General features: G+C 46.8%; 1 protein-coding gene across 1 annotated transcript; it reads right to left on the reverse strand.

The window, feature by feature from the left end:
- Positions 1 to 43,944: 43,944 nt before the first annotated feature.
- Positions 43,945 to 57,513, reverse strand: LOC141094062 (myosin-4). The gene is made up of 40 exons (XM_073579771.1): positions 57,466 to 57,513; positions 56,741 to 56,954; positions 56,500 to 56,643; positions 56,238 to 56,394; positions 53,685 to 53,712; positions 53,424 to 53,541; positions 53,240 to 53,332; positions 53,083 to 53,146; positions 52,888 to 52,986; positions 52,696 to 52,799; positions 52,468 to 52,606; positions 51,844 to 51,962; positions 51,615 to 51,764; positions 51,367 to 51,537; positions 50,915 to 51,224; positions 50,583 to 50,653; positions 50,401 to 50,488; positions 49,999 to 50,116; positions 49,779 to 49,902; positions 49,554 to 49,690; positions 49,215 to 49,470; positions 48,888 to 49,130; positions 48,602 to 48,778; positions 48,365 to 48,510; positions 48,108 to 48,198; positions 47,617 to 48,006; positions 47,400 to 47,526; positions 47,199 to 47,317; positions 46,904 to 47,100; positions 46,603 to 46,786; positions 46,271 to 46,436; positions 45,999 to 46,123; positions 45,608 to 45,916; positions 45,321 to 45,524; positions 45,108 to 45,233; positions 44,835 to 45,005; positions 44,634 to 44,738; positions 44,457 to 44,552; positions 44,248 to 44,379; positions 43,945 to 44,085 (listed from the first exon to the last, which is right to left on the reverse strand). The coding sequence occupies exons 2-40, from the start codon at positions 56,939 to 56,941 to the stop codon at positions 44,071 to 44,073; spliced, it is 5,814 nt and encodes a 1,937-aa protein (XP_073435872.1). The 5' UTR covers positions 56,942 to 56,954; positions 57,466 to 57,513; the 3' UTR covers positions 43,945 to 44,070.
- Between the last annotated feature and the right edge of the window lie 14,576 nt (positions 57,514 to 72,089).

Below are 72,089 nucleotides of genomic sequence, written 5' to 3' on the forward strand. Positions count from 1 at the left end.
ACTGCAGCATTAAGCAGTTAAATGGGTTGTCCACCTTCAGGAAAGTGGCCCCAAACTTTGTAAAATTCTTAAAATAAAAAAGTAAGCAGGTGTTCGTCCTCCCTGGGTCCAACGTCGGCTCCAGTGTTTTGGCTGAAGTGATGACTTCACCTCAACTACGAGCCGTCATGGTGGTCATCGGTTCGTGCACTTGCCGTCCATGTCGGAACAGTTGCAAAGTGCAGAAGCAGCGCTGCAACCAAGACAGGGTGAGTACCTGCTGAGTATATTTTAGGTATTTTACACAGTGTGGGGCCCACTTTCCGAAAAATGAATAACCCCTTTCATATCATTAGTCCCACCAATAGGGCCCAGAGAATTCTTGGTTCTCGACAACATGGCAAGTATCAGTTGATCTGTGATATCTCTTTTTCCTATTTTTATGTTGCCGTTCTTCACACAGGACACACAATGTGATCATGGTATTATGCTCACTTTACTGTTTATGTGGAAAATGGAGCTGCATCTGCTCCCTGAGACTTCCATTGTATATCGAAACAACGGCCAAGAAGGGATTTCAGTCTGTCATTATACCAGAAATTGAACTGTCATCAATGCGCCACACAAACATTTTGGCAACAACTGCGTGAACATAAAGAAATTAGAGACTGGCTGTAGTGCGTAACTTCAGCTACCATGAAGATATTATTCACCGATGGTTCCGCGTGTCTACGACGATGTCAGATTAGCACTTACCGACACATTCTAGTAAACAGTATTGAATGCAATGGAATATACACTTTCCTTAAAAAATATCTTCAGAAGGTTTCAAAGAAGTCTGTAGCTAGACCTATCCTATAAAAGATTTTCTTTAACCCACTAAGGGGTCCTTATTGACAAATGGGAGTAAACCTCATCCATAGCCCACTTCCAATATAAATACAGCTATAGAATTTGAATGGTGGCGCTAATGGATTTTCTTTAGAAGGCTCATTTCATGATTATCTTTCCGATCACTCATTGAACAAGCATAACCCTCATTTATCAGGTGAAATGCCTGGATGGCAAAATACATAAACTGCCGTTAGCTTATTTACACTTATCTCATCAAGTTTGTTTGTAAAGGAGTGAAGAAGCTGTCGACACCTCCCATGAAGAACTTAATAGATATTCTGTTTTAAATGTTGAATATTTATTTTGTGACCTGCAGCACTTAGCTTACTGGTGGATAGTGTTAAATACTGGGGCCGGCACATAGTTGAAGCAGTTACAAAAGGAACTCAGTTCCTGTTAGGCAGATAGGGAAGAGAAGTGAAAGGAGAAGGACCTATGGTCCTAATGTTAGCAGACCTGCATTGAAATATGGTCGTGTGCATGAAGAAGGGAAACCATAATCAGATAGCAAGTTCTGTAGTAATCAAGGATTACGTGGCAGAAGGATTCCTTGTCTCAGGCAAGTGAGGACCTACAGCAAACGTTACCTATATTAGAAAAGAAGTCAAAATGTAGTCAGACCTGAGGGTCATAGAGGAGAAGATGGCCAGGCTGGGACATATGTTCTACAGGGAACTCGAGATGCAGTGGCACACCAAGGAGCATGTGGCCCACATCAAAAGGACTTTAAGAATAGTCATGAGGAGCTGTAGCAATGTACTTCAGCCAGTGAGGTCCCCACACGATGGAAGGATGGTGGTTCCCAAATAGGTTTGCTGGTCTAATGTAACAGAAGTAATGTGCCAACACGTGTAAGTTCCTGCTTCTGGATGGTGCAGAAGATGTGTTCTCAAAGTGTTATGCTTGCTATCTAATGTGTATACTTCTCATCAGTATATTTGGGTCGCCCTCCCAGGGCTGCGGGGTACTCGGTACCGAGCCGGTATCAGTGGGATGTGTCACGGTGGCGGTGACCCGGACCGTGGCCCTGGGTGCCCAAGTAAATAGGGAGATGTAAATGGTGAAAGGTATTTAAATGAACAGTTCATGACGCCACCTGTGGTGATCAGCAAGGGAGGTGTTAAGCCAACGCTGCAGAAAGATCCTCTGGGACAGATGGTGTGGTGCAGCAAGGATGGTATAGCCCTCCACAGGCAGGGCTGTTGTCCCAGGGCAGGATAGGTGAAGAGACACTTAGATGTTGTTGTGTTTGGCGCAGGGGATGTAGCAGTGCCAGGTGGACGGACGCAGGAAGGAATGGAGGACACCAGGGCAAGTAGTTCCAAAGCTTTACTCACAGTCTGTAGTGCCCGCTTCTGTGCCGTTTCCTCCAGGTCAGGGACTCAGTCAACCTCCAGGCAAGATGGAATGCTCCCTTCCACACTCCGCCAACTTATGTGCCTTTTCTGAACGTCTCCTCTATAGCGCCTTTAAGTGTGAAGATCTCCTAGTACTGTGTTACACTGGAGTTCCTCCTGACAGATGTTCCCAAGAACTCTACTTGCACGGCAGACAGCTGTAGCCTGCTTCGGGGACTCTCTACTCCTAAGTCCCGGCTCTCTATCCGTGTTGCTGTTGTGCCCTCAAGTCTTAGATGGGAGTAGTGCATTTACAGCCCAGTACTCCACCGGTGTCTGCTGCAGAACCATTAGTGTCCATACAACCTCGGGGACCGGGCCCCGGCCTTGCACTTAGAACTTCTAGGCAGGGCTCTTCCTCTAACCCACGTCCTCTGTGTTCCCTTTTACTCCTATGTTCCGTACTTGTCTTTCTCTCCTATAAGCTTCAGTTCAATGTCCTTCCCCTTCTTTCCTTTCCCATGCCAGCTGGCTCAGATCACTGAGGCAGCTGCAGCACTCCTTCCTCCATCCCTCTTCCAGGGATCCCCACTCCTCCCGACTGGCTTCCTCTCTCACAGACCTCCTGTCAGACTCACCTCTAATTCTAAACCATCTCGCTCATATATATATTCTGAACTCCACCCACCTCTCAGCATGTCTAGTGTTTCAAGCAGTGAACCACCAAAGGTGCTCTGCTTCTCTCTAAGCAAAGAGCCGCAATGTGGTTATGCTGAACTACTCTATTGTGTGGGGTGTTGGAGCGTGGTCAGGAGCCTCCAACTTACCTGGATGGTGGGGCACCACACCCTAGTAGAGAGGAAGGTGCAGTACCTCTGTGGCGACTGAGCCTCAGGAGCGCCACATATATATATGTATAGGGGCTATCTCGATTAACCAGCAAGCTAACAACAGTTATCCTTGCAGGGATCAGAACAATAATACACAGGTAACATGATAATAACTACCCAGTCGGAACCGGTAACTATGAGGCCGCGGTATGGCCGACTATGGGTCCAGGAACTACGATTAATCAACTACAACATGTCACTTATCTTCCTCTGACGTCCGGCAGAATGGTGGTCGGTGTCTATTCAGTGTCTCAGCCGCTGGGCCCTGCCGACGAGTCATTAACATAAGCTTTTGGCGTTCTTACGCCCAGGTGGAGCGAGGGCACAACAGGACCCTGAAGAGTTCCTCTGCGTTGTGCCTCCCGGCGGAGATGGGATGGCGATGGCCGGGCACTGGGCGTGTAGGCCGCAGCCGTAGGCTGGGGCCGGGCAGCGGTGGCCACGGGTGGCAGCGGCTAGACCGCAACCACGGGCTGGATTCGGGCACTGGCGGCCGCGGGTGGCAGCGGGCAGGCCGCAACCATGGGCCGGAGTCAGGCAGCGGCGGCCACGGGCGGCGGCGAGCAGGCCACAACCGCGGGCTGGAGTCAGGCAGGGGCGGCCACGGGTGACGGCAGGCAGGCCGCAACCACAGGCTGGAGTCGGGCAGTGGCAGCAGGCAGGCCACAACCGCGGGCTGGAGTCGGGCAGTGGTGGCCGCGGGTAGCGGCAGGCAGGCCACAACCGTGGGCTGGAGTGACGGGAGCGCGGTCGTTCGGGTCTGGTTCCCCCTGCTGGGCTGCTTGGTGCTGTCTCCTCCCTGACCATGGTGAGTCCCCTCCAATCTCTCTGGTTGTCGCCCACTCCTTCTGCCTCTGGCTCTCTGGCGCCACCTAGGCTTCCTGCTCCTTCTCTCCCGCTCTGTTGAGTGCCCCCTGCTGGCGTTCTCAGCTCCTTTTATACCTGCTCCGCCCCCACTCCTTCTAGAACTGTCTCTGGCCCGTCCTCTAATTATGTCCCTTGGAAACAGTCTCCCTAGGAACCTTGGTGACAGTCTCCTTGGTTCCGGTCCGGCTACACAGTGGGGACTCTCCCTCCTACACATGTACAATATCTGGGTTAATTCAGTAGGTATAGCTGGACCCCTGGCAGAGATGCCATTTTCACTTCTGCCTGTTTTTAGCTCCTTTGACATTGAGTACAGTGACCCCTTCTACCTACAATAATTGAAATGTCTGCAGATTCACATGGAGAACTTCTCATGGCCATTCAAATAGTACGTGCTTTTCATTGCTTAGAGTGAGAAAGCTGTAATTGAATCTATGGGCTCTTGAAGTTTCATCAAAGCTTTTCATGGATTGAAAACAACATGAAAAGCTTCATGAAGGAGTGGAAGTTCAGTCCCCAACGATCTTCCCATATAGGTGGATTATGGGATTGCAGCACTGACGTCGCTCAGCACATTCTGAAGTCTTAGCTATTTGAGATAAACACCACACTTCTGAGTGTTGGTCACTCCTGTAGTCGCCATAATTAACTCGCACCCTTTTATTTTTGTTTCAGTCTCAAGATATTTTATCTCCAACTTTTCTCCTCACTAAAGCACCTGCCTTCTTTAATTCCGCGACCTTTATAAAAACCAATGGAAATGTGTGCAACACTTAGTAGATTGCTTTTGAAACAGATGGAGGAAAGAATTTCTCAGGTTTTTTTACAAGTTTGCAGAAAGTGACAAGAGCAGAAACCAAAGCTTGAAGCTTCTCAGAGATGATCTATAAGATAAAGATCTATGGGCTCTCGAAGTCCTTGGAACCAATCCATGACTACATGACCTTTGTGGCATGAAGAAATGTCCTTCTGGCTTAGGGAAACTACTGCCATAAAGGGAAGAAATACCACAATGGTTAGGTAAGTCCTATTGTCCAAACACTCATCCAAATGTGGTAATAGCAGGTCCGCAGGATGCAGTGACGAGACGTGAGACAGAAATGACTTTTAGGCTGTGTGCCCACGTAGCGATTTTTAAGCGTTTTTGCCGCGATTTTCGTCGCGAAAACGTTTAAAAATCGTGTACAGAACGCCCCCCATGCATTCCTATGGCATTCCGCACATGCTGTGCTAATGCTGCGCTTTTTTCCGCGGCGGAATCGCATCGCGGAAAAAATCGCAGCATGCTCATTCTTTTGTGCGGAATCGCAAAGAATTGCCGCGATTCCGCACCCATAGGAATGCATGAGAATCGCTGACTTCCCGCATGTGGCTATGCCCACCATGCAGGAAGTTAAGCGTCTCATGTGTGGTTGGTACCCATGGTGTGGAGGAGAGGAGACTGTCCTCCAGGCCCTGGGTACCATACCCCTGTAAAAAAAGAATAAAAAATAAAAAATCGGGGTATATTTACCTTCCGATGTCCCGCGCTGCATTCCCGGCCTAAGCGTTCCCAGTAATGCCTTGCGGCAAGGCCCTGTGATGACGTAGTCTCGCGTGACTCTAGCGGTCTCGCGAGATCGCTATAGCAACGCGAGACTACGTCAACACAGGTCTCGCAAGGCATTACTGGGAACGCTGTGGCCCGGGAATGCAGCGCGGGACGTCGGAAGGTAAATATACCCCGATTTTTTTATTTTTTTTAGCATTTTAACATCCTATCTTTTACTATTGATGCCGCATAGGCGGCCTTAATAGTAAAAACCTGGTCACACTTGTCAAACACTATGTTTGACGAGTGTGACCAACCTGTCAATCACTTTCCAAGCGATGCTTCAAATCGCTTGGAAAGTGCTTGAATATCGCACACGAAAATCGCGGCAAAATCGCGGTAAAATCGCGGTGAAATCGCGCAGAAAAAAACGCGCGATTTCTGGGAAGGAGTCCGGTTTTTAGTGAGCGTTTTAAAACGCTACGTGGGCACATAGCCTAAACGTTAACTTTTATAGATAAATGCCATTAGGGCTATTGTTGCGCAACCAACAGAATAACAGTAGTTGTCCTCGCAGGGAGCCAATACACATAAACAAGGATTGGAAGAACACGACTAATCCGGCAAGGACCGGTTACTATATGGCCGCGGAATGGCCGAATACGGGTCCTTAGTCACTATGTATCACTTATCTGTCCTGACGTCCCTCGGCGTTCTGTTCCACGGTGTGTCTGCGTCGCAGCCACTGGATCCAGCCGCTGAAGATCTGGCGTAGTCTTCGGGCGTTCTGACGCCCAGGAGGAGTAGGGGCACAACAGGCCCGCGGAGAGTTCTTTCACGGGATGTCCCCCAGCGGAGGCAGCGGGATACCGCCTGGGAGTGGGAGAGTGGAGGCCGCAACTGCCTGACAGGGACTGGCAGCGGCGGTGATAAGTGGTGGTTGATAGGCCACAGGCGCAGTCTGAGGCCGCACTGGAGGATCCGCAGCGGGCACAGGTCCAGTCTCTACTGTGGACTGGAGCGGGCTGGTGGTAGCTGTGGGCGGCAAAGGAGGAGTCACCGCCAAGGTCAGGAGTGAAGCGGCAGTGGCTGCGGGCAGCAGCGAGGAGGCCGCAGCCATGAGCTGGAGTGAGGCAGCAGTCTTCCTTTGTCGGTAAGCTCGGCGCCGTCTCCCTGCGGTCCACCGAGAGTCTCCCTCCTGTCGCTGTCCTCCTCTCTGGAAGCTGCTCATGGCTCTCACTCTATGGCCCTCCCCAAGTCTCCACCTCCTCCCTCATTCTGCTGACTCACACAGTCTGGCCCTCTCCGCCCCTCTTCTCTGGACTCCTCCCCCAACTGCCCTGTCTGTCTCAGCAGTCCATCCCCTAGCTCTGCTCCCTGGAAACAGATACCCCAGGAACCTGGAAGACGATCCCCTCGGTTCCGGCCCGGGTACTCGGTGGAGACCTCTCCTCCTACACTCCCCCATCCTGTATGCTCGCCAGTCCTCGGGCGAGGGTCTTGGTAGGCTCAGGTTGGCCTTTTGAGACAAAAGTTCCTGTTGCCATACGAACTGATCCTGTTCGTAGCGTTCGGGGGGTTTGCCGGCTGTTGACCGCTCGGAGCATCTTAGTTCGACTGTGGTGGAGCTTTCTGGGGTGGTGGCCAGTGGTGGACTGGCCGATTCTGGTGGGCTGGCGTGACTTGCTGAGATATTGTTCCTTGGATGGCCCGCTTGTACCGCTGGGCTATCTTCTTCGCCATCTAGGTACCAGACCGTGGGCATTGGTTCGGGGGCCTGAGGAGTGGGTTCGGGTTGCATGGGATCGTTGGATGTACAGGGCCGCAACATATTATGGTGCACAGTACGAGTGGGAAGTGCCCCGTCCCTTTCAGGTCGTATCTCGTACACAGGCCCATCGGGGCTTATTCGGCGCAATACTCTCTTCCCACCGGGGTTCTAGCTTGTTCTGGGGGCGCTGGTCTAGTACGAGTACACGATCGCCAGGCTGAAAGTCGGTGGGTGGAGGTAGAATCCCCCCTGGGTGCTCTAGGTCCTGGAGTTTTGTCTGGACAATGCGATGAAGGGTCTGTAGCCAGTGCCGGTGGTTTCAGACCCATGATGACACTCCAGACCAGGGTTTGGGTTCCTCCAGGTTTAGTTCTACCTCTGTGATCCCTTTGCCTTCTCGCCCGAATAGCAGTGAGTAGGGGGTATAGCCGGTAACTCGGTGCACCCGGTTGTTATAGACCCACAATAGTTCAGGGACATACTCAGGCCAGCGGGCCTTCCGGTCACTCTCCAGGGTGCGCAACATTTGAATTAGTGTCCGATTAAAGTGCTCGCAGGCCCCGTTTCCCTGTGGGTGGTATGGTGTGGTTCAAGATTTAATGATACCATAGAGACGATGTAGCTCCTGCATGACCTTCCCCAGGAAGCATGCTCCCTGATCTGAGTGTATACATTGAGGGCAGCCGTACACTTGGATAAAGTGCTTGCAGATTGCATAGGCGGCTGCCTCCGCAGTTTGATCTCGGGTGGGGGTTACCACGGCAAATTTGGTGAAATGATCCACCATGACGAGACAATGCTCATACCCCTGGTATGCAGGGCCAATGGTCACATAGTCCACCGTCAAGAGCTCGAGGGGTGCTGATGTCACTATCGTTTGCATCGGGGCCCGTTGTGCGGGTGGTTTAGCTAGTTTGCATAGGCGGCAGGCCCGGCAAGTTTCTTCCACAGCAGCATGCAAGCGCGGATGGTAAACTGCTGCAACCATTGCAAGGTTTTCTGGACTCCGAAGTGAGCCCCCTTTTCGTGGGCTTCCCGTGCCAGTTCACTGAGTTGGGCTCTGGGCACGACTACCTGCCAAGTTGTTGCAGACGTCGCCCGTGATACTGTCTTACGATACAGCAGTCCTTTCTTGATGACTAGTTTCTCCCATTGGCATAGTATCAGCAACATATCCTGAGACGAAGTCTGTCTCTGGTGGGTGTCGGTGGGTAGTCTGCCGGTGGTCACCCATCGGCGTAGGAGCCCAATTTCTTCATCTTCTTGCTGCTGTTGGATCCATCTGTCACGTGATTGCTCCAGCACACCTCTTGGGGGTCCCTCTTGCGTGGCAGCCATGGGCACGGCGGCGGTAAGGGCATACAGTGTCTCTTCTCCTTTCAATTCATCGTCTCGACTTTTCCCTGGCGTTGTGTGCCAGATCCTTGAGAGGGCATCCACATGCACATTTTCTGCTCCTCTTTTGTAGATGATCTTGTTGTTGAACTTGGCCATCCGGGCCAGCCATCGCTGCTCCAGAGCCCCCAATTTGGCATTTTCCAGGTGGGCCAACGGGTTGTTGTCGGTCCGCACCACCACTTCGGAGCCTGCCAGGTACTCTGCGAACCGCTCCGTCATGGCCCACACTACTGCGAGGAGCACGAGCTTAAAGGAGCTGTAATTGTCAGGGTTTCGCTCAGAGTCATGAAGTGATCGGCTACCATACGCGATCACTCTCTCCCGGCCGTCCTGAACTTGTGACAATACAGCCCCTAGTCCGTGGAGGCTCCCATCGGTGTTTTGTATGAACGGTTGCGAGAAATCCGCATAAGCTAACACTAGGGCACCCAAGAGCGCAGCCTTAAGGTCTTGGAAGGCCTCTTCTCGCAGTTGTTGCCACTGGATTTTCCGTCCATTCGCCCCGGCAGGAGCCCCCTTTAGCAGGTCCTGCAGGGCTCGGGCCCGGCATGTAAAATTCTTTACGAAGCGACTATAGTATCCAGCCAGCCCCAGGAAGGCCCGCACGTCTTTTATCGTCTCGGGGGTAGGCCATCCCTGAATGGCAGCAACCTTTTCCAGGGACGGTCTAACACCCTTGGCAGAGACGACATGCCCCAGATATTCAATCTGGGTGCGAAACAGGTGGCATTTCTGGGGCTTCACCTTCAACCCGTACTTCTGCAGCCAGCCGAGCACCTGCCCCATCCGCCACAGGTGGTCATCAAATGTGGCGGTGTGGGAGGAACGGCCCCCGTTGAGTGTCCGGGCCAGAAAAAAGGGAGCCGTCATCTTGCTTCTGGGGGAAACTGTCCCCGGGGGACACAGTTCGGGGACGGACCGTTGTGACAGACAGATGGGCTGGGGGAGGGACCAGTATAAAAGAGGCGGGGAATTCCCTGGACGCTGAGTCAGCAGACCGGGACAAAGGCAGCAGGAGACCGTGGGAGTGACTGCAAGCCAGAGCGACTTACCAGTGCCAGGGAAGACGCTCACTGAGGACTCCAGAGGGACGGCGCCAAGGCGATCATCTGCGATTTGCTGCCGCGCTCCAGCCCGTGGCCACTGCGGCCCCAGTTCGACCCATAGCTGCTGCCGCCTCACTTCAGCCCGTGGCTGCGGCCTACCCGCGGCCATCTCGCTCCTGCCCGCGGCTGCGGCCTGTTCTCCACCACCCGCAGCCGCCCTGCTCTCACCAGTGGCTGCGGCAAGTACAGTGCCGTCGGCGGCCACCACTGTCCCGCTCCGGTCCGCAGCAGGGGCCAAGCCTCTGCTGGCTGCAGACTCCCCGTCGCAGCCGTTAGCTGCGCAGGTGGCCTGTGATTCGCCACCCTACATCGCTGCCGCTTGCCCCGTCCGGGGACTGTGGCCCATCTGTCCAAGGACTCCGTCTGGGCCTGTGGGGCTCCAGTGTCATCAGCGCACCGGAGCGCGCGAAGACTTCGTCAACGCCTCAGCAACTGGGCCCAGCAACTTCTATGCCGAAGGATCACCATCCCGAACGGCGAGGGACGTCAGGACGGCTAAGTTGACTATATAATTAAGGACCCATAGTCGGCCATACCGCGGCCCTATAGTGACCGGCTATTGCCGGAAGTAGTCGTGTTCTACCCGTTTGTGTTTGCTTGTATAGAGCCCCTGTGAGGGCAACCCGTGTTACCCCCTTTTGTTGATCGGGCCGTGACTGAGGAAAGTTCCCTCTAGTCTTATAAACGTTAATACAGAAAGCACCAAATTGTCTCGCGACTAGTCACTGCATCCTGCGTACCTGCAAACAACACATTTGGCGTAGTCGGCAGGATGCAGTCTCCGAGTGCAGACAGTGGTGCGCCTGATCAGAGTGGGGCTGCTGGCGCTGCTGATGATGGGGGCCCCCGCTCCAGCATCTCCCTGGGGGCTATGTTAAGTAACTTGCCCCAGTTTTATGGCTCCGATACGCTGTTGTGGAGCTGGACAGAACGTATGCGGTGCCTCTTCTGCATGCACCCCATGACCCCCGATTTAGAGGCTGAGGTGGCCATTATGGGGCTAGATGGGGAAGCCCAGAAGTCAGTAATGTTGAGACCCCCCGGGGCATCGCAACACCTTCGCCAGGGTCTTGCAGATCCTGGAAGAGATCCACCGGGATCCAACAGACGTGGGGGAGTTGAGAACCCGGTTGTTTAGTCGTATGCAGGGGGAGGGGGAGACCATCACCCAGTATATGAACGCCCTCCAGGAGCTATACACCACCATAGAAAGGAAGGATGGAATAGGGGTAGGGCCCATCGACATCACCCTGCGTGACCTGCTAGTGACTGGACTCCGGGACCCGCTAATCAAGCAGGCAATGCGGGAACAGGTCCGAGTGAACCCGCGTTTAGCCTTCTCCGAAGTGGGGAGTCAGGCCCGGGTGCGAGAGCAAGAGCAGGAGATGACGACTCCTGTGGGGAAGGCCTGGAGCATGGAGTCTTCCGTAAGCGTTGTCGAAGAACCTCAATGGAATGAGGAAATGTGACAAGAACTGAAGAGTATCCGTGGCGAGCTGGCTGAAGTGAAGAAGAGAACGGAGCCCGCGGCCGGCCGACCTGGCTACAATTCCGGGCCCTGGGGGCCTCGCAATACCCGGGGTGGCCGAGCCTCACCGCCCCGATGTTATGAGTGTGGAGAACTGGGCCACTTCGCACGGGAGTGTCCGCGGCGTGGGAAATACCCACCCCGGCAGACATTAAACTAGAGGGCTCCGGGCATGGGAGACGCCGCTCGGAGCTGGAAGCCACAACAAGGGGTGGTGGAAGTCCCGAAGAACTGATCGCTAAGTGCCCAATAGTATGGGCCGAAGTCGAGGGTCGTGCTGTGCGGTGCCTAGTGGATACAGTGTCACAAGTAACGACCATTCCGGCAATGTACTTCCAGCAACATTTCCCGGAAGCGGCAAGGCCCCAGTGGGGGCCCATGATGCGACTAGTGGCCGCAAACCAACTGCCGGTACCTGTCGCCAGAGTAGTGTGGCTTCAGATGACATTGTGTGGTAAATCCCTCGGCCGCCGGGGAGTGGTCCTAACCCAAGGAGAGACTAACGACCGTCATAAGATCATCTTGGGCATGAACATACTGCGGGAGTTCGGCAATCTACTCCTCAACGATTCCACGCAGGAGACCCTAAGGCAGTGGGGTTCTCGCACTGCCCAGGGGCAGGTCTTCCAGCAGTTGGTGCGGATGCGCGAGTGCTCCAGGAGTGTCAGGAGGATGAGGCGCTGGGCAAGGTCATCGTGCCGGCGGCCCCCCCGCTCGTGCTTCCTCCGGGGCAGACAGTGGTGGCTCTGCCAATCCGCGCCCCGATGCCACTGGAGGGCGTGGAGGTGCAGGTGGAACCATGTTACTCGGAGCGCCTGCACCCTGGCATCCTGGTGGCCCGCTCCCTGGCCACAGTGCGGAAAGGGACCGTCTTGGTATGTTGTGTCAACCTGGAAGATCAGGACATCGCCCTGAAGCCCCGGGCCGAAATGGCCAAACTAGTGAGGCCATTGGAGGAGATGCTGCCGGACCTCGCAGTCCAGTTGAGGGTGCAACCTGAAGATCCCTGGGCAGTAACGGTACGAACCCAACAGACTGTCGCATCCTCGGCCCAAGAAAAAGGTCGAGTCATCCTGGAGAGAATGCGGCTGAACTTTCCGGCCTAGCGCCAGCCCAGCTTCTCCAGGTAGAGACACTTCTTGGACAATTTTACAGTGTCTTCGCCAGCCACGAGGACAACTTCGGATGTACCACAGCCATCATGCATGGGATCCCTACAGCAGGAGTGGCCCCCATCCGCGAGCGATATCGGCAAATACCACCGCAGCTATACCAGGAAGTGTAAACTCTATTAGCCCAAATGCTCTGGAAGGGGGTCATACGAGAAAGCCAGAGCCCTTGGGCGGCCCCTATTGTCCTGGTTCGGAAAAAAGATGGCACTCTGCGTTTTTGCGTGGATTATCGGAAGTTGAACGCCTGCACCATCAAGGATTCGTATCCATTGCCCCGCATAGAAGAGTCTCTGTCCACCCTGGGGAACGCGACGTACTTCTCAACCCTTGTCCTGGCCAGTGGGTACTGGCAGGTGCCGATGTCGGAGGAAGACAGAGCCAAGATGGCATTCATCCTTCCCATGGGACTGTTTGAGTTCAATCGAATGCCGTTTGGGCTGGCCAATGCCCCAGGAACTTTTCAGCGGTTGATGGAGCGGTGTCTAGGAGACCTCAACTTTGAAGCCACGTTGATATACCTGGACGATATTATTATCTATTCCGCCACGTTCGAGGACCACCTGAGGCGGTGGGGGCAGGTGCTCGGACGGCTGCAGAAGTACGGGTTAAAGGTAAAGCCCCAGAAATGCCACCTGTTCCGCACCCAGATCGAATACCTGAGGCATACCATCTCGGCAGAAGGTGTCCGACCATCCCTGGAAAAGGTCGCTGCCATCCAGGGGTGGCCTACCCCCCCGAAACGGTGAAGGACGTGCGGGCCTTCTTGTGGTTGGCCGGCTACTACCGTCGGTTCGTTAAGAATTTTGCACGCCGAGCTCGAGCCCTGCAAGACCTGCTGAAGGGGGCTCCTGCCGGGGCGAATGGACGAAAGATCCAGTGGCAGCAACCGCAAGAGGATGCGTTTCAAGATCTCAAAGCTGCTCTCTCGGACGTCCCGGTATTGGCATATGCGGATTTCTCACAACTGTTCATCCTGCATACCGACGGGAGCCTCCAGGGACTAGGAGCTGTGTTGTCACAGGTGCAGGACGGCCGAGAAAAAGTGATCGCCTACGGAAGCCGGTCGCTGCACGACTCAGAACGCAACCCGGACAATTACAGCTCTTTTAAGCTCGAGCTCCTCTCAGTAGTGTGGGCAATGATGGAGCGATTCGCAGAGTACCTGGCGGGCTCCGAAGTAGTAGTGCGGACCGATAACAACCCGTTAGCCCATTTGGAGAATGCCAAACTGGGGGCCCTAGAGCAGCGGTAGGTGGCTCGGATGGCTAAATTCAATTATAAGATCACCTACAAATGGGGAGCTGAAAACTTGCACGCCGATGCGCTCTCCAGAATCCGACACACCACCCCAGGGAGAAGTCAAGACGACGAATTAGAAGCAGTCGAGACGCCGCTCGCCCTCACCACCACCGCGCTTACAGTCAACACGCAAGAACCGCCTCATCCGGGACTCCTAGGAGGGATGCTGGAACAGCCCCGTGACAAATGGATTCAGCAGCAACAGGAAGATACAGAAGTTGGACTCCTACGCCGATGGGTGGCCACAGGTAAATTGCCCACGGGCTCACAGAGACAGACTTTGACCCAAGATATGTTGCTAATGTTGCACCAGTGGGAAAAACTAATCATCAAAAAGGGACTTTTATATAGAAAAGCCATGTCACGAACCACGTCAGCTACGATATGGCAGGTGATCGTGCCCGGAGCCCATCTCAACCAGCTGGCCCGCTAAGCCCATGAGAAGGGGGCTCATTTTGGTGCTCAAAAGACTTTACAATGGTTGCAGCAGATAGCGTACCACCCACGCTTGCACGCTGCTGTAGAAGAAGTTTGCCGAACTTCTTACGGTGGGCTATCTGACCATAGGTCCTGCCTATCAGGGATATGAACATTGTCTCGTTATGGTGGACCATTTCACCAAGTTCGCCGTGGTCACCTCCACTCGAGACCAAACAGCGGAGTCGGACGCCTATGCGATTTGTAAGAACTTTATTCAAGTGTATGGCTGTCCACAATGAATACATTTGGACCAAGGAGCGTGCTTCCTAGGAAAAGTCATGGAAGAGCTACACCATCTTTACGGTATCGATAAATCGCGGACTACGCCGTACCACCCGCAGGGAAACGGAGCCTGCGAGCAATTCAATCGTATGCTAATCCAAATGCTGCGCACCCTGGTGAGCGACCGCAAGGCCCGCTGGCCTGAATATGTCCCCGAGCTGATGTGGGTATATAACAATCAGGTGCATCGAGTGACTGGTTACACCCCCTACTCATTGCTGTTCGGACGGGAAGGCAAAGGAATTACGGAGGTGGAATTGAACCCGGAGGAGCCCCAACCCTGGACCGGGGTATCCTCGTGGGTTCGCAACCACCGGCACCGGCTGCAGACCCTTCACTGTATCGTCCATACGAAGCTCCATGATCTAGAACACCAAGGGGGAGCACTGCCCCCACCCATTGACTTTCAGACAGGGGATCGGGTACTCGTACCTGATCAATGTCCCCAAAACAAGTTAGAACCATGGTGGGAGGTGAACCCGTACCGAGTGTTGCGCCGAATAAGCCCCGACGGGCCTGTGTACGAAATACAATCTGAAGGAAACAACGCGCCCCTCACTCGGGTTGTGTACCGTAACATGTTACGGCCTTGTACGTCTACCGATCCCCAGCGGCTCAAACCGACCCTCCAGGTCCCCGACTCCCCGCCCACGGTCTGGGACCTGGATGATGAAGAGGACTTCCCTGTCGCAGCCGCGCGTCACCCCAGTAGTGGCACTACAGTAGACCCGGGAATCCCACCAGAACCAACTATTCGACCACCCTCCACCACCCCAGAAGACTCCACTACACCCGAGCTTCGACGCTCCGAGCGGTAAACAGCTGGCAAACCCCCTGAACGTTACGAACAGGACCAGTTCGTATGGCGACAAGGACTGTCGTCCCAAAAAACTAACCCGAGTCTACGAAAACCCTCGCTCGAGAACTGGCGAGCATACAGGGCGGGGGAGTATGGGAGGAACGGCCCCCTGTATACTATGAGTTATATTTATATGGTTTCAATCAGTTTAATATAATATACACTGAGATGAGGTAAGCAAAAGGTCACTGAAACTTCCTTAAGATAAAGGAGTGTAAATTACAGGTCATTTGTTTATCCATCAACAAAGGACCATTGATATTTCAAGGCAACTACCCTAATTAGATTGGGTGTTTAAACATTCCCAAGGATGTTATCTTGTGCTCCGAAGCCCCTCCTCCAGCTTGCTGTATTTCTGCCATGTGGCACACAGGAGGCCCCCTCCTCTAGCTTCCTGTATTATATACTGGTTAAAACAGGTATTGAGGGGAAGTGTTTATAGCCAATGGACAATAGACTTGTGACATCATTCCCCACATGGTGGGGCTGGGCACACCTTTTAGCTGGACATTTAAAAGAACTAGGACACATGTGCTCGCTCTCTTTTGGCTCCTGGAGGATGACTGGTCGACGTCTATCTGAATAATGTAACGTATGAATAATGCTTGTTTCAAATTAATGCATATGTATTTATAGTTTTATACTGTTTATTATTTGATTAAGTAAATCAATTTAGTAAATTCAGTTCTTGTGTGAGCATTTTCTTATTCATTACAATCCATTGAAAACCCTTACAATACACTCCCGTCGAGTGTCCGGGCCGGAACCAAGGGAGCCGTCATCTGGGTTCCGGGGGAAACTGTCCCCGGGGGACAGAGTTCGGGGATGGACCGTTGTGACAGACAGATGGGCTGGGGGAGGGACCAGTATAAAAGAGGTGGGGAATTCCCAGGACGATGAGTCAGCAGACCGGGACAGAGGCAGCAGGAGACCGTGGGAGCGACTGCAAGCTAGAGCGACTTACCAGTGCCAGGGAAGATGCTCACTGAGGACTCCAGAGGGACGGCGCCAAGGCGATCATCTGAGACTTGCTGCCCCGCTCCAGCCCGCGGCAACTGCGGCCCCAGTTCGACCCGCGGCCGCTGCCGCCTCACCCCAGCCCGCGGCTGCGGCCTACCCACAGTCGCCCGCGGCCATCTCGCTCCAGCCCCTGTTCCCCGCCACCCGCAGCCGCCCTGCCCTCACTAGTGGCCACGGCAAGTACAGTGCCATCTGCGGCCACCACTGTCCCGGTCCGCAGCAGGGGCCGACCTCTGCTGGCCATGGACTCCCCGTCGCAGCCGTTAGCTGTGCAGGTGGCCTGTGATTCGCCACCCTACATCACTGCCGCTTGCCCCAGTCCGGGGACTGCGGCCCATCCATCCAAGGACTCCGTCGGGCCTGTGGGGCTCCAGTGTCATCAGCGCGCCGGAGCACGCGAAGACTTCGTCAACGCCTCAGCAACTGGGCCCAGCGACTTCTACGCCGAAGGATCACCATCCCGAACGGCGAGGGACGTCTGGACAGCTAAGTTGACTATATAATTAAGGACCCATAGTCAGCCATACCGTGGCCCTATAGTGACCGGCTATTGCCAGAAGTAGCCGTGTTCTACCTGTTTGTGTTTGCTTGTATTGAGCCCCTGCGAGGGCAACCCGTGTTGCCGCCTTTTGTTGATCAGGCCGTGACTGAGGAAAGTTCCCTCTAGTCTTATAAACGTTAATATAGAAAGCACCAAATTGTCTCGCGACTCGTCACTGCATCCTGCGTACCTGCAAACACCACAGCGGCACAGATGATTATGTCGTCCAGTTATATCAGAATGGCCTCGAAGTTGAGATGCCCCAGACACCGCTCCATCAGCCGCTGAAAGGTCCCCGGGGCATTGGCCAGCCTGAACGGCATTCGATTGAACTCTAACAGTCCCATAGGAAGAATGAACGCCGTCTTAGCCCTGTCTTCTTCAGACATCGGCACCTGCCAATACCCGCTGGCCAGATCTAACGTTGAAATGTACTTCGCCTTCCCCAGGGCGGACAGGGATTCTTCTATACGAGGCAATGGGTACGAGTCTTTGATGGTACAGGTATTCAGCTTTCTATAGTCCACGCAGAACCGCAGGGTGCCATCCTTTTTGTGGACCAACACGATGGGAGCCGCCCAGGAGCTCTGGCTCTCTCGTATGACCCCCTTCCGCAGCATTTGGGCCAGTAAAGTTTTTACCTCCTGGTATAGTTGTTGGGGAATTTGTCTGTATCGTTCCCGTATGGGGGTCATTCTTGCCGTGGGAATTCCGTGCGTGATGGATGTGGTGCATCCAAAATCATCCTCGTGGCTAGCGAATACTCCGTCATACTGTCCTAGTAGTGTTTCTACCTGGAGAAGTTGGGCGGGAGTCAGGCCAGAGAGTTCAGCCCGCATTCTTTCCAGGATGTTATGGCCCTTTTCCTGAGTCAAGGACTCTGCAGCCTGCAGAGTTCGAATAGTCACTGCCCAAGGGTCCTCGGGTTGCACCTTCAATTGGACCGTAGGGGCTGGCAGCACCTCTTCCAACGGCCTCACCAGCTTGGCCATCTCGACCCGGGGCCTTAAGACGATGTCTTGGTCTTCTAGGTTGATACAGCGCACCAGGGCGGTCCCTCTCCGCACAGTGGCCAGGGAGCGGGCCACCAGTATGCCAGGAGGCAGGCGTTCCGAGTAGCATGGCTCCACCTGCATCTCCACGCCCTCCAAAGGCTCCAGGGCCCGGATGGGCAGGGCTGCCACTGTCTGCCCGGGGGGCATTATGAGTGGGGGAGCCGCTGGTGCAATGACTTTGCCCAGTGCCTCGCCCTCCTGGCAGTCCTAGAGAACTCGCGCCTCCTGCACCAACTGCTGGAAGACCTGCCCTTGGGCCTTGCGGGAACCCCACTGGTTCAAAGTCTCTTGCGTGGAGTCATTGAGGAGTAAATTGCCAAACTCCCGCAGGATGTTCATGCCCAGGATAACTGGATGTTTGTCATTGGTTTCTCCATGAGTCAGGCATCCGAGGGATTTGCCTCATAGCGTCACCTGCACCCAAAGCACCCCGGCTACAGGGACCGGTAATTGATTGGCAGCTACCAGTTTTATCATGGGTCCCCACTGGGGTCTCACTGCCTCAGGGAAATGCTGCTGAAAGTAAGTTGCAGGCATGGTCGTTACTTGCGACCCCGTGTCCACTAGGCACCGTACGGCACGGCCCTCGACTTCTGCCCATACCACTGGACACTTTGCGACCAGATCTTCGGAACTTTCACCACCCCATGTCGTGGCTTCTGGCTCCGAGCGGCGTTCCCCCAGCCCGTAGCCCTCTAGTTTAACGGCGGCCGGGGTGGGCGCCTCCCACTCCGCGGACACTCTCGTGCGAAGTGGCCCAGCTCCCCGCACTCATAGCACTGGGACTGTGAGGGCCGGCCGCTCCGAGCAAGGCGAGGCCCCCAGGGTCCGGGATTGAAGCTAGGCCGCCAAGACGTGACCTCGGTTCTTTCCTTCACTTTGGCCAACTCGCCCCTGATGTTCTTCAGCTCTTGTTTCATCTCTTCTATCCATTGGGGCTCTCCGACAGCAGTCACAGCGGCCTCCACACTCCGGACCTTCCCCACGGGACCGTCATTCCCTGCTCCTGCTCTCGTGCACTCGCCTGACTCCCCACCTCAGAGAAAGCTAAATGTGGGTTCACTCGGACCTGCTCCCGTATTGCCTGCTTTATCAACGGGTCTCGGAGTCCAGTCACTAACATGTCGCGTAGGGTAATGTCGATGGGACCTACCCCTATGCCGTCCTTTCGCTCAATGGCCGTGTATAACTCTTGGAGGACATTCATATACTAGGTGATAGTCTCCCCCTCTCCCTGCATTCGACTGAAAAACCGAGTCCTCAACTCTCCCACATCTGTCGGATCCCCATGGGTCTCTTCCAGTATCCGCAAGACCCTAGCAAAGGTGTTGCGGTGTCCCGGGGGCCTTAAAATTACTGAATCCCGGGCCTCCCCTTCTAATGCCATGAGAGCATGGCCCCGCTCTGGCCTGGGGTGCCACTGTCCGCGCTCAGAGACTGCATCCTGCCGACTATGCCAAATGTGGTAATAGCAGGTATGCAGGATGCAGTGACGAGACGCGAGACAGAAATGACTTTAAATGTTCACTTTTATAGATAAATGCCGTTAGGGCTATCGTTACGCAACCAACAGAATAACAGTGGTTGTCCTCACAGGGAGCCAATACACATAAACAATGATTGGGAGAACACGACTAATCCGGCAAAGACCCGTCACTATATGGCCGCGGAATGGCCGAATACGGGTCCTTAGTCACTATGTATCACTTATCCGTCTTGACGTCACTCGGCGTTCTGTTCCACTGTGTGTCTGTGTCACAGCCACTGGACCCAGCCACTGAAGATCTGGCGTAGTCTTCGGGCGTTCCCGCGCCCAGGAGGAGTAGGGGCACAACAGGCCCACGGAGAGTTCTTTCGCGGGATGTCCCCAGCGGAGGTAGCGGGATACCACCTGGGAGTGGGAGAGGGGAGGCAGCAACTCCCTGACAGGGACTGGCAGCGGCGGTTATAAGTGGCGGTTGATAGGCAACAGGCGCAGTCTGAGGCCGCACTGGAGGATCCGCAGCGGGCACAGGCCCAGTCTCTACCGTGGACTGGAGCGGGGCGGTGGCAGCTGCAGGCAGCAAAGGAGGAGTCACCGCCAAGGTCAGGAGTGAAGCGGCGGTGGCTGCGGGCAGCAGCGAGGAGGCCGCAGCCACGAGCTGGAGTGAGGCAGCAGTCTTCCTTTGTCAGTAAGCTCGGCGCCGTCTCCCTGCGGTCCACCGAGAGTCTCCCTCCTGTCGCTGTCCTCCTCTCTGGAAGCTGCTCGTTGCTCTCGCTCTCTGGCCCTCCCCAAGTCTCCACCTCCTTCTCCCTCGTTCTGCTGACTCACACAGTCTGGCCCTCTCCGCCCCTCTTCTCTGGACTCCTCCCCCAACTGCCCTGTCAGTCTCAGTAGTCCATCCCCTAGCTCTGCTCCCTGGAAATAGATACCCCAGGAACCTGGAAGACGGTCCCCTCGGTTCCGGCCCAGGTACTCGGCGGAGGCCTCTCCTCCTACACTAACATACCACAAGAGACATGATGCCCCAAAAAGCCTTCCCCACACCATTACTACACCTTCACTAACCTGTCAAAAAGGGGTCATAATTATGAGAGGAGCCAGGGTGTGTCAAGAAAATCTTCCCTCCACCAGCCTGACACAGTGGCTTTGTCCATTCACAGGCATCAGAGGAGGTAGGGGGTGCCAAGAAACTATTTTAGGCATCTCCATCAGCCTGACAGAACATCAATGAGTCATCCATCCACAGGTACACAGGTATCAATGTTAAGTAATAGTATTAGATGCCTAATTGGTAGGTCTTAGTGTCCTACCACCCAGAAACAGCTATCAGAGGAGCAAGGGTGCACCAAGAAATGCTTCCTATACCATTACTCCACCTCCATCAACCTGACAGCATATGTTCATCCATCCATAGACATCAAGGGAGCCAGGGTGTATTAAGGAAACCTTCCCTACACCAATTGAGGTCATCCACCCACGGGTATCCCTGAGGACCAGGGTGTGCCTGATCATCCGCGATTATCAGTCATCCATGCTGAGTAATAAGCGCTTTATACCACTGCAGTTTTCTCGATTGTAAACCTCCTGGTCATTGGAGAATTTCTTCACATCCTCCTCTGATGCCTTCCTGAAAACAATTCTTCACACCATTAACCTTTTCATCAGTGAGTTGCTTTTGTCCACAAGATCCCCTTTTTCTGCTTTTTGCCCCCAGTTATCCTATTCTCCTTATTCTCTCAAGAACACAGAAAATACCAAAAGATTGGCAGTGAAATTCTGAGCCCGGCTGCTCTCGCACTGAATACCATGCCTAATTCCAATACAACCAGAATACGCTACTTTCGTATTCTAATGTGGATTCACATCAAAATTAATCGATGGAAAATTGATCACTAGATTTTATGCTAAACTCCGTCCGAGGTTATAGCTCTAAAGTCCGACCTAACAAGGAAGATCCAATAATGAAAGGGCTGGTGTCTCTAATAAAGTGTCCGTTCAGTGTGTAATACTGAATAAATAGCCAGCTTGTGGTAACAGTGACACCAGTATATTCACTGGAATTCTTGTTGTCAAAAGGCAAAAAAATAGCTAATTTCCACAAAGCACCGATAGAAAAATTCACTTCGAATTGTAGTATAGTTCTTCTGATTCACTATATCACACTAGCTTGGGCTTCCATGTTTATGACCAACCATATAGTGACAATTAGATAGTTGTTAGTGGTCATAACCATGGATACCTAAGCTGCTGCAATGCCCGGCACATGGAGTAAGCGACTTAGTGAATTAGAAGAACTATGCTGTGCTCTTTTTTTCTGTCTGCATCTTCCACCTGTTATGTAATAAAGGAAAACTTTTTAGCCACTGGGTGGGTGCCTCAGTTTTTTCTCTTTTCTTATTTCCAAAATATGTTGTCTTACTCCCAAAAAGTCCCTCCGAAATATTGACCACTAGGCATTTCCCTTCTTTCTAATTTACTGTTGACAAGTGTAATCTGTCTTTAGAAGCAGAAACACTGAGATTACCGTCAGTAGGTATAAGATGTCGCTGCGGGAAGTTGTCTCTCTACTGTGGCGTAACTTGAAGCTTTTGCGCCTGTGATGAAAGCTCACCCTGTGCCACCAATATGCCACGATCCCACCACTGACACGGGTATGTCAGCGGACGGAGGGATGCGACGCACTGCCAGCACAGGGCTATCACAGGCACAGTGGGGGCTTATCTTAGTTATCCCACCACCGGCACCATGTGACAAAAATATACAGTAAGCTAATCTTACTCTAACAATTTACGGCAGGGGGATTATTTTGGATGCCCCACCACTGCTAACAACCTTCCAAGAACTTCGGGGATTTATGTACTCCTGTGAGCATACTGTGACGTATGCGCTGGCTGATATATGAAGAGAAATACTCCTGTGAGCATACTGTGATGTATGCGCTGGCTGATATATGAAGAGAAATACTCCTGTGAGCATACTGTGAAGTATGCGCTGGCTGATATATGAAGAGAAATACTCCTGTGAGCATACTGTGACGTATGCGCTGGCTGATATATGAAGAGAAATACTCCTGTGAGCATACTGTGACGTATGCGCTGGCTGATATATGAAGAGAAATACTCCTGTGAGCATACTGTGAAGTATGCGCTGGCTGATATATGAAGAGAAATACTCCTGTGAGCATACTATGAAGTATGCGCTGGCTGATATATGAAGAGAAATACTCCTGTGAGCATACTATGAAGTATGCGCTGGCTGATATATGAAGAGAAATACTCCTGTGAGCATACTATGAAGTATGCGCTGGCTGATATATGAAGAGAAATACTCCTGTGAGCATACTATGAAGTATGCGTTGGCTGATATATGAAGAGAAATACTCCTGTGAGCATACTATGAAGTATGCGCTGGCTGATATTTGAAGAGAAATACTCCTGTGAGCATACTATGAAGTATGCGCTGGCTGATATTTGAAGAGAAATACTCCTGTGAGCATACTATGAAGTATGCGCTGGCTGATATATGAAGAGAAATACTCCTGTGAGCATACTGTGAAGTATGCGCTGGCTGATATATGAAGAGAAATACTCCTGTGAGCATACTGTGAAGTATGCGCTGGCTGATATATGAAGAGAAATACTCCTGTGAGCATACTGTGACGTATGCGCTGGCTGATATATGAAGAGAAATACTCCTGTGAGCATACTATGAAGTATGCGCTGGCTGATATATGAAGAGAAATACTCCTGTGAGCATACTATGAAGTATGCGCTGGCTGATATATGAAGAGAAATACTCCTGTGAGCATACTGTGAAGTATGCGCTGGCTGATATATGAAGAGAAATACTCCTGTGAGCATACTGTGACGTATGCGCTGGCTGATATATGAAGAGAAATACTCCTGTGAGCATACTGTGACGTATGCGCTGGCTGATATATGAAGAGAAATACTCCTGTGAGCATACTATGAAGTATGCGGTGGCTGATATATGAAGAGAAATACTCCTGTGAGCATACTGTGAAGTATGTGCTGGCTGATATATGAAGAGAAATACTCCTGTGAGCATACTATGAAGTATGCGGTGGCTGATATATGAAGAGAAATACTCCTGTGAGCATACTGTGAAGTATGCGCTGGCTGATATATGAAGAGAAATACTCCTGTGAGCATACTGTGACGTATGCGCTGGCTGATATATGATGAATTGGGTTTGGTCTTGGTGATGCATAAATGTGCATTTCGCATTTGAGGGTTTGTAATAGACCTTGATGTTTTAAAAGGCAAAAGACCGCAGCAGATATAAGATGATTCTGTATGTGGGAGCCATGAGAGAAACATACAAGGGGGGGGGGGGGGTTGACAAGATAATAGATTACTGGTAGAGGACCAGAAGGAACCATCCTGGCCACCATGGATGTGGAATCTTTGTACTCTAATATCCCACACCAAGATGGTTTACATGCCTGCAAATTCTTCATGGAAAACACAGGGACTGATGCTGATGCTGTGGTGAAACTTATACAATTCATCCTCACCCACAATTACTTTGAATTTGACAACAGGATCTATCTACAGGAGACTGGCACAGCTATGGGAAGTAAAATGGCTCCACAGTATGCAAATCTTTTCATGGCCAAGCTTGAAAGCGATTTTTTGTCCTCATGCCCCATCAGGCCCCTGGCCTACTACCGCTTCATTGATGATATTTTAATCATCTGGACGGAGTCTGAGCAACAGCTAAAGACGTTCCACGAACAGTTTAATCAATTTCATCCCACCATCAATTTAACACTCAACTACTCCAGTACCGAGATTAATTTTTTGGACACCATCATTAAGCTAAAAAACAATGAAATAGAGACATCCCTGTATCAGAAGCCAATCGACCGTCCAACATACCTTAAATGGGACAGTTTCCATCCAAAACACATAAAGAACTCTATTATCTATAGCCAAGCCATCAGATACAATCGTATATGTTCCAACCCCATGGATAGAGACAAACACCTTGGTCGCCTCAAAAAGACCTTTTTGAATCAGGGTTACCATCCAAGAACAATTGAAAACCAAATTACAAGAGCCACCAGATTGTCAAGGAATCACCTGCTACATTACAAAGCTAAAGAAGAAAATAACCGAGTGCCTCTAGTAGTCACCTACAACCCAAATCTGGAGGTGCTAAGGGGAGCTGCACGGAAATTACAACCTTTACTACAAAAAGATGCCCGATTAAAATCCATTTTTCCAGACCCCCCACTGCTGTGTTTTAGGCAGCCCCCAAATTTAAGAAGCATCATTGTCAGAAGCTCCGTGTCCTCTCCAACAGCTGCAGGAACCTTTCCTTGCAACCAGAAAAAATGTAAAACCTGTCCATTTATAATGACCACGGACAAGATAAAGATCCCCAACTCACATCAGGACTACAAGATCCCAGGTACTTTCACCTGCATTACATCTAATGTGGTGTACTTAATTATTTGTACTAAATGTCCAACTGGGGGTCTGTATGTGGGGGAGACAGGGCAAAAGCTTAGAACAAGGATGAATGCTCATCGTCACACAATAAGAGAAAAAAGAATGGATCTACCTGTGGCAAAACATTTCTGTATCCCTGATCACAGCAGCATGGATATGAAATTACTGGTATTGAAAGGTAACTTCACATCTCAGAGAGAGAGACGAGTTTGGGAGTACAAATTTATGACGAACTTTGACACTCTCAGTGCTGGAATGAATGTGTCGCATGGATTTATGTCTTTTTACATCAATTAAGGAATTTCCTTTTAAAACCTTGCGGGGCAACACAGAACTAGACCCCAATCAGAGGACCATAAAACATCCGGACTCCTTATCTATGAACTGGTCCAATGTTTATATTTATGTTTCTCCCTCTCCCATATTGATAGTTCTGCTTCACGTCACTTGTCTTATCTATTGCATTTTTTCTAGGCTGTATTGTGCATAAATATGTGACTTCAGATTTTGTCTTAGTCTAGCCTGATGAAGAGACCTGAGTAGTCTCGAAAGCTTGCAATGTGTTACCATCTTTTCAGTTAGCCATTAAAAGGTATCAACTACTGAGGACTCTCAATCCTGAATATTTTTCTATCCACTGGCTAACACGGTACAAAGATATACATCTTTCCTGTATCATATGTGTATGCACTTATACACTGAAATAAATCATAATATCAGATACCAGTTATCAAACACATCAAATTCATGTCAATCACATTTGCATGATAACGATGATCATAATTACCAGTACAATCATGTTCATGGAGATCACAAAACAATGTTACTACTAATCAGAATCAGTACAATTACATGTTAAGGAAAACAGAACCCAAACCAATTTGCTATTAACCCAATTCTAGCAAATTATTATTTTTACATAATAATATACACATTACATCAACACACACTCTGGCTTCACCTAATGCACTCATTCAGTAAGCAGGAGAGATTCTCATTTACATATAGACAACACACACTTTGGGTACCCACACATTGGCATTGCATGACTCAGGTGTAGGTGAACAAAGCTATATCGAGAACAATAGACTGACATTAACAAACTAGCATTCATTGAAATCATTTAACAAATATGTTCTTCAAAACCCAATTTGCACGGAAGCTCCCAAAAAATAAAAATGTTAAAACTCAAAAATAAGTCATAAAATATAATCTTATATTAGGCAGATGGACTCCTTTTTCACTACTGCAGAAATGAACTATTTTACTGTGCACTGTATTTACATGTTAATTTAATGGCCAAGGTTTCTTCTTTTACTCCTGCAAACAAAAGGTTAATTACACCCCCCACCCCCCAATCCAACATGTAGTGGACTTAAAAGAGAAAAAAAATAATTCCTTTAAAAACCAAGAATGCTAAACACAGTACCATTAAAATTCAGAAAATGAGCTCATAAAAAATATACCAAATAAAAAGTAAAAATAAAAATTTATGGATTTTTTCTTTGGCTGTGAACCAATTTTATCCAATTTTAACAAGGGATATCCATGACAAATACACAAAGCACATACAGTGACAAAGACACTTAATACAAATAAGTAATCTATTATCTTGTCAACCCCCCCCCCCCCCCCCCCCCCCCCCCGTATATTATCAGTCATCTAACTTTAGGTCAGTCTTAAATTCATTGTCTGCACTGTCACATCTCTCTTTTCCTTATATGTTTCTCTCGCATGGCTCCCACATACAGAATCATCTTATATCTGCTGCGGTCTTTTGCCTTTTAAAACATCAAGGTCTATTACAAACCCTCAAATGCGAAATGCACATTTATGCATCACCAAGACCAAACCCAATTCATCATATATCAGCCAGCGCATACGTCACAGTATGCTCACAGGAGTATTTCTCTTCATATATCAGCCAGCGCATACTTCATAGTATGCTCACAGGAGTATTTCTCTTCATATATCAGCCAGCGCATACATCACAGTATGGTCACAGGAGTATTTCTCTTCATATATCAGCCAGCGCATACATCACAGTATGGTCACAGGAGTATTTCTCTTCATATATCAGCCAGCGCATACGTCACAGTATGCTCACAGGAGTATTTCTCTTCATATATCAGCCAGCGCATACGTCACAGTATGCTCACAGGAGTATTTCTCTTCATATATCAGCCAGCGCATACGTCACAGTATGCTCACAGGAGTATTTCTCTTCATATATCAGCCAGCGCATACGTCACAGTATGCTCACAGGAGTATTTCTCTTCATATATCAGCCAGCGCATACTTCATAGTATGCTCACAGGAGTATTTCTCTTCATATATCAGCCAGCGCATACGTCACAGTATGCTCACAGGAATATTTCTCTTCATATATCAGCCAGCGCATACGTCACAGTATAGTCACAGGAGTATTTCTCTTCATATATCAGCCAGCACAGTATGCTCACAGGAGTATTTCTCTTCATATATCAGCCAGCGCATACTTCATAGTATGCTCACAGGAGTATTTCTCTTCATATATCAGCCAGCGCATACGTCACAGTATGCTCACAGGAGTATTTCTCTTCATATATCAGCCAGCGCATACTTCATAGTATGCTCACAGGAGTATTTCTCTTCATATATCAGCCAGCGCATACGTCACAGTATGCTCACAGGAGTATTTCTCTTCATATATCAGCCAGCGCATACGTCACAGTATGCTCACAGGAGTATTTCTCTTCATATATCAGCCAGCGCATACGTCACAGTATGCTCACAGGAGTATTTCTCTTCATATATCAGCCAGCGCATACTTCATAGTATGCTCACAGGAGTATTTCTCTGCATATATCAGCCAGCGCATACGTCACAGTATGCTCACAGGAGTATTTCTCTTCATATATCAGCCAGCGCATACGTCACAGTATGCTCACATGAGTATTTCTCTTCATATATCAGCCAGCGCATACTTCATAGTATGCTCACATGAGTATTTCTCTTCATATATCAGCCAGCGCATACTTCACAGTATGCTCACAGGAGTATTTCTCTTCATATATCAGCCAGCGCATACGTCACAGTATAGTCACAGGAGTATTTCTCTTCATATATCAGCCAGCACAGTATGCTCACAGGAGTATTTCTCTTCATATATCAGCCAGCGCATACTTCATAGTATGCTCACAGGAGTATTTCTCTTCATATATCAGCCAGCGCATACGTCACAGTATGCTCACATGAGTATTTCTCTTCATATATCAGCCAGCGCATACTTCATAGTATGCTCACAGGAGTATTTCTCTTCATATATCAGCCAGCGCATACTTCACAGTATGCTCACAGGAGTATTTCTCTTCATATATCAGCCAGCGCATACGTCACAGTATGCTCACAGGAGTATTTCTCTTCATATATCAGCCAGCGCATACGTCACAGTATGCTCACAGGAGTATTTCTCTTCATATATCAGCCAGCGCATACGTCACAGTATGCTCACAGGAGTATTTCTCTTCATATATCAGCCAGCGCATACGTCACAGTATGCTCACAGGAGTATTTCTCTTCATATATCAGCCAGCGCATACTTCATAGTATGCTCACAGGAGTATTTCTCTTCATATATCAGCCAGCGCATACGTCACAGTATGCTCACAGGAATATTTCTCTTCATATATCAGCCAGCGCATACGTCACAGTATAGTCACAGGAGTATTTCTCTTCATATATCAGCCAGCACAGTATGCTCACAGGAGTATTTCTCTTCATATATCAGCCAGCGCATACTTCATAGTATGCTCACAGGAGTATTTCTCTTCATATATCAGCCAGCGCATACGTCACAGTATGCTCACAGGAGTATTTCTCTTCATATATCAGCCAGCGCATACTTCATAGTATGCTCACAGGAGTATTTCTCTTCATATATCAGCCAGCGCATACGTCACAGTATGCTCACAGGAGTATTTCTCTTCATATATCAGCCAGCGCATACTTCATAGTATGCTCACAGGAGTATTTCTCTTCATATATCAGCCAGCGCATACGTCACAGTATGCTCACAGGAGTATTTCTCTTCATATATCAGCCAGCGCATACGTCACAGTATGCTCACAGGAGTATTTCTCTTCATATATCAGCCAGCGCATACTTCATAGTATGCTCACAGGAGTATTTCTCTGCATATATCAGCCAGCGCATACGTCACAGTATGCTCACAGGAGTATTTCTCTTCATATATCAGCCAGCGCATACGTCACAGTATGCTCACATGAGTATTTCTCTTCATATATCAGCCAGCGCATACTTCATAGTATGCTCACATGAGTATTTCTCTTCATATATCAGCCAGCGCATACTTCACAGTATGCTCACAGGAGTATTTCTCTTCATATATCAGCCAGCGCATACGTCACAGTATAGTCACAGGAGTATTTCTCTTCATATATCAGCCAGCACAGTATGCTCACAGGAGTATTTCTCTTCATATATCAGCCAGCGCATACTTCATAGTATGCTCACAGGAGTATTTCTCTTCATATATCAGCCAGCGCATACGTCACAGTATGCTCACATGAGTATTTCTCTTCATATATCAGCCAGCGCATACTTCATAGTATGCTCACAGGAGTATTTCTCTTCATATATCAGCCAGCGCATACTTCACAGTATGCTCACAGGAGTATTTCTCTTCATATATCAGCCAGCGCATACGTCACAGTATGCTCACAGGAGTATTTCTCTTCATATATCAGCCAGCGCATACGTCACAGTATGCTCACAGGAGTATTTCTCTTCATATATCAGCCAGCGCATACTTCATAGTATGCTCACAGGAGTATTTCTCTTCATATATCAGCCAGCGCATACTTCATAGTATGCTCACAGGAGTATTTCTCTTCATATATCAGCCAGCGCATACGTCACAGTATGCTCACAGGAGTATTTCTCTTCATATATCAGCCAGCGCATACTTCATAGTATGCTCACAGGAGTATTTCTCTTCATATATCAGCCAGCGCATACGTCACAGTATGCTCACAGGAGTATTTCTCTTCATATATCAGCCAGCGCATACTTCATAGTATGCTCACAGGAGTATTTCTCTTCATATATCAGCCAGCGCATACGTCACAGTATGCTCACAGGAGTATTTCTCTTCATATATCAGCCAGCGCATACGTCACAGTATGCTCACAGGAGTATTTCTCTTCATATATCAGCCAGCGCATACGTCACAGTATGCTCACAGGAGTATTTCTCTTCATATATCAGCCAGCGCATACTTCATAGTATGCTCACAGCAGTATTTCTCTTCATATATCAGCCAGCGCATACGTCACAGTATGCTCACAGGAGTATTTCTCTTCATATATCAGCCAGCGCATACGTCACAGTATGCTCACATGAGTATTTCTCTTCATATATCAGCCAGCGCATACTTCATAGTATGCTCACAGGAGTATTTCTCTTCATATATCAGCCAGCGCATACTTCACAGTATGCTCACAGGAGTATTTCTCTTCATATATCAGCCAGCGCATACGTCACAGTATAGTCACAGGAGTATTTCTCTTCATATATCAGCCAGCACAGTATGCTCACAGGAGTATTTCTCTTCATATATCAGCCAGCGCATACTTCATAGTATGCTCACAGGAGTATTTCTCTTCATATATCAGCCAGCGCATACGTCACAGTATGCTCACATGAGTATTTCTCTTCATATATCAGCCAGCGCATACTTCATAGTATGCTCACAGGAGTATTTCTCTTCATATATCAGCCAGCGCATACTTCACAGTATGCTCACAGGAGTATTTCTCTTCATATATCAGCCAGCGCATACGTCACAGTATGCTCACAGGAGTATTTCTCTTCATATATCAGCCAGCGCATACGTCACAGTATGCTCACAGGAGTATTTCTCTTCATATATCAGCCAGCGCATACTTCATAGTAGGCTCACAGGAGTATTTCTCTTCATATATCAGCCAGCGCATACGTCACAGTATGCTCACATGAGTATTTCTCTTCATATATCAGCCAGCGCATACTTCATAGTATGCTCACAGGAGTATTTCTCTTCATATATCAGCCAGCGCATACGTCACAGTATGCTCACATGAGTATTTCTCTTCATATATCAGCCAGCGCATACTTCATAGTATGCTCACAGGAGTATTTCTCTTCATATATCAGCCAGCGCATACTTCACAGTATGCTCACAGGAGTATTTCTCTTCATATATCAGCCAGCGCATACGTCACAGTATGCTCACAGGAGTATTTCTCTTCATATATCAGCCAGCGCATACGTCACAGTATGCTCACAGGAGTATTTCTCTTCATATATCAGCCAGCGCATACTTCATAGTAGGCTCACAGGAGTATTTCTCTTCATATATCAGCCAGCGCATACGTCACAGTATGCTCACATGAGTATTTCTCTTCATATATCAGCCAGCGCATACTTCATAGTATGCTCACAGGAGTATTTCTCTTCATATATCAGCCAGCGCATACGTCACAGTATGCTCACAGGAGTATTTCTCTTCATATATCAGCCAGCGCATACGTCACAGTATGCTCACAGGAGTATTTCTCTTCATATATCAGCCAGCGCATACGTCACAGTATGCTCACAGGAGTATTTCTCTTCATATATCAGCCAGCGCATACGTCACAGTATGCTCACAGGAGTATTTCTCTTCATATATCAGCCAGCGCATACGTCACAGTATGCTCACAGGAGTATTTCTCTTCATATATCAGCCAGCGCATACGTCACAGTATGCTCACAGGAGTATTTCTCTTCATATATCAGCCAGCGCATACTTCATAGTATGCTCACAGGAGTATTTCTCTTCATATATCAGCCAGCGCATACGTCACAGTATGCTCACAGGAGTATTTCTCTTCATATATCAGCCAGCGCATACGTCACAGTATGCTCACATGAGTATTTCTCTTCATATATCAGCCAGCGCATACTTCATAGTATGCTCACAGGAGTATTTCTCTTCATATATCAGCCAGCGCATACTTCACAGTATGCTCACAGGAGTATTTCTCTTCATATATCAGCCAGCGCATACGTCACAGTATAGTCACAGGAGTATTTCTCTTCATATATCAGCCAGCGCATACTTCATAGTATGCTCACAGGAGTATTATTCTTCATATATCAGCCAGCGCATACTTCACAGTATGCTCACAGGAGTATTTCTCTTCATATATCAGCCAGCGCATACTTCATAGTATGCTCACAGGAGTATTTCTCTTCATATATCAGCCAGCACATACTTCATAGTATGCTCACAGGAGTATTATTCTTCATATATCAGCCAGCGCATACTTCACAGTATGCTCACAGGAGTATTTCTCTTCATATATCAGCCAGCGCATACTTCATAGTATGCTCACAGGAGTATTTCTCTTCATATATCAGCCAGCGCATACGTCACAGTATGCTCACAGGAGTATTTCTCTTCATATATCAGCCAGCGCATACGTCACAGTATAGTCACAGGAGTATTTCTCTTCATATATCAGCCAGCACAGTATGCTCACAGGAGTATTTCTCTTCATATATCAGCCAGCACATACTTCATAGTATGCTCACAGGAGTATTTCTCTTCATATATCAGCCAGCGCATACTTCATAGTATGCTCACAGGAGTATTTCTCTTCATATATCAGCCAGCGCATACGTCACAGTATGCTCACATGAGTATTTCTCTTCATATATCAGCCAGCGCATACTTCATAGTATGCTCACAGGAGTATTTCTCTTCATATATCAGCCAGCGCATACTTCACAGTATGCTCACAGGAGTATTTCTCTTCATATATCAGCCAGCGCATACGTCACAGTATGCTCACAGGAGTACATAAATCCCCGAAGTTCTTGGAAGGTTGTTAGCAGTGGTGGGGCATCCAAAATAACCCCCTGCGGTAAATTGTTAAAGCAAGATTAGCTTACTGTATATTTTTGTCACATGGTGCCGGTGGTGGGAATGCTAAGATAAGCCCCCACTGTGCCTGTGATAGCCCTGTGCTGGCAGTGCGTCGCATCCCTCCGTCCGCTGACAAACCCGTGTCAGTGGTGGGATCGTGGCATATTGGTGGCACAGGGTGAGCTTTCATCACAGGCGCAAAAGCTTCAAGTTACGCCACAGTAGAGAGACAACTCAATCCTGAATATTTTTTTACACATATGATATATTTTATGTAGTAGTTATTATCTAGAGTAGAAATATTTGCTACAGTAGAAAATTTCAAAGGTCAGTCTGGGCACAATTAATTTGGACCAACAAACCTACGGTAATTTTGTTTGATTCATTTGATCAAGGGGTGGAAAACAAGCCACCAGGACTGAGTTATATTTATCAAGTTATTCTATCTTGGACTGTGAATATATCATGGACTGAGTTATTTTGGACTGTTGCTTTGGACTGAGTTAGCTCTGCCAAGACTTTGGAACTTTCAAGTATGATTGTGAATTTCACTTTCCCACAGTACAGGCTGTGTCTTGTGTGTAGACTGAAGATGTCCAATTGAGCGATGAGACTGAGCCCAGATGATGTTGAACCGTCACCAAGGTGAATAAGGCCCTGAACAGCGGCAGCAATAGAAGATAAAGGTACTCTTATGCTCAGCCATTGGATACCTGCACCGAGGGGTTAATGTTATGAAGGGCAGGGACAGATTTCTCTTTAGAGTCTGTTCTTTTGCTAACCAGGGAACGTTGTGAAGTCACTAAGGCCAAATGATGAGGGCATAATACTCACCGTGCTTCCCTGCAACAGACCCATTTAAAAATTGCGGTCAAGAAGATCTGAAGAAAGAAAATTTCTACAGACATTTGATATTTCAGCACCAGCTGGTCCAATGTTGTTTTTGTTTTGATTTTTTCCGTTTTAAGCCCAGGATGTTGTTTTTTACCAAAGCGTTGTTCTATTGGTAGCAAATAAATAAATATATATAGGAGCAATGCAAATAATGATAAATGGTATAGTTTAGTGGCAGGTTAATTAATTAAAGTGATTGAAACCAAGGGGTGAAATGTATACTATGAGTTATTTTTATATGGTTTCAATCAGTTTATTATAATATACACTGAGATGAGGTAAGCAAAAGGTCACTGAAACTTACTTAAGATAAAGGAATGTAAATTACTGGTCATTTGTTTATCCATCAACAAAGGACCATTGATATTTCAAGGCAACTACCCTAATTAGATTGGGTGTTTAAACATTCCCAAGGATGTTATCTTGTGCTCTGAAGCCCCTCCTCCAGCTTGCTGTATTTCTGCCATGTGGCACACAGGAGGCCCCCTCCTCTAGCTTCCTGTATTATATACTGGTTAAAACAGGTATTGAGGGGAAGTGCTTATAGCCAATGGACAATAGACTTGTGACATCATTCCCCACATGGTGGGGCTAGACACACCTTTTAGCTGGACATTTAAAAGAACTAGGACACATGTGCTCACTCTCTTTTGGCTCCTGGAGGATGACTGGTCGTATGAATAATGCTTGTTTCTGATTAATGCATATGTATTTATAGTTTTATACTGTTTATTATTTGATCTTATCACTTATTAAGTAAATCAATTTAGTAAATTCAGTTCTTGTGTGAGCATTTTCTTATTCATTACAATCCATTGGAAACCCTTACAATACACCCCCGTCGAGTGTCCGGGCCGGAACCAAGGGAGCCATCATCTGGGTTCTGGGGGAAACTGTCCCCGGGGGACAGAGTTCGGGGACGGACCGTTGTGACAGACAGATGGGCTGGGGGAGGGACCAGTATAAAAGAGGTGGGGAATTCCTGGGACGACGAGTCAGCAGACCGGGACAGAGGCAGCAGGAGACCGTGGGAGCGACTGCAAGCTAGAGCGACTTACCAGTGCCAGGGAAGACGCTCACTGAGGACTCCAGAGGGATGGCGCCAAGGCGATCATCCGAGACTTGCTGCCCCGCTCCACCCCGCGGCCACTGCGGCCCCAGTTCGACCCGCTGCCGCCTCACCTCAGCCCGCGGCTGCGGCCTACCCGCGGTCGCCCGCGGCCATCTCGCTCCAGCCCGCGGCTGCGGCCTGTTCTCCACCACCCGCAGCCGCCCTGCTCTCACCACTGTCCCGCTCCGGTCCGCAGCAGGGGCTGAGCCTCTGCTGGCCGCAGACTCCCCGTCGCAGCTGTTAGCTGTGCAGGTGGCCTGTGATTCGCCACCCTACATCGCTGCCGCTTGCCCCAGTCTGGGGACTGCGGCCCATCCATCCAAGGACTCCGTCGGGGCCTGTGGGGCTCCAGTGTCATCAGCGCGTTGGAGCACGTGAAGACTTCATCAACGCCTCAGCAACTGGGCCCAGCGACTTCTACGCCGAAGGATCACCATCCCGAACGGCAAGGGACGTCTGGACAGCTAAGTTGACTATATAATTAAGGACCCATAGTCGGCCTTACTGTGGCCCTATAGTGACCGGCTATTGCCGGAAGTAGCCGTGTTCTACCCATTTGTGTTTGCTTGTATTGAGCCCCTGCGAGGGCAACCCGTGTTGCCCCCTTTTGTTGATCAGGCTGTGACTGAGGAAAGTTCCCTCTAGTCTTATAAACGTTAATATAGAAAGCACCAAATTGTCTCACGACTCGTCGCTGCATCCTGTGTACCTGCAAACACCACAGCGGCACAGATGATTATGTCGTCCAGTTATATCAGCGTGGCCTCGAAGTTGAGATCCCCCAGACACCGCTCCATCAGCCGCTGAAAGGTCCCCGGGGCATTGGCCAGCCTGAACGGCATTCGATTGAACTCTAACAGTCACATAGGAAGAATGAACGCCGTCTTAGCCCTGTCTTCTTCAGACATCGGCACCTGCCAATTCCGGCTGGCCAGATCTAACGTTGAAAAGTACTTCGCCTTCCCCAAGGCGGACAGGGATTCTTCTATACGAGGCAATGGGTACGAGTCTTTGATGGTACAGGTATTCAGCTGTCTATAGTCCACGCAGAACCGCAGGGTGCCATCCTTTATGCGGACCAACACGATGGGTGCCGCCCAGGTGCTCTGGCTCTCTCGTATGACCCCCTTCCGCAGCATTTGGGCCAGTAAAGTTTTTACCTCCTTTTATAGTTGTTGGGGAATTTGTCTGTATCGTTCCCGTATGGGGGCCGTTCCTGCCGTGGGAATTCCGTGCGTGATGGATGTGGTGCATCCAAAATCATCCTCGTGGCTAGCGAATACTCCGTGATACTGTCCTAGTAGTGTTTCTACCTGGAGAAGTTGGGCGGGAGCCAGGCCAGAGAGTTCAGCCCGCATTCTTTCCAGGATGTTTCGGCCCTTTTCCTGAGTCGAGGACTCGGCAGCCTGCAGAGTTCGAATAGTCACTGCCCAAGGGTCCTCGGGTTGCACCTTCAATTGGACCGTAGGGGCTGGCAGCACCTCTTCCAACGGCCTCACCAGCTTGGCCATCTCGACCCGGGGCCTTAAGACGATGTCTTGGTCTTCTAGGTTGATACAGCGCACCAGGACGGTCCCTCTCCGCACAGTGGCCAGGGAGTGGGCCACCAGTATGCCAGGAGGCAGGCGTTCCGAGTAGCATGGCTCCACCTGCATCTCCATGCCCTCCAAAGGCTCCGGGGCCCGGATGGGCAGGGCCGCCACTGTCTGCCCTGGGGGGCAGTATGAGCGGGGGAGCCGCTGGTGCAATGACTTTGCCCAGTGCCTCGCCCTCCTGGCAGTCCTAGAGAACTCGCGCCTCCTGCACCAACTGCTGGAAGACCTGCCCTTGGGCCTTGCGGGAACCCCACTGGTTCAGAGTCTCTTGCGTGGAGTCATTGAGGAGTAAATTGCAAAACTCCCGCAGGATGTTCATGCCCAGGATAACTGGATGTTTGTCATTGGTTTCTCCATGAGTCAGGCGTCCGAGGGATTTGCCACACAGTGTCATCTGCACCCAAACCACCCCGGCGACAGGGACCGGTAATTGACTGGCAGCTACCAGTTTTATCATGGGTCCCCACTGGGGTCTCACTGCCTCAGGGAAATGCTGCCGAAAGTAAGTTGCAGGCATGGTCGTTACTTGCGACCCCGTGTCCACTAGGCACCATACGGCACGGCCCTCGACTTCTGCCCATACCACTGGACACTTTGCGACCAGATCTTCGGAACTTTCACCACCCCATGTCGTGGCTTCTGGCTCCGAGCGGCATCCCCCCAGCCCATAGCCCTCTAGTTTAACGGCGGCCGGGGTGGGCGCCTCCCACTCCGCGGACACTCTCGTGCGAAGTGGCCCAGCTCCCCACACTCATAGCACTGGGGCTGTGAGGGCCGGCCGCTCCGAGCATTGCGAGGCCCCTAGGGCCCGGGATTGAAACTAGGCTGCCAAGACGTGACCTCAGTTCTTTTCTTCACTTTGGCCAACTCGCCCCTGATGTTCTTCAGCTCTTGTTTCATCTCTTCTATCCATTGGGGCCTTTCCGACAGCAGTCACAGCGGCCTCCACACTCCGGACCTTCCCCACGGGACTGTCATTCCCTGCTCCTGCTCTCGTGCACTCGCCTGACTCCCCACCTCAGAGAAAGCTAAATGTGGGTTCACTCGGACCTGCTCCCGTAGTGCCTGCTTTATCAACGGTTCTCGGAGTCCAGTCACTAACATGTCGCGTAGGGTAATGTCGATGGGACCTATCCCTATGCCATCCTTCCGCTCAATGGCCGTGTATAACTCTTGGAGGACATTCATATACTAGGTGATAGTCTGCCCTTCTCCCTGCATTCGACTGAACAACTGAGTCCTCAACTCTCCCACATCTGTCGGATCCCCATGGGTCTCTTCCAGTATCCGCAAGACCCTAGCAAAGGTGTTGCGGTGTCCCGGGGGCCTTAAAATTACTGAATCCCGGGCCTCCCCTTCTAATGCCATTAGAGCTACCTCAGCTTCCAGGTCAGGGGTCATCGGATGCATTCAGAAGAGGCCTCGCATTCGCTCTGCCCAGCTCCACACCATGGTGTTGGAGCCTGAGAACCTAGGCAGGTTGTTTAGCATAGCCCCCAGAAAAATGCTGGACCGCGGTCCCTGGTTGCTTGCTGTGTCTATGGCCCCGCTCTGGCCTGGGGTGCCACTGTCCGCGCTCAGAGACTGCATTCTGCCGACTACGCCAAATGTGGTAATAGCAGGTACGCAGGATGCAGTGATGAGACGCGAGACAGAAATGACTTTAAACGTTAACTTTTATAGATAAATGCCGTTAGGGCTATCGTTACGCAACCAACAGAATAACAGCAGTTGTCCTCACAGGGAGCCAATACACATAAACAAGGATTGGGAGAACATGACTAATCCGGCAAAGACCCGTCACTATATGGCCGAGGAATGGCCGAATACGGGTCCTTAGTCACTATGTATCACTTATCCGTCCTGACGTCACTCGGCGTTCTGTTCCACGGTGTGTCTGCGTCGCAGCCACTGGACCCAGCCACTGAAGATCTGGCGTAGTCTTCGGGCATTCCCGCGCCCAGGAGGAGTAGGGGCACAACAGGCCCACGGAGAGTTCTTTCGCGGGATGTCCCCAGCGGAGGCAGCGGGATACCATTTGGGATTGGGGAAGGGAGGCCGCAACTCCCTGACAGGGATTGGCAGCGGCAGTTATAAGTGTCAGTTGTTAGGCAACAGGCGCAGTCTGAGGCCGCACTGGAGGATCCGCAGCAGGCACAGGCCCAGTCTCTACCGCGGACTGGAGCGGGGCGGTGGCAGCTGCAGGCAGCAAAGGAGGAGTCACCGCCAAGGTAAGGAGTGAAGCGGCGGTGGCAGCGGGCAGCAGCGAGGAGGCCGCAGCCACGAGCTGGAGTGAGGCAGCAGTCTTCCTTTGTCGGTAAGCTCGGTGCCGTCTCTCTGCGGTCCACCGAGAGTCTCCCTCCTGTTGCTGTCCTCCTCTCTGGAAGCTACTCATGGCTCTCGCTCTCTGGCCCTCCCCAAGTCTCCACTTCCTTCTCCCTCGTTCTGCTGACTCACACAGTCTGGCCCTCTCCGCCCCTCTTCTCTGGACTCCTCCCCCAACTGCCCTGTCAGTCTCAGTAGTCCATCCCCTAGCTCTGCTCCCTGGAAATAGATACCCCAGGAACCTGGAAGACGGTCCCCTTGGTTCCGGCCCAGGTACTCGGCGGAGGCCTCTCCTCCTACACTAACATACCACAAGAGACATGATGCTCCAAAAAGCCTTCCCCACACCATTACTACACCTTCACTAACCTGTCAAAAAAGGTCATAATTATGAGAGGAGCCAGGGTGTGTCAAGAAAATCTTCCCTCCACCAGCCTGACACAGTGGCTTTGTCCATTCACAGGCATCAGAGGAGGTAGGGGGTGCCAAGAAACTATTTTAGGCATCTCCATCAGCCTGACAGAACATCAATGAGTCATCCATCCACAGGTAAACAGGTATCAATGATAAGTAATAGTATTAGATGCCTAATTGGTAGGTCTTAGTGTCCTACCACCCAGAAACAGCTATCAGAGGAGCAAGGGTGCACCAAGAAATGCTTCCTATACCATTACTCCACCTCCATCAACCTGACAGCATATGTTCATCCATCCATAGACATCAAGGGAGCCAGGGTGTATTAAGGAAACCTTCCCTACACCAATTGAGGTCATCCACCCACGGGTATCGCTGAGGACCAGGGTGTGCCTGATCATCCGCGATTATCAGTCATCCATGCTGAGTAATAAGCGCTTTATACCACTGCAGTTTACTCGATTGTAAACCTCCTGGTCATTGGAGAATTTCTTCACATCCTCCTCTGATGCCTTCATGAAAACAATTCTTCACACCATTAACCTTTTCATCAGTGAGTTGCTTTTGTCCACAAGATCCCCTTTTTCTGCTTTTTGCCCCCAGTTATCCTATTCTCCTTATTCTCTCAAGAACACAGAAAATCCCAAAAGATTGGCAGTGAAATTCTGAGCCCGGCTGCTCTCGCACTGAATACCATGCCTAATTCCAATACAACCAGAATACGCTACTTTCGTATTCTAATGTGGATTCACATCGAAATTAATCGATGGAAAATTGATCACTAGATTTTATGCTAAACTCCGTCCGAGGTTATAGCTCTAAAGTCCGACCTAACAAGGAAGATCCAATAATGAAAGGGCTGGTGTCTCTAATAAAGTGTCCGTTCAGTGTGTACTACTGAATAAATAGCCAGCTTGTGGTAACACCAGTATATTCACTGGAATTCTTGTTGTCAAAAGGCAAAAAAATAGCTAATTTCCACAAAGCACCGATAGAAAAATTAACTTCGAATTGTAGTATAGTTCTTCTGATTCACTATATCACACTAGCTTGGGCTTCCATGTTTATGACCAACCATATAGTGACAATTAGATAGTTGTTAGTGGTCATAACCATGGATACCTAAGCTGCTGCAATGCCCGGCACATGGAGTAAGCGACTTAGTGAATTAGAAGAACTATGCTGTGCTCTTTTTTTCTGTCTGTCTGCATCTTCCACCTGTTATGTAATAAAGGAAAACTTTTTAGCCACTGGGTGGGTGCCTCAGTTTTTTCTCTTTTCTTATTTCCAAAATATGTTGTCTTACTCCCAAAAAGTCCCTCCGAAATATTGACCACTAGGCATTTCCCTTCTTTCTAATTTACTGTTGACAAGTGTAATCTGTCTTTAGAAGCAGAAACACTGAGATTACCGTCAGTAGGTATAAGATGTCGCTGCGGGAAGTTGTCTCTCTACTGTGGCGTAACTTGAAGCTTTTGCGCCTGTGATGAAAGCTCACCCTGTGCCACCAATATGCCACGATCCCACCACTGACACGGGTATGTCAGCGGACGGAGGGATGCGACGCACTGCCAGCACAGGGCTATCACAGGCACAGTGGGGGCTTATCTTAGTTATCCCGTAACTGGTACCATGTGACAAAAGTATACAGCAAGCTAATCTTACTCTAACAATTTACGGCAGGGGGATTATTTTGGATGCCCCACCACTGCTAACAACCTTCCAAGAACTGCGGGGATTTATGTATATCCCACTTTCTCCATTCCACTTTGGAACTCGCAGCTCTTCGGCGCCCCCCTTACCCTCAGGTTAGTCAGGGAACTGCACCTAGGATAATTAGTCACAGGATGGACTGCTTGTTGTGCACAAGCAATTAGACTACTGCAGTAAGGGAATTATCAATGCTGTGGCCGCAGCCCCCCTTCAGCAATATAAGACCCTTCCGGACTGCCAACTAGCCTAATCAACCGCACACACCATGCTGCCACCAGCCATGATTCACTTAATCAAAGAGTTAATTAAGAGGGTCCGTGGCAAACCCCCAAATTAGTAGCGATTATCTAACAAAGGCGCATAGTTCGTTTCTTAGAGCATGAAGGCAGACTAATAGATTTTATCATTTATTCCCAAAATGTGGGCAGTGATTGCATAGATAAATTTGCTATAAATTGAGACATTAAATATGTACAATGCAAATATGAAAATAACATGGATGAACAGAAATTACACTTACAGTTGCTTAGTTGGTATTAGGCATCCCATGTGGCTCGGGGGATGGGCCGCAGTCAGACATCCCAAGACATCGTCAAATCTTTCTAGCATCAAAACTCCAGCTCAACTGAAGCACTGTAAGGGAGGGGTACTTTATAGCCCAGGGTCGGTTACATCACGAAAGGGGAAGTCTGCAGAAGTTCAGCACCCCTTTCTCCAAGTTGCCAATTAACTTAAAAACTTATGATAACCATATCTTAACGAAGGAAGCTCGTATCAACACACTGGGGGCCTCATTGGTTATAGTTTATCGAATACAATAAAACAACATCACACATGCCATAATTAGGACACTCCATTTGTGAGCAATCCATATCTCAGTTTCTGGAGGGGTCAGAGCCGTGTAAATTAGAGGTTAGACAAGCTCGTTTCGTGCCATTCGCGGAAATGTGAGTATTATATCTCTGTGATGTATGGTTTTTGCAATATGACTTGTTTTAATATTTCCCATATACTTGCATCCAGCCTCGTGGCCAGAACAAAGGAATCCTTTCCCTTAACTAATTAACATTCCTTTCTCAACAGGAAATGGACGGTGTCCTGTTACCCAAATGCAGGCAGAGAGCTGTATGTGGAGAAAGGGAGAAACAAAAGGAGGGGGACTGCAGCTGGATGGCAAGCAGCTTTCTCATAGCCTGGATGATTCTGGAAGGTTCCAACAAAATCATGCCTTACAGTACATTACAGCGCCCAATGCAAAAGGTTCAACGGGGCCCCAATTATTGAATGTCTTGTCATATAAGCCAAAGGGACTTTTTGGGCTCCTTAAGCTTCAGGGCCCTGGGGTGAATACAATCCCTTTATGTATTGTAGTTATGCCCCTGTTTTTCTGCCAGAAGTAGAGGTGGTATTTTCTCTCCTTAAAGAGGGGGTATGTCTTTGTCTCTCTACATAAAGTAGGTGTGGATTTTTATATCTTCACAGGTTATTAAAGCAGGTCTTTGCCTCTCTAAAGGAAGTAAGGGTTCTCCTTACAGGAAGTTACAGGAAGTAGGGGTGGGGCATTGTCTCAGTCTCTACTGGAAGTTACAGGAAGTAGAGGAGGGCTAATGTCTCTCTACAGGAAGTAGGGTCAGGGCTTTGTCCCTCAACAGGAAGTTTGGGTGAGGTTTTGTCTCTACAGCAAGTAGGGGTGGGGCTTTTTCTCCCTACAGGAAGTTACAGGAAATAGGGGAGGGGTATTGTCTCTCTACACAAAGTAGGGGCAGGGCTTTGTCCCTCGACAAGAAATTTGGGAGAGGTTTCGTCTCCACAGGAAGTAGGGACAGGGCTTTGTCCCTCTACAGGAAGTTTGGGTGAGGTTTCATCTCTACAGCAAGTAGGGTTAGGTTTTATCTCTACAGGAAGTTTGGGTGGGGTTTTGTCTCTACAGGAAGTAGGTGTGGGGTTTTGTCTCTCTATAAGAAGTGGGAGTGAGACTTTGTCCCTTCACAGGATGTTCAGGCAGGTTTTTGTCTCACTACAAGAAGTAGGGATGGGTCTGTGTCTTGTTACAGGAAGTGGGGTCGGGTCTGTGTGGCTTTCTTTGTGAGGATGTCTTTTTAGGAGCTAAGGGTTGACCTTTGACTCTTTACATTAATTAACTTTGTCTCGCTACTCCTGCACTCAGGTCTGTCATACAGGTATAGGAGGGGGCATTTAGTTTAAATTAGGCAGGCCATTGGCCAGAGGTAGGCCCAAACCTTGCTGGAAAGTAAGGCAATAGAAGTTTATGTATCACTTGTTCTTGCCGAATGCTGATTAAGGTGAAGTTCACTTAGAAAGGGTGGGTGGTATGTTACACCGCTCAAGAATTGTGACATTTCCTGGGCAAATTAGACTTTTATGAGCACCAAAAACTGTTGTATCTTCTTGTGGGGAATGAGAGTAGAAATGCCATGCTTTTCTAAAAATCTGATGTGAAAGAACAGAGAACTTTGATTAATTAATAATGGAATAGGAAGGTTAATTCCAAGGCTGGACTTGGTTGGTTGGTGCCCTTTACAATACCTTCTAAATTAATTTAATTCCTATGGTTTACCATTTAATGTCCACTTGATGAATATAGCCATACCATATGGTGCCTAAATTCCATAATTTAATCAATGTACTAGGGAATTTTTGATTGATTTGGTTCCCATGTGTGGAGATAGACATACAAGCCTTGGGTGCCCCAACCATCAGCACCAGTGGTGATCTATCAGCAACGATTGTCATTGATTGAAGATCGTCTTATGTAAGATAATGGACTACGTCATGAACAACCACTGATTTCCCATTATTACCACTGATTTTCAGAACTACGACTGTTTGCTAGGGTTTGATCAAGATAACCTCTGCATGGTTTGTACTATGGATTTAAGGTCTCACGGTTGCCCAAATATTGTGGTGTTCTACCATTTCACAACTTTTAATAAAAGAATGCACAAAATGAAGACACTATCTGCAGAAAATTTATTTGCACCTAGAGCCGACGAACACTACAAAGCTGACCCGATATTTACAAAACCAGCCCATATTTTATGAACATCTTTTGTAAATAATTCACATTCGATCCTTCTTTATTCTTCTGCCTTCTGCGGATAAAAAATAAAAGGCATATGTTAGTAAAAGAAAAATAAGCTTTATTTATTTTATCACAGCACTTTCACATTTAAAAATTTGTATTTTTAATTTTGTTTGCAATATTCTCGAATAGGTATCAAATCAAAGAAAGATTTTGAGCTGTTTCATCTTACCTTGCCCATGTCACGGCTCTTGGCTCTCATCTTGTTGACTTGAGATTCTGCAATGTCAGCGCGTTCCTCAGCTTCTTCTAGCTCATGCTGTGACTTCCTGAATCGGGACAAGTGGACATTGGCTTGTTCCTCCTGCAAGATGCACATGTTATTGAGCAGATGTCTCTAAATATTCTTATCCATTGTTATCAAAAATTACATAGACTTACAGATTCCTCTGCCTGTCTCTTGTAAGCTTTGACCTTCAACTGTAGTTTGTCCACTAAGTCCTGAAGCCTGAACACGTTTTTCTTATCTTCTTCAGACTATTAATAAAAGATGAAGCATGTGAACTTTGTTTTAATGCAAGGACATATATTTCATATGGGTCTTTTCAGATCAAATACCTGGTATGACAGTTCCTTAACTCTTCTCTCGTACTTGCGGACTCCCTTAATGGCATCTGAGCCTCTCTTCTGTTCGGCATCAAGCTCATTCTCAAGTTCACGCACCTACAATTACAGTTCATATCATTAGGGAAAACTGCACAATTTATAAATTACCATATGTTCTTGGAAAGGCCTTTAGAAGCAGCAACATTTTCTTACTCTGCTCTCAAGTTTCTGGAGCTGTTTCTTGCCGCCTTTCATTGCCAACTGCTCAGCCTCATCAAGACGATGCTGAAGATCCTTCACTGTCTGCTCAAGGTTCTTCTTCATTCTTTCAAGGTGAGCACTGGTGTCTTGTTCCTTCTTCAGTTCTTCAGCCATCATGGCAGCCTAGGATGATAATGAAGAGAACAATAAGATGTAACCTTTTGCAAACTGATTACATGTTCATCAAAAAGGTATTTTTGCTTAACTTTCAGAATTTCTACTTACATCTGTAATTGCTTTCTTGGCTTTATCATCTGCATTTCTTGATTCTTGGACGGCCTCCTCAACCTCAGTTTGAAGTTGTGATAAATCGGATTCAAGCTTCTTCTTAGTGTTGATCAGGCTAGTGTTCTGAACAGTGAAGAATTATGATGTTAGTGAAGGAATACCCTTTTAAAAGATGTACTATTATTGTAACGAAATAAAATACAGTCTAACCTGGGAGTGGAGAAGCTGAACACGCTCAGTGACATCCAAGAGCTCTTGCTCAGCCACTTTGCGGCCACGCTCAGTTTGTTCCAGGGCAGACCTCATCTCCTCAATTTCTACTGTCATGAGGTTATTCCTCCTTTCTACGATGGCCAGTTGTTCCTTCAGGTCATCGTTTCCTCTAATGGCATCATCGAGATGCAATTGGGCATCCTAAAGAGAATTAATTCAGTTCACTTTCAAGTCAGCACTTGTACAATTTCTCAACACTCAAAAAATATCTTCACATAACCCACCTTCAGTTGTCCCTGTACGTTCCTGAGTTGTTTCTGGGCCTCTGCAGCTTGGCGGTTGGCATGGCCCAATTGGATCTCCATCTCATTAAGATCTCCCTCCATCTTCTTCTTCAGTCTCAAAGCATCATTCCTGCTTCTGATCTCAGCATCCAAAGTGCTTTGCATGGATTCCAAGGCTCTCTGGCTATTCCTCTTGATTTGCTCAATCTCTTCATCTTTCTCAGCAATTTTCCTGTCAACTTCAGACTTTATTTGATTAAGCTCCAGTTGGACACGCAGGATTTTGGCCTCTTCATGTTCCAGGGAACCCTATAATATATAAATTATTAAGTTTATTATGAAAATAAGTTATACTACACCACTGTTCCTTAGTATGTTCTGGTTAAACTACCTCTGCTTCTTCCAGTGCTGATTGTAGGTCAGATTTTTCCTGTTCAACCTGTTTTTTAGCTTTTTCGATTTCATGGATGCTCTTTCCAGACTCAGCAACTTGTTCAGTTAAGTCAGAAATCTCCTCTATAAGTAGAATCAGTAAAAGAAGATATGAATCAATATACAAGAACTTTCTTTAATATTGCCAATGATTCTACTTCCAAAGAAGTAGAGAAAAGCATAATAAAAACTTTCACACTTTTTACATCTATGGAAAATGGCAGAACTTACGTTGGAGGTTCTTGTTTTCCCTCTTCAGTGTCTCAAGTTGGTCAAGTGCTTCCTCATATGAATTCTTCATCTTAAACACCTCTGTACTAAGGGATCTTGATTCCTTTTGAGAAGCTTCAAGTTCAGCCTGAGCTTCCTCATATTTCTGTTTCCAGTCTGACAAGACCTATAGAGTGAAAGACAATATTTTAGAATTAACAGTATTCTCCTGTTACAAGAATGAAACGAAATATGGCCCACAGTAACCGATCTTTTAATTTCCCAACTTTGGAAATATTACCGTTGAACGTTTTGCAAATGTGAAATAGAAGTCCTAGTAATTAATCATTTACCTTATCAAAGTTTCTCTGCTTCTTATCAAGGGCAGCACAGGCTGAATTTGATCTTTCTACATCTACCATGAGGTCTTCAACCTCTCCTTGAAGTCTTTGTTTAGTTTTCTCCAGGGAGGCACATTTTGAATTAACAGCCTCAATTTGTTCTTCAGTTTCCTGGAGGCGCTGTGCAAGCTTCTTCCTGTTAATCAAAAGTATAGAATTATTGGACCGACATGATATAAACCTTTGCGAATTTGATTTGGAAAATTGGATTTCATTCCCAATTCAAGATATGTGTCAAGTCAAGAAAACCTACTTGGCTTCTTCTAGCTCCTCTGTACGCTGGATGGCATCAGTCTCATATTTTGTTCTCCACTGTGAGACTTCACCATTGGCCTTGGACAAAGAACGTTGAAGTTCTGCCTTTGCCTCTTGTTCCTCTTCAAATTGTTCCCTCAATAAGTCACAGTCATGTCGGGCAGACTGGAGTCCATGTGCAAGCGCATTCTTGGCCTGTATTAGCCAAAAAAATATTACTTCGCTTGAGGTCTTTATACATTGAAATGGCCTAGTGAAAATGCTTAATATCTTTAACCAATCTAGCACCAAACCTTGGTTTCTTCTTCTAGCTGTCTTTTCAGCTCTTCAATCTGTTGGGTGAAAGCCTGTTTTCCTCTGGAGAGCTGAGAAATTAAAGATTCTTTCTCCTCAAGTTGACGGCCAAATTCCCCTGATTAATACATGTAAAGCAATATTAAACTTCTAGTCATGGAATTAGATTAGCCTTTATTAACTTTAACATTAAAAATTACCATTTTCTGTTAAAAGACGTGTTTTCTGCGTATTTAAGTCATTGAGTACCCTAAGATGCTCATCTTCCTTTGTCTTAATTTCACTAAATTGGTCCTCGAGTGTTCTACACATTTTTTCCAAGTTTGCCTATGAGGACAGAGTGAAAAAAAATGTACTTTATATTGAAGATTGCTTTAGGTATAAAGTGCGCTTTACGAATACATTTAATGTGCTTACTTTGCTTTTGGAAACAGAATCCATATTGCTGGCAAGATCATCAATCTCCATCTTGAGTTCACTCTTCTCTTTTTCCAATTTCTGTTTGACCCTCTGCAAATTATCAATTTGTTCTCCGAGCTCAGCTGTACTGTCGGCATGTTTCTTACGGAGAGCGGCAGCAGTAGCTTCATGTTGTAAGGTGGCTTCTTCCAGGTCACGTCGCATCTTCTGGAATTCGGCCTCACGCTTCTTGTTCATCTCAATCTGAGCAGAGGTTGCACCACCAGCTTCTTCCAGGCGCTCGCTGATCTCCTCAAGCTCTCTTGAGAGGTCGGAACGCTGCTTCTCAGCCTTAGCACGAGCTGCACGTTCTGCCTCAATTTCTTCTTCAAGTTCCTCAATACGAGCCTACAAGATTTTTTTTTTTCGGTTAAATATTGATGTTGATTCAAAATTATGGAGTGAACAATTATGTTGGCTGTTATATAAAAAAATATAAGTTTTACTACCTGGAGCTCCTTAATTTTCTTCTGTAGCTGAGCCGCCAGTGCCTGTTCATCCTCAATCTTACTCTGGAGCTGACTGATTTCAAACTCCTTCCTGTAGAATAAAAATAAGGGATAAAGGGATGGGTAAACTCAGTGTAATTTTAGTAGAGTCATTATCAAGCAGTGAAGATTTAAAGCTCACAACCGTGTTTGACTTTTCCCTTATCCAGATTGTATAAAAATTTATAAAATAGATATTTAGAACATTTTTGTTTTACTTTTTCACTTTTTCATCCAGCTGTTGTTTATCATTTTCTAAGTCCATTGTAGACTCTTGGGCCAACTTCAGGTCACCTTCCAGCTTTCTCTTGGCCCTCTCTAAGTCCATACGAAGCTTCTTCTCTTGTTCAAGAGATCCTTCAAGCTAAGATAATAAGTCATGTTAACGTTTGACTATTTCAAAGTATTTATTTCTCTTACAAGTAAGAAAGCACTTTGCTCATGGCCATACATACGTCATCAACTTGTTGCTCCAACTTGGTCTTAGCCTTTGTCAGAGTATTAACTTTGTCCTCTTCAGCTTGAAGGTCATCCAAAGTTTGTTGGTGGGCTTCCTGAAGTGCCTTCTTTTCTTTTGTAAGTTTGGCTATGCTTTCATCAAGGACTGCCATTTCTTCAGTAAGGTTTTTAACCTTAATTTTGAAAAACAAATAACAATTAGTCAACCAATCATAAGCATCATCATGGCACACACTTGTATTGATGACCATATTCTCTTTCATCTTGATTAAAATAAGTCACCTTATTCTCTGTGGCATGTTTCTCCTTCTCTACTTTGGCCAATGTTAGCTCCAGATCATCAATGTCCTTTTTCAGTTCAGAGCATTCATCCTCTAGTTTCCTCTTCTTGGCAGTCAGTTCAGCATTTGATTCTTCTTCATCTTCTAGTCTCTCATTAATCTCTTTAATTTTGCTTTCCAGTTGAATTTTGGCTTTGATGAGACCTTCACATCTTTCCTCTGCATCTGCCAGACCCTCTGATTCCTGTGAAATGGATTTAGGGAACCAAATTAAACTTAACTCTTCCCAAACTCATTGAAAAACAGATAAAGAAGATTCACGACTTACAGATGCCACTTGGAGCTGGAGGTCATTTTTCTCCTGGAGAATGGAGACCATTTTCTCCTCTAGCTCCTTTCTCTTTGCTTCTGACTTAGCAAGAGCTTCCTTTGTCTTCTCAAACTCCTCTTTCATGTTGGCCATCTCTTTCTCAGATTCGGCACTCTTCAGAAGAGGTTTGATCTTGAAATAAAGTTTCATCCATGGCCAAGTTTTGACATTCATGAAAGCTCTGATGTTGTACTGAATGCAGAAGATAGACTCTCTGGAAATGAAGCATATTTATATCACAATCATAGTCCATTGAAAGAAGAAATTGTATTATACCAAATTGTAACTGAAAGATACCTCCTCTCCATCATTTTCTTGAACTCAACTCTCATGAGGTAACCTCTGCAGATAGCCTGAGTACGAGTGATCAGTTGTGCCAATTTCTCATCTCGCATCTCCTCAAGGGTACCCAACAAACCTGCCTTGAAGAAGACCTAGAAAGAATGCAAGCTGAGTTATAGTACTGTATATGAGCATATGGAACTCTCTAGACAGTGAAACAGAAATAATGAATAAAAGTACCTTGGTGTGGCCAAATTTGTACTGAGTATGATCAACATCGATGGATCCAAGAAGTTTCTCAGAAGCCTTCTTGCTGTCAATGAACTGACCTTCTGGAATAGCAGCGGCATTCAGCACCTTGTAGCTGTTTGAAAGGCAACATACATTGGTTATTCGAATTATAAAAGTGGTTAAGAATGCATTATATATGTAATTCTAAAGTCATCGATTAAACCCATACCGCTGCTTGAAATCAGCGTAGAGGATTCTGCTGGGAAATCCTTTTCTGCAAATCCTGATGCCTTCAAGCACACCATTACATCTGAGCTGGTGCATAACCAGGTAATGATCCATAGCACCTATATTAATCAAGTTAGTCGGTCATTATGTTAAGCAGGATGTGCATTTTAATCAAAACCAATATGACACCAATATGGAAATCTCAAGACTAACCCCCACAGCTCCACCTGCAGCTGTTAGAGGCACTGATTAGATCAGCCATCAAGTGTGGGGAAATATGCGGGCTCAGCGTGTGAGCCCATATCAAAGGCAGGGACAGGACATTTGACGTATATGTATGTCAAAGTTCGTGAAAGGGTTAAAGTTTGGATTGATTCATTTTAAATTTGGTCCCTTAATTTACCTGGAGTCTTGGTTTCATTGGGGATCAAGCAACGTACAAAGTGTGGATGGGTGCTTCTTAAGTTGGTCATCAGCTTGTTCAGATTTTCCTTTAGATGAATACAGTTATAGGCATGAGGACATTTAGGATAAGATATAGGATCAAACATGTACTATTCTGTATGAGTTCTTAAGTATACTTACCCTGAAAAGAGCGGACACAGTCTGGAAAGAGGAACCCTTCTTCTTACCACCTTTCTTGCCTCCACCACCTTCTATATAACAAACAATATTATTCAGTGTTGTTCTACTCTATCATCTCGTTTTGGTTCAAAGTGGGCTTATAAGTTGTTAGAAAAGTGATTCCCTGTATTTATACTCTTTCTTAAATTAATTAAAGGATTTCCAAATGCTATGAACATCCTACTGTCTGGACTGAAAGCACAGTATAAGAGTGTTCGAATAAGCCCTAGGGAAATGCTGTGCAATCCCATGAGCAGACTTACTAAAGGGGGAGATGTTAGCACTTCACTTACCTGCTTCTGCACCTGAGTATGCAGAATACAAGAAAGACAGGAGTTTCACTGAAGACTTCTGGTAGAGCCCAATGACAGTCTCATTCAGTGGGTCCTTGTTTTTGTCAAGCCAGCCAGAGATGTTGTAGTCCACAGTTCCAGCGTAGTGGACCAGGGAGAAGTGAGCATCGGCTTTGCCTTTGCCAGGTTTGGGTTTCTGGAAGTTGTTGCACTTGCCGAGATGTTGATCATACAGCTTGTTTGTAAATGATGTATCTGTGGCCTTGGGGAACATGCACTCCTCTTCAAGGATGGAGAAGATGCCCATTGGCTGGTCAAAGGTGAAAAATAATTAGTTATTAAATATTTATACCACTTGTATGTGAAATAGTACTTGGGCAATTTGTAAGATTGTGTAGTGATCAATACGATACATCTACCGTACATTTATTTCACTTCTACGCATTGCATACCTTCTCAATCAGCTCAATGCAGGCAGCCAAGTCCATGCCGAAGTCAATGAACTCCCAGTCGATTCCTTCCTTCTTGTACTCCTCTTGCTCCAGGACAAACATGTGGTGGTTGAAGAACTGCTGCAGCTTCTCGTTGGTGAAGTTGATGCAAAGTTGTTCCAAGCTGTTGAACTAAAATATTTCTCAATATTAATTGTTATATTAGTTTTACATTTGTTCAGTTTGTCACGTGAAGTCAGAATACATACATCAAAGATCTCAAAGCCAGCAATATCCAAGACACCGATGAAGTGCTGTCTTGGCTGCTTGGTGTCCAGCTGCTGATTGATACGGATGACCATCCACAAGAACATCTTCTCAAAGACGGACTTGGCCAGGGCACCCACTGAGTTGTTCACCTAGATGAGAATGATAACCAAGTCAGTTTTTTGAACATTTTCCATAGGCGATAGATTGTACGAAAATGCCAAGACTTACCTGTTGCACTGTTTGACCTTTGGTCACAAATTCATTTCCGACTTTGACTCTTGGGTAACACAAAGCTTTTAGGAGATCAGCTGAGTTCAGACCCATCAGATAGCCAACCTTGTCAGCCACTATAAGACACATGAAAACCTTGGAGATACACCAATTTGAGTGTCGCTAAGCATGCATTTGCTTACTTTAAAGGAGCGCAAAGACATTAGATGAATGTTGACTAATTTTAGCAAGGTTTGCGGGCCATCTAATGTGTATGGGAGCCTCTTAATTCTTCTTAAATCGGGTTGTTGGATCTAAAAACGTACAATCCCTTTGATCTCAGTGACAGAAATGTCTGGAAGTGGCTCATTCCAATCTCCATGCTTAGCCAAGCCATGCATGAATGCATTTGAGGTAGTTGGGTTGCCCAGCTGTTGCCAGAGCTGAATGCCCAGCTTAACTATTAACTCTCCACCTTTATCTCAGGAGGACTGCAAAATATTATGGTAGTTCTTAAATATTATATTGAAAATATTACCGAAAATTCTAGCAATGGGCTATAGTCTGGCATGAAGACCACCTAATTCTACTCTAACCTTGTCATAACCGGAAATCGTAGGCCAAATATCCCCCACTTCTTACCTTCTGTGCCGTCGGGCTCAGCCTGCTCTTCTCTTTGCTTCTGCTTGAACTTCATGTTGCCGTAGTGCATGACCGCACCAGTCATTTTGTAGATACCGACCTTTTCATCTGGATTGAACCCCAGGATGTCAATGGCGCTCTGTTAGCGAGAGACAACGCATTTATGTAGTGATATATCAGATAGATTACCCAGTGTGCATATGTGATTAGACATTTCTAAACACTTACATCTGTGGCCATCAACTCCTCTTGGTCATCGATGCTGGGCACTGTGATCTCACCTTGGCTCACAAACGGGAAGTCGTATGGGTTGGTTGTGATCAGTAACTGATCTGAAATAAGAAGTGTGTAATTTGTAATAGTTGCCACTACGTGATCAGCAACTGAAACACACACATTTAACCTTCTTCAGGATCTTACCGATCAACTCTGGTCTCTTGTTGGACATGATCTGGTAAAAGATATGGTAGCTCCTTTCTGCAGACAGCTGGAATGTTACTCTGGATTTTTCCAGAAGATCTTACAAATATATAAACGAATAACCAAATTTAAAAAAAAGAAGTTTCTACTTTGAATAGGACAACCAATATTTTCTTGAAATTTGTCTTAACTCACAAGTTTCAATATCAGCTGAAGACAGTTTTCCTGTAGTACCAAAGTGGATTCTGATGAATTTACCCTAAAGTTTTTAACATAGGAGAAATGTTTATTTTATTTCATGAAAAACAAATGGGTAATGGACGCGTCGTGTTTCTATGAAAACGAAACTTACAAAACGTGAGGAGTTGTCATTTCTGACCGTTTTAGCGTTACCAAAAGCCTCGAGCAATGGATTAGCCTGTATAATCTGGTCTTCAAGGGTCCCCTATAACATATAAAAATGAGTTTTATATTCGTCAGACACAATGCAAACCTAACTGATACAGGTAATAAGGTTACAAAAAATGTCAAATTACCTGGATTTTTCCAGCGGGTTGTTCCTCCTTTTTCTTTGTGTCACCAATGGCTGCAATTGTTGCAAAGTACTGAATGACACGTTTCGTGTTCACAGTCTTCCCGGCACCAGATTCTCCACTATGTATAAAAAACATTAAAGAAGAGGGTTTTTTTTATGTAAAAAAGAAAAAACATTTTAAGTTAAACAGATTTGTAATGTAATTTTTTATTCAGCTAATATCATTCACTCGTTATATTTTTCCCTTGAGTTTGACACTTACGTAATCAAGACAGATTGATTTTCACGATCTGTTTAGAAGAAACAAACATAATGATTTCAGAAAAATTTATATCTGTACGCTATTTTCTATTTTTTCTCTAACACATTTACTTACAGATGCCCTATAAATGCTGAACTAATATGCCCACTATGGACCCCACTATGGACTAATGTGCCCCCTATAGACCCCACTATGGACTAATGTGCTCGCTATGTACCCCACTGTGAACTAATGTGCTCACTATGTACCCCACTGTGGACTAATGTGCCCACTATAGACCCCACTATGGACTAATGTGCCCACTATAGACCCCACTATGGACTAATGTGCTCACTATGGACCCCACTGTGGACTAATGTGCTCACTATGTACCCTACTGTGAACTAATTTGCTCACTATGGACCCCACTGTGGTCTAATGTGCTCACTATGGACCCCACTGTGGACTAATGTGCTTGCTATGTACCCCACTGTGGACTAATGTGCCCACTATAGACCCCACTATGGACTAATGTGCTCACTATGGACCCCACTGTGGACTAATGTGCTCACTATGTACCCTACTGTGAACTAATTTGCTCACTATGGACCCCACTGTGGTCTAATGTGCTAACTATGGACCCCACTGTGGACTAATGTGCTCGCTATGTACCCCACTGTGGACTAATGTGCCCACTATAGACCCCACTATGGACTAATGTGCCCACTATAGACCCCACTATGGACTAATGTGCTCACTATGTACCCTACTGTGGACTAATGTGCTCACCATTGACCCGACTATTGACTAATGTTTTCACTATAGACCCCACTATGGATTAATGTGTCCAATATAGACCCCATTTTGGACTAATGAGCCCACAATGGACTTCACTATGGACTAATGAGCCCACTATGGACCCCACTATGGACTAATGTGCCCACTATGGAATAAAGTGCGCACTCTGGACCCCACTATGGATTCATGTGCTCACTATGGACCCCACTATGGACTAATGTGCCCACTATAGACCCCATTATGGACTAATGTGCTCACTATGTACCCCACTGTGGACTAATGTGCCCACTATAGACCTGACTATGGACTAATGTGCTCACTATGGACTAAAGTGTTCACTCTGGACCCCACCATGGATTCATGCGCTCACTATGGACCCCACTATGGACTAATGTGCCCACTATAGACCCCACTATGGACTAATGTGCTCACTATGTACCCCACTGTGGACTAATGTGCCCACTATAGACCTGACTATGGACTAATGTGCTCACTATGAACTAAAGTGTTCACTCTGGACCCCACCATGGATTCATGCGCTCACTATGGACCCCACTATGGACTAATGTGCCCACTATAGACCCCACTATGGACTAATGTGCTCACTATGTACCCCACTGTGGACTAATGTGCCCACTATAGACCTGACTATGGACTAATGTGCTCACTATGGACTAAAGTGTTCACTCTGGACCCCACTATGGATTCATGTGCTCACTATGGACCCCACTGTGGACTAATGTGCCCACTATAGACCCCACTATGGACTAATGTGCTCACTATGTACCCCACTGTGGACTAATGTGCTCACTGTAGACCCAACTATTGACTAATGTTTTCACTATGGATTAATGTGTCCAATATAGACCCCATTTTGGACTAATTAGCCCACAATGGACTTCACTATGGACTAATGAGCCCACTATGGACCCCACTATGGACTAATGTGCCCAATATGGACACCACTGTGGACTAATGTGCCCACTATGGACTAAAGTGCGCACTCTGGACCCCACTATGGATTCATGTGCTCACTGTAGACCCCACTATGGACTAATTTGCCCACTATAATAATAACAAAATATTATAAATATAATAATATAACAAAATAACAACCTTAAGAAGGGTTGTTGAGTTATAAATAGTGAATTACATCATTACTTTAACCATATGTGGAGCTTCTGTCCTCCTTACAACCACTCTTGGTCACCATGCTGCCTCAAAGGACTTATAGAAAGCCTGTCCCTTACCATAAATACGTAATTTTTAACATGGTCAAATTACCATTGTTTTCCTGAATCTGAATCCCATTTCAGTAAGTCTAGTCTTTTTAGTCAAAGGGGTGGAGTCCTAAACAGTTCTGTGGGCGTCTTCATATGTACCATAACCACCTTTGCTAGAAAGACTAAATTTATAGACATAGAAAGTCTATTTTTCAGGAACGGAGAGACACGGGAACAAAAAAAAAACCAAGAATGCCGGATTCAGGAGAACAGCGGCTTTTACAGCATATAAAACAGTGACATATTAAGTATATATCAAAATATAATTAGCATTGAAGTGTTAATATGGCATCTTTGATGTCTTTAGTATGTAGTCATATTCCTATTACAAAGTTCTTTAAAGAATTAAGTCCCTTTCAATAGAGCGAAGATATCTAAGGTCAAACATCAAGCCTTTTATATTTGTCCATCTAGACATTTCTGGTGGGAAGACTCTGTTTGGACAGTAGACCCTTCCAATGTCTCCCCTTAATTGAATGTAGCCACTACTTACCGGTCAACATGTACTGATAGGCGTTATCAGAGATGGAGAAGATGTGAGGTGGGGCCTCCATACGCTTTTTGCCTCTGTAGGCAGCCACCACCTCGGGGTTGTACACAGGCAGCCACTTGTAGGGGTTGACTGTGGCACAAAACAGCCCAGAATAGGTCTAAAGAGGAACCGAAAAAGTAAGGAAGAAAAACATAAGCAATCTTTTCAGAAGAAAAGGAGGTGATGACTTTATTCAGTAAACATGGAAGTTTATGAGGCTTACGTAGATCATCCAAGCTGCATAACGCTCTTTGAGGTTATACAGGACAGATGGTTCGTTCAAGTGGGTCATCATGGCCATGTCTTCTATCTTGTCGTACTTTGGGGGGTTCATGGGGAAAACTTCATCGTCCTTCACTGTTACAGTCTGCATAGAATAAAGAAAAATGGTGACATGAAACGTCTTATTATTCTTGCAAGTGTCAGTTTGTAATTCTTATGTATGTCTGTCCTGTGGAACTTACGGTGTTGTCTTCCTTCTTTACGGTTACTTTTCCTCCTTCTCGGCTTTGGATGACTCCTTTTACGTACATCGTCTTTGGGTCAATCACAAAGTAAGATGTTTTTGCATCAAACGGGCGATTTTGGGCCTCAATTCTTTCTTTCTCTGACTTTCGGAGGTATTGGGCTGCCTCCCCAAAAGCAGCCATCTCACCGTCAGCCATGGCTGATGATTTTCTGAATGGAAAGAAGAAATATATTTTCATTAAAATACTACATAGGTCCATGGTTGATTTTTGACATATCTTTTTACAAACTATATCTATAGAGGTGGGAATAATTTATGTGGAAATTGCACTGATTGGAAAATGGCATCTAGGGTTAGGGATTCAGTTAACCCTAACCCTAATTTTTTTCTCCATGTTTGCTATATTTTGTCCCCCCCACCCTCTCCTAAAAAAAAGAGAGAAGTTGGGGGATCAATCTGTAAGCTTAGTTTTAGCCCTGTATGTACCAAAGGTGAAAAAAAATCACCAATTAGTGATGACAATGTTTGGCAAAAGTTCGGCTGCTCCCTACTTAACAAAGTAGGCGTAGTTCTCATCACCTACCCAATCTAATTTCATTGTCCTAAAATATTCCATTATTACTCCATGGGGTCATTTATGTTCAAATTAAAAATAGAAGTTCCCATTTTATACTTGAAGCCTATTGTACTCTGTAAATTCTGCCCGCCGGGCGATCATACCTTTGAGTATCCTTCTACGATGGAAAAATTGTTTCAAGGATATTATCTGCAAGAAAAGAAAACAAAAAAAGATTGGCTGTTAGAATAATTCAATTCTAACTGTTCTAATTATTAACACTTTTATTAATCAGCATCTCTCCCCTTCTCCCAAATTCAATCTCTTCGAAACATAATTGTTTGAGGGGTCTGCACTGTTACGATTCAGTCCAAGAGTGCCAAAGTCTGGAAAATTGACGCAAATCCCCATGATCCAAAGAATTAATAAAAATCTCGTGACCATAATCGGCAGCAATTTACTCAAGTCTGGGATCTACTTTTCTCTCTAGTGTTGTGGCAAATTACCGTACTCTATCGGTATGTTTCCCCAGGATAGGGAACATCCATACCAGGATGAGGGATATGTAGACCAGGATGGGGGATATATGGGATACATATATCAGGATGGGGGATATATATATATATATATATATATCAGGATGGGGGACATATATCAGGATGGGGGATATATATATATATACCAGGATGGGGGATATATGGGGGATATATACCAGTATGGGGGATATATATACCAGGATGGGAGGCATATATCAGGATGGGGAATATATATATAAATATACCAGGATGGGGGATATATGGGGGATATATACCAGGATGGGCGATATACGGTATATACCAGGATGGGAGACATATCAGGATGGGGGATATGTATATATACCAGGATGGGGGATATATACCAGGATGGGGGATATATACCAAGATGGGGGATATGTAGACCAGGATGGGAGATATATGGGGGATATATACCAAATTGGGGGATAAATACCAGGATGGGGGATATTTATATACCAGGATGTGGGATATATATACCAAGATGGAGGATATATATATCAGGATGAGGGATATATATACCAGGATGGGGGATATATATCAGGATGGGGGATATATACCAGGATGGGGGAGATATATATATATATATATATATATATATATATATACCAGGATGGGGGATATATATACCAGGATAGAGAATATATATACCAGGTTGGGGGATATATATACTAGAATGGAGGATATATTCCAGAATGGGGAACATACATACCAGGATGGTGTATAGATATATATCAGCATGGGGAATATATATACTAGGATGAGGAATATATATGTATCAGGATGAGGAGCTATATACCAGGATTGGGAACATAACACCAGGATATGACTTGTGATAGGAAATACATATTTTACCATGGAGTCTATGATAATAAAATATCGAATGGACCGGATACTTAGCCGGGCCTAGGACTCCCATCGCCGGAGCGTGACAGCTTACCTCTAGATGCAGAGCCGTGAAGGATAAGTCCGTGCTGCTGCCCTGATACTTTTATACGCGAGGCTCTGCTTCGCCAGCATTATCACGCTCTATATTTGGACCTTAATATTAAGGGCTCTCAGCTGTAAATGTGTCGATGCTGTAATTTTACTTCTGCGATACAAGATACGACTGGTACCTGAAGGTTAGCCATATGGTCAATCAATTTTTTTGCATATAGTATCATCTTGGATGTGTTTATAGGCCGGCTACATTCATTCCCGATATAGCACAGCGATCTCCATGTCACTACTAAATTTCACAGATTTCACAGTCAACTTTTATTTCAGAATCGCTTTTGCCACTGGCGGGATATCGTTTTTCAGCAGGACAGATGCCTTTGTGGTGAAAAATGTTGCATGAACATCATGTAGCGTAGACGAGGCTCAATGTGAAAGTTTAGCCATCGTATCGGAATACCTAAAATAACGGGAAATCAGGGAAGCGGAGCCGGGTATTTCTCCGATAGGGATTCCTTACTGATTGTTTTGAATTCATTTACTTACTTTTTACCATGTGTCTAATTGTCAGGTCAGATTGGGGTTTCCCATGTTCCTGTTTTATTATCTCCAGTAAAGCTGAGATGATACAACACAAACACTTTCTGGGAAATTCTTGGCTAGTGACTAATATTATTGATAACCTGATGAAAGAAAACTTCTACTTGATTCCGCTAGTTAGCCAGTTCTCATCTCCTTGTTGGTTATATTGGCTGGCAAGAGCATACACCATACACCAGGGGCGTAAGAATCGCGGTCGCAGAGGTTGCATCCCGACCGGACCTGTGCGGGTGAGAGGCCCACCAACGCCAGTGCAAGCTTCAACCGGATGAGCCTCCTCAGGCACACATTCAGTGCACGTGTATTGCGGTGCAGCGCTCCAATGCACGCTGCCGACCAATCAGAGGCCAGCTGCTGACGTCGGCGTGCACGTTACTAGGGGTGCATGGCAGTAATGTCATGCGCCCCCATCGCTTGCATACTGCTGCCAGCTTTAGTAGAGGACATCACACATTGGGGGAGCGGAGGGAAGATGAGTACAATAATTTTTTTTTCTATGCATTAATGAACAGCCGCAGAAAGGGGAATATATATACCAGTATGGGGGAGAAATATACCAGGATGGGGGACATATATACCAGGATGGGGACATATATACCAGGATGGGGGACATATATACCAGGATGGGGGACATATATACCAGGATGGGGGACATATATACCAGGATGGGGACATATATACCAGGATGGGGGACATATATACCAGGATGGGGGACATATATACCAGGATGGGGGACATACATACCAGTATGGGGGAGAAATATACCAGGATGGGGGACATATATACCAGGATGGGGACATATATACCAGGATGGGGGACATATATACCAGGATGGGGGACATATATACCAGGATGGGGACATATATACCAGGATGGGGGACATATATACCAGGATGGGGACATATATACCAGGATGGAGCCCAGGATAAGGGAAATATATACCAAGATGGGGACATATATACCAGGATAAGGGACATATATACCAGGATAAGGGACATATATACCAGGATGGGGACATATATACCAGGATGGGGGACATATATACCAGGATGGGGGGCATATATACCAGGATGGGGACATATATACCAGGATGGAGCCCAGGATAAGGGAAATATATACCAAGATGGGGACATATATACCAGGATAAGGGACATATATACCAGGATAAGGGACATATATACCAGGATGGGGACATATATACCAGGATGGGGGACATATATACCAGGATTGGGGGGCATATATACCAGGATGGGGGGCATATATACCAGGATGGGGGACATATATACCAGGATGGGGGACATATATACCAGGATTGGGGGGCATATATACCAGGATGGGGGGCATATATACCAGGATGGGGGACATATATACCAGGATGGGGGACATATATACCAGGATGGGGGACATATATACCAGGATGGGGGGCATATATACCAGGATGGGGGACATATATACCAGGATGGGGGGCATATATACCAGGATGGGGACATATATACCAGGATGGGGGACATATATACCAGGATTGGGGGGCATATATACCAGGATGGGGGGCATATATACCAGGATGGGGACATATATACCAGGATGGGGGACATATATACCAGGATTGGGGGGCATATATACCAGGATGGGGACATATATACCAGGATGGGGGACATATATACCAGGATTGGGGGGCATATATACCAGGATGGGGGACATATATACCAGGATGGGGGACATATATACCAGGATGGGGGGCATATATACCAGGATGGGGACATATATACCAGGATGGGGGACATATATACCAGGATGGGGGACATATATACCAGGATTGGGGGGCATATATACCAGGATGGGGACATATATACCAGGATGGGGGACATATATACCAGGATGGGGGCATATATACCAGGATGGGGACATATATACCAGGATGGGGGACATATATACCAGGATTGGGGGGCATATATACCAGGATGGGGACATATATACCAGGATGGGGGACATATATACCAGGATGGGGGGCATATATACCAGGATGGGGACATATATACCAGGATGGGGGACATATATACCAGGATTGGGGGGCATATATACCAGGATGGGGGGCATATATACCAGGATGGGGACATATATACCAGGATGGGGGACATATATACCAGGATTGGGGGGCATATATACCAGGATGGGGGGCATATATACCAGGATGGGGGACATATATACCAGGATGGGGGACATATATACCAGGATGGGGGACATATATACCAGGATGGGGGGCATATATACCAGGATGGGGGACATATATACCAGGATGGGGGGCATATATACCAGGATGGGGGACATATATACCAGGATGGGGGACATACATACCAGGATGGGGGACATATATACCAGGATGGGGACATATATACCAGGATGGAGCCCAGGATAAGGGAAATATATACCAAGATGGGGACATATATACCAGGATAAGGGACATATATACCAGGATAAGGGACATATATACCAGGATGGGGACATATATACCAGGATGGGGGACATATATACCAGGATGGGGGGCATATATACCAGGATGGGGACATATATACCAGGATGGGGGACATATATACCAGGATTGGGGGGCATATATACCAGGATGGGGGGCATATATACCAGGATGGGGGACATATATACCAGGATGGGGGGCATATATACCAGGATGGGGGACATATATACCAGGATGGGGGGCATATATACCAGGATGGGGGACATATATACCAGGATGGGGGGCATATATACCAGGATGGGGGACATATATACCAGGATGGGGGACATACATACCAGGATGGGGGATATATAGAAAAGGATGTGGAACATAAATACCAAGATAGGGGACATATATACCATGATGGGGAACATATATACCAGGATGGGGGACATACATACCAGGATGGGGGATATATAGATCAGGATGGGGGACATATATACCAGGATGGGGGGCATATATACCAGGATGGGGGGCATATATACCAGGATGGGGGACATATATACCAGGATGGGGGGCATATATACCAGGATAAGGGACATATATACCAGGATGGGGGGCATATATACCAGGATGGGGGACATATATACCAGGATGGGGGGCATATATACCAGGATGGGGGACATATATACCAGGATGGGGGACATACATACCAGGATGGGGGATATATAGAAAAGGATGTGGAACATAAATACCAAGATAGGGGACATATATACCATGATGGGGAACATATATACCAGGATGGGGGACATACATACCAGGATGGGGGATATATAGATCAGGATGGGGGACATATATACCAGGATGGGGGGCATATATACCAGGATGGGGGGCATATATACCAGGATGGGGGACATATATACCAGGATGGGGGACATACATACCAGGATGGGGGATATATAGAAAAGGATGTGGAACATAAATACCAAGATAGGGAACATATTTACCATGATGGGGAACATATATACCAGGATGGGGGACATACATACCAGGATGGGGGATATATAGATCAGGATGGGGGACATATATACCAGGATGGGGGGCATATATACCAGGATGGGGGGCATATATACCAGGATGGGGGACATATATACCAGGATTGGGGGCATATATACCAGGATGGGGGGCATATATACCAGGATGGGGGACATATATGCCAGGATGGGGGGCATATATACCAGGATGGGGGGCATATATACCAGGATGGGGGAGAAATATACCAGGATGGGGGACATATATACCAGGATGGGGACATATATACCAGGATGGGGGACATATATACCAGGATGGGGGACATATATACCAGGATGGGGACATATATACCAGGATGGGGAACATATATACCAGGATGGGGGACATATATACCAGGATGGGGACATATATACCAGGATAAGGGACATATATACCAGGATGGGGACATATATACCAGGATGGAGCCCAGGATAAGGGAAATATATACCAAGATGGGGACATATATACCAGGATAAGGGACATATATACCAGGATAAGGGACATATATACCAGGATGGGGACATATATACCAGGATGGGGACATATATACCAGGATGGGGGACATATATACCAGGATGGGGGGGCATATATTCCAGGATGGGGGACATATATACCAGGATGGGGGGCATATATACCAGGATGGGGACATATATACCAGGATGGGGGACATATATACCAGGATTGGGGGGCATATATACCAGGATGGGGGGCATATATACCAGGATGGGGGACATATATACCAGGATGGGGGGCATATATACCAGGATGGGGGACATATATACCAGGATGGGGGGCATATATACCAGGATGGGGGACATATATACCAGGATGGGGGGCATATATACCAGGATGGGGGACATATATACCAGGATGGGGGACATACATACCAGGATGGGGGATATATAGAAAAGGATGTGGAACATAAATACCAAGATAGGGGACATATATACCATGATGGGGAACATATATACCAGGATGGGGGACATACATACCAGGATGGGGGATATATAGATCAGGATGGGGGACATATATACCAGGATGGGGGGCATATATACCAGGATGGGGGGCATATATACCAGGATGGGGGACATATATACCAGGATGGTGGACATATATACCAGGATTGGGGGGCATATATACCAGGATGGAGGGCATATATACCAGGATGGGGGACATATAAACCAGGATGGGGGGCATATATACCAGGATGGGGGGCATATATACCAGGATGGGGGACATATATACCAGGATGGGGGGCATATATACCAGGATGGGGCACATATATACCAGGATGGGGGGCATATATACCAGGATGGGGGACATATGTACCAGGATGGGGGACATACATACCAGGATGGGGGATATATAGAAAAGGATGTGGAACATAAATACCAAGATAGGGGACATATATACCATGATGGGGAACATATATACCAGGATGGGGGACATACATACCAGGATGGGGGATATATAGATCAGGATGGGGGACATATATACCAGGATGGGGGGCATATATACCAGGATGGGGGGCATATATACCAGGATGGGGGACATATATACCAGGATGGGGGACATATATACCAGGATGGGGGACATACATACCAGGATGGGGGATATATAGAAAAGGATGTGGAACATAAATACCAAGATAGGGGACATATTTACCATGATGGGGAACATATATACCAGGATGGGGGACATACATACCAGGATGGGGGATATATAGATCAGGATGGGGGACATATATACCAGGATGGGGGGCATATATACCAGGATGGGGGGAATATATACCAGGATGGGGGACATATATACCAGGATGGGGGGCATATATACCAGGATAAGGGACATATATACCAGGATGGGGGGCATATATACCAGGATGGGGGACATATATACCAGGATGGGGGGCATATATACCAGGATGGGGACATATATACCAGGATGGGGGACATACATACCAGGATGGGGGATATATAGAAAAGGATGTGGAACATAAATACCAAGATAGGGAACATATTTACCATGATGGGGAACATATATACCAGGATGGGGGACATAATACCAGGATGGGGGATATATAGATCAGGATGGGGGACATATATACCAGGATGGGGGGCATATATACCAGGATGGGGGGCATATATACCAGGATGGGGGACATATATACCAGGATTGGGGGCATATATACCAGGATGGGGGGCATATATACCAGGATGGGGGACATATATGCCAGGATGGGGGGCATATATACCAGGATGGGGGGCATATATACCAGGATGGGGGAGAAATATACCAGGATGGGGGACATATATACCAGGATGGGGACATATATACCAGGATGGGGGACATATATACCAGGATGGGGGACATATATACCAGGATGGGGACATATATACCAGGATGGGGAACATATATACCAGGATGGGGGACATATATACCAGGATGGGGACATATATACCAGGATAAGGGACATATATACCAGGATGGGGACATATATACCAGGATGGAGCCCAGGATAAGGGAAATATATACCAAGATGGGGACATATATACCAGGATAAGGGACATATATACCAGGATAAGGGACATATATACCAGGATGGGGACATATATACCAGGATGGGGACATATATACCAGGATGGGGGACATATATACCAGGATGGGGGGGCATATATTCCAGGATGGGGGACATATATACCAGGATGGGGGGCATATATACCAGGATGGGGACATATATACCAGGATGGGGGACATATATACCAGGATTGGGGGACATATATACCAGGATGGGGGGCATATATACCAGGATGGGGGACATATATACCAGGATGGGGGGCATATATACCAGGATGGGGGACATATATACCAGGATGGGGGGCATATATACCAGGATGGGGGACATATATACCAGGATGGGGGGCATATATACCAGGATGGGGGACATATATACCAGGATGGGGGACATACATACCAGGATGGGGGATATATAGAAAAGGATGTGGAACATAAATACCAAGATAGGGGACATATATACCATGATGGGGAACACATATACCAGGATGGGGGACATACATACCAGGATGGGGGATATATAGATCAGGATGGGGGACATATATACCAGGATGGGGGGCATATATACCAGGATGGGGGGCATATATACCAGGATGGGGGACATATATACCAGGATGGTGGACATATATACCAGGATTGGGGGGCATATATACCAGGATGGAGGGCATATATACCAGGATGGGGGACATATAAACCAGGATGGGGGGCATATATACCAGGATGGGGGGCATATATACCAGGATGGGGGACATATATACCAGGATGGGGGGCATATATACCAGGATGGGGCACATATATACCAGGATGGGGGGCATATATACCAGGATGGGGGACATATATACCAGGATGGGGGACATACATACCAGGATGGGGGATATATAGAAAAGGATGTGGAACATAAATACCAAGATAGGGGACATATATACCATGATGGGGAACATATATACCAGGATGGGGGACATACATACCAGGATGGGGGATATATAGATCAGGATGGGGGACATATATACCAGGATGGGGGGCATATATACCAGGATGGGGGGCATATATACCAGGATGGGGGACATATATACCAGGATGGGGGACATATATACCAGGATGGGGGACATACATACCAGGATGGGGGATATATAGAAAAGGATGTGGAACATAAATACCAAGATAGGGGACATATTTACCATGATGGGGAACATATATACCAGGATGGGGGACAAACATACCAGGATGGGGGATATATAGATCAGGATGGGGGACATATATACCAGGATGGGGGGCATATATACCAGGATGGGGGGAATATATACCAGGATGGGGGACATATATACCAGGATTGGGGGCATATATACCAGGATGGGGGGCATATATACCAGGATGGGGGACATATATACCAGGATGGTTGGCATATATACCAGTATGGGGGACATATATACCAGGATGGGGGACATATATACCAGGATGGGGGGCATATATACCAGGATGGGGAACATACATAGCAGGATGGGGAGCATACATACCAGGATGGGGGACATACATACCAGGATGGGGAACATACATAGCAGGATGGGGGACATACAGTCATGGCCAAAATTATTGACACCCCTGCAATTCTGTCAGATAATATTCAGTTTCTTCCTGAAAATGATTGCAAACACAAATTCTTTGGTATTATTATCTTCATTTAATTTGTCTTAAATGAAAAAACACAAAAGAGAATGAAGCAAAAAGCAAAACATTGATCATTTCACACAAAACTCCAAAAATGGGCCGGACAAAAGTATTGGCACCCTCAGCCTAATACTTGGTTGCACAACCTTTAGCCAAAATAACTGCGACCAACCGCTTCCGGTAACCATCAATGAGTTTCTTACAATGCTCTGCTGGAATTTTAGACCATTCTTCTTTGGCAAACTGCTCCAGGTCCCTGATATTTGAAGGGTGCCTTCTCCAAACTGCCATTTTTAGATCTCTCCACAGGTGTTCTATGGGATTCAGGTCTGGACTCATTGCTGGCCACCTTAGAAGTCTCCAGTGCTTTCTCTCAAACCATTTTCTAGTGCTTTTTGAAGTGTGTTTTGGGTTATTGTCCTGCTGGAAGACCCATGACCTCTGAGGTAGACCCAGCTTTCTCACACTGGGCCCTAAATTATGCTGCAAAATTTGTTGGTAGTCTTCTGACTTCATAATGCCATGCACACGGTCAAGCAGTCCAGTGCCAGAGGCAGCAAAGCAACCCCAAAACATCAGGGAACCTCCGCCATGTTTGACTGTAGGGACCGTGTACTTTTCTTTGAATGCCTCTTTTTTCTCCTGTAAACTCTATGTTGATGCTTTTGCCCTAAAAGCTCCACTTTTGTCTCATCTGACCAGAGAACATTCTTCCAAAATGTTTTAGGCTTTTTCAGGTAAGTTTTGGCAAACTCCAGCCTGGCATTTTTATGTCTCGGGGTAAGAAGTGGAGTCTTCCTGGGTCTCCTACCATACAGTCCCTTTTCATTCAGATGCCGACGGATAGTACGGGTTGACACCGTTGTACCCTCGGACTGCAGGGCAGCTTGAACTTGTTTGGATGTTAGTGGAGGTTCTTTATCCAACATCTGCACAATCTTGCGTTGAAATCTCTTGTCAATTTTTCTTTTCCGTCCACATCTAGGGAGGTTAGCCACAGTGCCATGGGCTTTAAACTTCTTGATGACACTGCGCACGGTAGACACAGGAACATTCAGGTCTTTGGAGATGGACTTGTAGCCTTGAGATTGCTCATGCTTCCTCACAATTTGGTTTCTCAAGTCCTCAGACAGTTCTTTGGTCTTCTTTCTTTTCTCCGTGCTCAATGTGGTACACACAAGGACACAGGACAGAGGTTGAGTCAACTTTAATCCATGTCAACTGGCTGCAAGTGTGATTTAGTTATTGCCAACACCTGTTAGGTGCCACAGGTAAGTTACAGGTGCTGTTAATTACACAAATTAGAGAAGTATCACATGATTTTTCGAACAGTGCCAATACTTTTGTCCACCCTCTTTGTTATGTTTGGTGTGGAATTATATCCAATTTGGCTTTAGGACAATTCTTTTTGTGTTTTTTCATTTAAGACAAATTAAATGAAGATAATAATACCAAAGAATTTGTGATTGCAATCATTTTCAGGAAGAAACTGAGTATTATCTGGCAGAATTGCAGGGGTGTCAATACTTTTGGCCATGACTGTACATACCAGAATGGGGGTTATAAATATCAGTATAGGGAACATATATACCAGGATGGAGGAAATGCATACCAGGATGAGGGACATTTAAAAACCAAAAAACGACAAAACAAAGAATAGAACAAATATATCGGATAATACCATAGAATGATGATATGACTCCTGGGTTAAATGCCTAAAAGTCTATATTTCTCACCATAATGTAATTAATGGTATAGTTAGTTACAGGAAATAATCCCAGAATAAATATAGAGGCTCAAAGAAAAAATAACAGGAGTATTATGCAAAGAGACTTTTATTATAAATAATGTTCAAAAATTGTGACAACGTGTATAGCATTATACAAGAAAGCAAAGAGCGGTAGTTAAAATAAAGACAATATGTCCCACTATGTTATAAGGGGAATGAAAGGGCTTCACAGGGTGTATTCCCCTTTTAAATTGGCACAAAAAGTAATTTGTCTAAGCCAGAAAATATACAAGCATCAGAAGTGACCATATACATATATGATAATAAATAATGTATATAAAGATAATACAGCTAAGTAGAAAAATATTCAGGATTGAGAGTCCTCAGTCCTCTCTCAATCCTGAATATTTTTCTATCTACTGGCTAACACGGTACAAAGATATACATCTTTCCTGTACAGCTAAGTATGGATATGAAGCACCTAAAAGAAATATATATTCATTTCCAAAAAGGATGGATGATAAAGGACATATGTGTTGGACAGGGAAACAGATGTCCCACACAGCACTCCGTTAACTATATCAAGCTGTTTAGAAGGAAGATAAGAAAGGTGCGTAACCCTATCCGATCTCAAAAATCAAATGCTGGCCTAGACATATAAATCACAAAAAGACAGCGCGGCTACATAGTCACCAGTCAGTGACTAGCTGCGGTGTATATGTATAATCAATGACTGGCCTGAGTCTACATATCACAGAAATCACCGGTCAGTGCATAATCAATGGCTAGCCTGCATATCGCAGAAGGGTAGAGCAGTCACACAATCACCGGTCAGTGCATAATCAGTGGCTGGCCAGAGCCTGCACGTCACAGAAAAACAGAGGCCCCACACACTCTATTGTATCTTACTCTAGCTGCACCATGACTGAAGGTAATGTTCTTTAATATACCCCTATGATATGATACCCCTTAAGGTACTGTCACACTTAGCGATGTACCAGCAATCCCAACCAACGATATGACGCGGTCAGGATCGCTGGTACATCGCTAAGTGGTCGCTAGTGAGCTGCCACACAGGCAGATCTCACCAGCGACATCGCTGGGGACGGGGGTCGCTACTTACCTGTCACACCAGGCGATCCTGCGTCCTCCCGCCCGGCTCCACGCGTCGCTCGTCTCCACAGCAGGAAGCGCCACAGGAAGCTGACGACGAGAAACGGTCCTGAACGTTTTCGCGCGATCAGCGATAACCAGCAGGGGAGCCGGTCGTAGATAAGTATCAGACACAGTGATATCGCTAGCAATATCGCTATAACGTCACTAGTTATAGCGATATTGCTAGCGATATCTCTTAGTGTGACATGCCCTTTACACTTATACACATTAAAGCAACTTCAGTGGAATCGGTGAACAATTTTATTCAAAATAAATGTTCCTCAAGTGGAGTCTAAAGATGAGCGATTATTTTAACCAAGCCATGACACACCAACAAACATGTGAAGAAGTTGGCCGTGTTTAGAGGTTTTGTCCCATGTTCCTCAGTTGATTATTATTATTTAACAGCCTTCAGCTCAATTTCGAGCCATGGCAAATTGATGGATGAACTTTCCATAGGAAGATCGATCTTGTGAAAGTCTAGATACGACCACCAGGGTATTCTTGGCTGTTCTCTTGATGGTATCAAGCTATCGGTGTGCTGGTCTTCCTTTTCGCTTTGTTCCTTCTCTTCTTATGGCCATGATGTCCTCCAGTGATGGCTCTCTACGTATGATATTGTAGAGGTGGTGGGCCGAACTGAGGGGTGGTCCCTCTTCTTACCGCGCAGAGATAAAAACAGAGACATGATGGAGGCAGATTCTGGGTGCAACAGGTCCAAGTTTATTGTTCACCGTCCGACTGACGGCCCTCGCAGCACACCGCAATATCTCTCTCTCACAGCCCTCCGTGTCCAGGGCCGCTTCATACACCGTATGTTACACTAGGGACGTATTTATGCGTACCGCCCCTTTTCACACTGTGACAATCCTGTCAGCTCAGTCACTGTGGCCGCCTTAGGCCCGTTCACCATCAGCACTTTACTGGCCAGTTTCGTCGTTACACATACGGTGTCCTTCTCCCAGAGCCTCGTCTCTACTGCGGTTCTTTCCTGTCAGGACCACCCCCCTGACATTCTCTCTCCTCAGTCCCCCTGGTTTGGTTTTCCTCAGAGTGCCCAGACTGTCGTAGTCCTCCTGTCACTTGAGCTCCCCCTGGGGACTGGAACTTTCTGGAACCCTCCCTCAGTATTTATAGCCAACCCGGTTCCTTGAAACTGTCACTCCGCCCCCCATGACCAACGGTTTCTAAAGCCCTAAGCTGCTGTCAAGTCCTTTGCTCACACTCCACCCTGCCATCTAATGGTCAACCCAAGGTACTGCACGTCCACTACACTTTCCTAGCTGTTTCCCCACTGTAATAACTGACACCTACCTACACTGTGCAAACCTTTCCTTCTTCACTCTGACTAGTCCGTCCATCCGGTCACCTTCCCTACACTCCCCCTTCCTTTGTCCATTGTCGTCCTCGACAATCGTCATCCCTGCCTTCGTCGTTCTGAAGCTACACCTACATTCTGTTGTCGGACCAGCTGTTGAGCCAAACCCACTATCTGCGGGGGCCGAACCATACTGGGAGCACTATGCTCTGAGCAGCCTACTGCTACTCACCAGCGCGCACGCCACATGACAACGTCTTTCAAATTGGGCTAGGTACACCCATATTCTCTCTATGGCGTGTACCTTCCCCTACTCTCCCCTACTGTCACCTTCCACTATTCGGTACACCATGATCGAGGTCTCTTACCTTCCAGATCATTACCAGCACCCGCCTTCCTCCTTCAGGGGTGTCCGTGGCGTTGGGGACCTGACCTAGGACGGCTGTCTCTCTCACGTCTTCCAACTGATTTTCCTTTCTTTCAATAACATGTCATGGTCGGCGTCCCGATCTCCCAGACCTCCTCAACTCTTAGATCCCTACCGGATCTCACACTTTCCTTTGGTCCCGCAGACCTTCCCTAACCCGGACCTGTTGCATTTTACTTTGGCATATTATACATTAAACAACTTTATAATAGCACAAGTACCCATTTTTATATATTTTTTTTTTTTGTTTTCTTTTGCTCATTTTAAAACCAACACATAACAACATAACATTGCAGATCCCCTTTTGTCCTCC

The sequence above is a fragment of the Dendrobates tinctorius genome, unplaced genomic scaffold (genome assembly GCF_039654945.1).
Source record: "Dendrobates tinctorius isolate UK_male_01 unplaced genomic scaffold, ASM3965494v1 ptg000063l, whole genome shotgun sequence".
Classification (NCBI taxonomy): Eukaryota; Metazoa; Chordata; class Amphibia; order Anura; family Dendrobatidae; genus Dendrobates; species Dendrobates tinctorius.

Coding starts and splice junctions, on each gene's coding strand:
- LOC141094062 (XM_073579771.1), bottom strand. CDS start 56,941: ATGGCTGACGGTGAGATGGCTGCTTTTGGGGAGGCAGCCCAATACCTC. Junction 53,713..56,237: donor CTATCAGTACATGTTGACCG/GTAAGTAGTGGC, acceptor TCTTCTAAACAG/ATCGTGAAAATCAATCTGTC. Junction 51,225..51,366: donor GCATTGAGCTGATTGAGAAG/GTATGCAATGCG, acceptor ACCTTTGACCAG/CCAATGGGCATCTTCTCCAT.